At 38.9% G+C, this 72,089-nt stretch overlaps 1 long non-coding RNA gene across 3 annotated transcripts; it reads left to right on the top strand.

Annotated features, from left to right (window-relative positions):
• Nucleotides 1–16,923: 16,923 nt before the first annotated feature.
• Nucleotides 16,924–41,989, top strand: LOC138109633 (uncharacterized). 3 transcript variants are annotated; one of them, XR_011150644.1, is made up of 4 exons: nt 16,924–17,247; nt 30,981–31,033; nt 32,438–32,613; nt 38,082–41,989. It is a non-coding gene; the product is annotated as an uncharacterized lncRNA (long non-coding RNA). The 3 variants fall into 3 exon arrangements; XR_011150645.1 differs by lacking the exon at nt 38,082–41,989 and adding an exon at nt 32,026–32,095 and having other exon boundaries at nt 32,438–34,353; XR_011150643.1 differs by lacking the exon at nt 38,082–41,989 and having other exon boundaries at nt 32,438–34,353.
• The last annotated feature ends 30,100 nt before the right edge of the window (nt 41,990–72,089 follow it).

The following is a 72,089-nucleotide window of genomic DNA, read 5'->3' on the forward strand; positions in this document are numbered from 1 at the left end:
GCTGGTCCTTCTCCAAATATTCTGGAGCACAGGTATCATTGAGCAGGCTGTCATCATATCCAGCACATGCCAAATCAGTGTTGAAAACAGGCAAACAGCTGCTCAGTGGATAAGAGTGACCATATTCCATGCACACACACTGCTTCAGTTCTTCACCAGCTGGCATTGGAGAGACCCTTCCATTTCACGGTGGTCGAGAGCCCTTACTATGTCACAGGCTGCGTTCATACGGCCGTAGCCAGATGCAAAAATGGCGTGATTTTCTGATGTGTTCCTCTGCTGCATTTTTCTCTGCAAGGATCGTGCAAATATACCCTTTTTGTACTTAAAGGGCTCTTATAAAATAGAGGGACAAAAACTTTTTACAAGGGAAGATAGTGATAGGACAGGGTAGAAGAATAGAAGAATTTTAACCTAAAAAGAGGAGATTTAGATTAGATGTTAGGAAGAAATTCTTCCCTGTGAGGGTAGTGAGATGCTGGAACAGGTTGCTCAGAGAAGCTGTAAATACCCCATCCCTGGAAGTGTCTAAGGCCAGGCTGGATGGGGCTTTAAACAGTCTGGCCTGTTGGTAGGTGTCCCTGCCTGTGGCAGGGGAGTTGGAACAAGCTGATCTTTAATGTCCCTTCCAACCCAAGCTCTTCTATGGTTCTATGAAATGTTAATGAGAATGCTAGTGAACTTACCCTTTTTGTCTCAATGTCTGTTTTAGAAATAAGAAATTATTCTGAGCCTGTCCTTGGCACGTTGGCTGAATTCGTTCACAAAATTTTCTTTTAGCATCTCACTCTCTGAGCGTTTTTCTCTCTTTCTTTTCCTGTCATGGACTTGTGAACCATTCTACTAACAGGTCATTCAATTGCTATGGAGAAGTGACCTCCCTGGAGAAAGGTGAGTGGCCCTGACACTTTCTGTCCCAGAGCTGTGTTGGCTGAGCTATCCCCACAGCTGGCACAGATGGGTAGATCCTTCTGCATCAGAGCATGTGAAATTAGAAATTCATGTGAAACTCACCTAATAAAAAAGACAAGTGAGCCCATCAGATTAATAAGCCACTAAATAAGCAAAGCAAGTGGTATTTCTTACCCTTTTTCAGGCAAATTTTCTCACTTCATTTCATTGTCCTTTTGCTACAAGCCTTCCTGGAGCTTTGGTTAATTTTGCTAATAATTTATCTTAAAACTCAACATTGTTGCATTTTTCCAGTTTCAGCAAATGTATTCTTAATTAAGGGCCATATATATGTCAATAAAGCTGTAAACAAGGAGTGTTTTTAACAGTGAATTATGAAAAGGGCAAAGTATAATTTTTTCCTCTAAGGGAAAATGATTTTTTTTTTTCTTTTGTTACTCATCACCTTGAAAAAATTGACTGAGAGGGTAATATCCAATCCCCTCTTCTTCCTTTGCCATACCTCTTTGCCACACTTCCACAGGGGATAAATTGAAATAGGACTAGGAAGAACGTGCCTATCAGTAGCAGGAGGTGGGTGTAGGCAATTTAAAGTGGCCACTCTAGCACTATTTTTAAACAGCACATCATCTATATAATGCAGTATCCTTCATCCTCTCTTACCTAGACAACTGCATATCAGGACCCTCACCTCATCTTGTCACGTGTGCAAAACAAACCTTTAGCCTCAATAGCATATTCATCCTAGTATCTCTGCTGTTCACAGAGGATAATCCAGAGCAGAAGTCTAATATGGGATATTTCAGTTGTCTGTTTGGAGGGGGTCCTCCCTACTCCAGTATTTGTCCCAAAGACTCATGCTGTCTGGGCAAAAGTTGACCTTTTTGATGAATCTTCATTCTGTGGACATTTAGTATGAAGAGTATTCTTAATTTCTATTATTTACCCTACAGCATTTTATTGCTTTAATTAAATTATTGGAATTTAATTATTGCTACCTGAAAAGATGAGTATAGTTGCTCCTGTGTGAGGACAAGCTTCTTATCATAAATTCCCAGTAACAACAACTCTCTTCACCTTTCTCTCTTCTCTAACTCTGTAGATAGTAGAATGGCAGTTACGGTTATTTAGGACCTAAGCTTGAAAACCCTTAATCATGTGGATATTCATTGCTCCCATGGTCTACCTATTTCACTGGCTGTGCTAGTTTATTTTTTGTAGGATCAAGTGAGCAATTATAAAACAAGTAAAATCCACAGAAAAATGACAAGAGTCAATTTAGAGTACAGAGAAGCGCTTACATCCCACACCTCGTGGCACATAGCCCAAGAGATACTCAATCATAATCATTAAAAAGGGCTAGTCCTTCTGCAGCCTGAAATGGGTTCTTTTTACTTCAGAAGCATTTCCTGCCATGCCTCACACTGACCTGTTTGCTCACCATTTTTCTGGCGAGTGTTGTGGGGATGGATCCTGCTGGCAGTCGCACAGGTGGGGACTGCATGGCCCCCCGGGAGATTTGTTAAACTAGTTGGGCTTACCAAGCATGTGGTTGGGCTCCTGCTGCTCCTCCTAGTGACTGCTATTTTAACTTTTCATCCGGGAGTCATGCCCTTTAGCCCAGGCACTTGTGTGCTCCTCCGTATCAGCAAGATGTTCTTCTCGTTTGGTTCCGCTTGACCTCTTTGGCAAGGGTGGAAAGCCCAGACACCTCTGTAGGATAGAGCCAGTAGCAGCTGCAGTGGGGGGGGAGCCAACCTTCTGCCAAACCCCATCCAAGCCTGAGGCAGAGGAAGGGCTTCCCCCCCACCAGAGCTGAGGGAGAGAGAGACTACAGAGCACCACACACCAGCCTCAACCCTCGCCAGCACTACCCTTGCGCGGGTGGGGAAGGCAGGGACCTCTCCTGGGCATTCAAACAACTCCAGGCAGGGATGCAATGGCTCCAGCCCCTGTTTCACAGGAAGAAGGGGCCTGGCTGGTGGCCCAGCTTGCAGGGCTGCCAGCTCAATGTCCAGCTTTGTGCAAGATGAATTAAACAAGGTAGCACATAGGCGTGTAAACCAAGCAGAATTAGGAATGAGTCCCGGCCAGAAAAGTATGGTTTTGAACCTAAATCACAAACCAAACTTTCCCAAAGGGAATGTTTAGATTCAGGGCCATCTCTTAAAATAAATAATGAATAAATAAGGTCCTGTATAGATTTCTAACTATGTCACTTTATTAACACTATAGATTTTTTAAACACTGAGGGACTGTAAGAATTGCATATACATTTCATTAGTAGGGAATTTATGACTACAAGATTGCACTTAAGGTTTGCACTGGCGCTTTATGCACCCTTTTGACCTAGTCCCTTTACTATATTCTGCCCAGTATTATTTTTCATAAGTCAGGAAACGTTTTCCATATGTTTTGTAGCATTATCCAAAGGGAGTTTGCAGCTGTACTGTTCCTACTTTATCATGTTCATACTGACTGAAGTGCAGACCCCTCCTAGTGACAGTACCCATCTGAAAGATCATAACAACGCATTTTTGGCACATTATTGTTCTACTTTTGTGTCAAGCCTCCCCCACGGAACAAAATTGTTTCACAGTTTTTATTAAAATTTACTATAAATGAACAGCTGAAAAAATAAACAGAAAAGTCTGTGTGTATCTTATTTACTGTCATCACAAAAAGAATATCTCTGCTGGAACATTATAACATAACCTAACAGCCAAAACTAACTTACAGAAATAAGCAGAGACATTAGAAATGTTAAAGGTCAGGAGAGTTCATTATTTTCAGTAAGCTTAAAAGGCAACAAAGGGGCTGGGGAGAAGAGAAAAAAGAAAAAGCAGGAGGAAAGTTATGAAGGTACATGGGAGCAGCAGAGCTGCAGGAGGGGAAAACTCAACCAGGAACCTATGTGGCACACGGCAAAAAAACAGATGAATGTACCAATATTTTAGCTATCACGTCTTTCTACAACAAAGAAAAGTCTCTATGTTTAGCTTTCCTTTGGAAAAATAAATACATTGACCTGAAAAGCCCTAAATAAAACCCCATCTGTGAGTTATTTGAATGAATTATAAGACTCCATCGCTGGTTTGCAATATCTGAGCTGTGATCTCACAAGTTATTCTGTAGGGGTGTGAGCTTGCTCTTGCAGGATGACTTTCAGAAACTTTGTTGGGACTTAAAATATAGTTATTTGGGGAAAATTTTTACTTGTGTGCAATGGTCCAAGATGTGTAAGAAGCTGCACCTTAGCTGATGGCTTCTGTGCCTCCCTATGCTCATGCATGCTTTCACCAGATCTGAATTTGATCTTTTCGATGTGCTTCAGTGGAAAGAGGTTTCTAATCATAACTGGAAGCAGACATATCCAAAGAATCAGTTTTAGTAAATCCCACTGAACTCTATCATGGCAGAGAGACAGTATAAATGCTCCCCATGAGTCCACTAATGAAATGCCTGGCAAAGCCAAAAAGGGCAAAGAAAAAAATAGAAATTGCAGCTGCAATATCAGCTTGAATAATAGAGCTAGGAACCAGAGAGTAATAAAAGATGAGCAAGAGGTCAGAAATAACACAATATGAAGGCAAAAGGAAGGAGAAGAATGCTTTCCAAAAAGTGAGGCAAAGAAGAAAAAATAGTGCTCTGGATCCCATGAAATGCTTGCATAAAATGATTTAAAAGAGGAAAACTAAAAAGTACTGTGAAGGCAAAAGTTAATTAATTTAATGAACTGTAATATTTAACACTTCACAGCTTCATGCTGGGATTATTCCCAGTAGAATCAGCACTAGGGGCCAGATCCTCAATGCCAAGTCCCTAAAATGAGCGTGAAGAGAAACCTAACTTCTTTGTGATACCAAGTACTCTTTTGAAGGACCCACTATCTCTTTTCTCTTCTTTTTTTTTCTTTTTTTAACCTTTTCCTGTTTGGGAATTTTGGTGCACAACTTCTGATTTAATTGAGCCTTAATCTTTTTGCTGAGAAATGATTTAGGGGCTTTTTATTCATCACTGAATGTGAAGGCAAAGGAGCAAGCACATGTGTTCCCACTCCCAGGCTGATGAGAATGGGAAGGAGCCAAGGGGTACCCAACAGAGGGCCCTTGGAAGTATAAGTGGTGTCTTTCAGGGGATAGCTTGAGTTATCTAGATCTTAGTCCTTTCTGACTTTTGTGCTTCTAAGCATTAATTCAGGCATCAGCTGCTGAGGTTTAGTATTTGCATAAAGATTTGTGATTTGTAGTATATTCCTGTAAAAGTATGTTCCAGACAAAGTAAAATGAAAGCTTTTATTTAATAATTTGTAGCTACAGTGGTAATTATTTACTGTAAGTAAGACTAGTGTCTATTTCTTCTTCAAAAACACAAACAATATTTCTGGTGAAGGGAATAACATTGTTAAAAAAAAAGCATTAGCTACTAGATTGTGTTTAATTATATATGATGAGCTCATCAATTCCTCACATTCAGTCTGCAATTATAGTTCAATTTTCAGTGTTTAGAAGGAAAAAAACACCAAATTTTTAAAGTGTTAATTTAACCTTACAATGAGAAATTATAAGGAAATTATTACTGAAGCATTCACTTTTTTAATGGGAGTACACGATGATGGCCATTACAGAGAAGAATGAAAGAAAGCGCTTTTAAAGGTAGAAAACTTCCAGCCTTGAGGCTTAAAATTAAAAGAAATACAAAACATTTTAAAATAAGAATATTCAAATATATTTAATATTTCTAATATTATCTGAATGTGATTGCTGTTCAAACACATTGTTTTGTCTTAACATAAATTATAGATTTTAACCCAAATTTAAAATTGCACCCACAGATAACTGCAGCACAAGCAGAATACGTAGGCACATCTCAGCTGGAAAATCCTCCACATGTCACAGTTCTTGAATCAAAATGTTCAAAGTACAGCCAGTGTGCTGCCTAAACACATACATGCATTTACATACAAGCACATGCCATGGCCATGGCCAGGGAGGACATTGTGGTGCCCACACCGTCCTGCTTCACGTGCAGCCCAGGAGTGAGGTCTGCTGCTCTTTGCTGCTCCATGGGCCCTCAAAATGTTGGGCATCTTCTGCTGACACGTTGGTTTGCACTTCCCTGTTTAAACAAAAGTGATTTCACAATTTCTCTTTTGGCAGAATTGGCTGTATAGCCCTGCTGGCAGGCTGCCTGTTACCTGCCTGTACCTCTGTGCAAATTAAAAACCAGTCATGACATATTGGCTGATGATATTATCTCCTTAGCCTTGGGGAAACTGCTGGAGAAGGAAAATGGCTTAAACCAGAAATGTCTTACTGAGTTAGCTATTTTTGGAAACAGTGGGGCAGGGGAGTGCTCCTGGTGTAGGTAAATGCCATATCATTCCAACACAGAGATGAAGAAAAGAACTACAAAATGACTGTTTCAGGTAACAGTGGCTGACAGGAGTTTCACACTGTATTACCCATCCTTTCCACAGGAAATGTAATATTCTTTTTCCCCTTGTTGCCCGTGTATTTTATTTTAATCCTAGACAGCCAAAAACATACATTTAGGGAATTATTTTGAGGAAGACAAGATTTGCCCTTTAGGTATTTTTGTGTAGTCTTTGTTATTTAATTGGTGCAAATTGCAATGTCTTTGCACTGGATATCTAAGGTAAACATTTGATACATAGATTATAAAGTCTATGAAGTTTTGTTTTCTCATCTAGCATGCTTTGCAGCTGAACATTTGTGATTGGTCTTTTCTCTTTTCCCGTTTTTTTTTTTTTTTTTTTTTTTTTTTTTTTTGTAATAGTGAGAACTGATCTGGAAAAGCTTGTTTTTCTTTTATCTGACATAACTGCAAAACTCATAGGTGCGAAGCCAGGCAACCACACATGCTGGTGTCTGTTCTGCCTTACATTATTATAGTTATCCTCTGCTTTTCTCTCTCAGCATAAATGTTTGCACATATAAAAAATGCTAACATACCTATACTGTACCTATACTGGTACATTGTATGCAATTTTAAAAGCTATCAAATTTGAAATCTCAATAAAGTGCTTTAAAATCAAATCATCATGCCTTTCAGGAAGCTTTGCTGTACCAGGTCCTGGTATTTTTTTCTTGCCTCCTAATAATAACCACACGGCTTTCAGTGGTCCTCCCTGCCTCCCAGGAGTGCTGGCTGCTCGGCGCAGCATGACCATGTGACCCAACCCCACCGTGACCATGCTGTAGGAATTGTGATAACCTGGAAGTTATCAGAGAGCTGATTTGCCAGAATAGGTCCTTACAGACCCCTACCTATTTTTAAAGAGCCAAGCAGACAGCCCTTAAAAAAATATTATCGTCAGAAATCTTGTTGGATATTAAGCATGCCATGGAAATGCAATAAACATGGAAAGGCAACATTGCCCAGAAAATCTTGAGCCGAAAAGGGAAGGGAAAAAAATAGTTTGCTTAGTGGTTATGAATCAATGCATGGTGTATGAATAAAAATGTAAGAGACCTTTATTAGATAAGAGAAATCTGACATGGTTTTAAGGCTTAGACTCTAAACAATAGTCTGAAAGCAAATAGAATTTCTGATCCAAGAAAAGTATTTTTCATTGCTTTGAGGTGAATAATTTTTAAATTAAGGACTGAAAACCTATGCTGTTCTTAGATAAATAAATATCTGATACATGCCAATTATCAAAAAACTATTTGGATATTTTATTGTGTTTGCAAAACTAGTGAGTGCTATGAATGCTGTGAAAACTGTGATTTTTATTCAGTTGATGCAGACTGGTTTTAACAGGTATTAAAGAGCAGTTTCTGTTTAGTATAAAGATATTTAAAAGTAATCAGAACAATAAGGAAAGGTGTAATCAAGGGAATATACCTATAACTGAGTCACATCTGAAAACTTCAGACAGTAGCTTAAAAACTTACCTGAAAGTCCCAGGTTGCATGTCCTATATGTTTATGAAACCAAGTAGAGAAGACAAATTTTTTTTTTTTTCTTCACAATTTCATGTATTTATTTTAAGGGGAAAAGCTGGAATACTGTAGACCTCATGGCCTCATTACACAGCCTGGAGGTCCATGACTCAGTGCCAGGGCCAACACATAAACATGATTATTTGATAGATGAGAACCAGACTGAAGAAAAGATTACCTTTTACATATGTAAGGAAATTGATCAACCTCTGATGCTCTCTGTCAGCTAATGGTGTGTCTCTGCCAGTGAAGAATAAAGCCAGCACAAGAAGAGAGGGAGAAGAGGATGAAGATAGCTGGAGAGCAGAACATCTTTGCTTTTTCACTAAAAGTGCTGTCTCAACTATGGGATCATCAGAATCAGTTTTTTGGTGTTCTGGTTTAACCAGACCTTGAAAACACCTTCCTTCTTCATCTGAATCACATACAGTGTAATATCTTAAGGTTTTTGAGACTTTTTCTTGCCTGTTGACAGAACAAAACAAAAAAAAATGGAGCTGCATCTTTCATAAGTGTTGTTTTCCCCTTTCAATTATAAGACAGAAGCTAGGGAGGATCAGAACAGAAATAATTATTCCTAGTGAAACAAACTCAGGATTAACTAATATTATTTTTTCTTAGGTTTTCTTTCACAGGCAGGAGGGATGTCTGTTCTACTCTGAAAAGGCTCCCTGCCATGATCCTGATGGTGGTCTAAACATAGCACCATATCTGAAACCAAGCAATGTGCAAAGACACGGACTCCATTGTGTCAATTAACTCCTGAATCTTCATAGAGCTCAAGACTGTCTGCTGAGGTAAGTTCAGTAGTTGACACTGATAAAAGGGAAAGTGATCTTTACTCTTGATACTGTTTAAAGGAATCTGCTTTGCTGTTTATTGGGTTTGTAAAATGGAGTACATGCACATGTGGTTTTGGCTTCACAAAAGAGGACATGTGCTCTTACAAAAAATTATGCTGCTGGAGACAACAGCAAATCCCTTATTTACTTTTTATCGCTGGAGAATGATTTGGGAAACTTTGGAGGTTTATGCCCACAAGTCAGGTTTCATGTACATGGAGCTGTAGAGCTTGCAGAAAAATTTCTGCTCAGCCAACAAATTAATTATTCCCACCATAAAGTGGAATAAGCCAGCAATAACCTATTATTGCCTTTGTTTTTGGCTTTGCTTTCTCAGTCACTGGGCAGGGAAATGAAAGACAAATGGCCTCCATTGGCTTGTGCTGGCTGAAAGAAGGCTGGGAGGAATAGTTGGGAATAGGCAGGTCTGGCAAGGAAATGTTTAGGTTCTTTAGACTACAGTTCCCATCTCCCAGCACTGAGCCAACAGTCAATCACTGTTCTTTCCCTAACTTTAATGATTGGAACCTATAGGATAAATCTGGATATATTATTGTATGCACCAGTATTGCAGTAGAAGGTTATCAGTGTAGGCACTGAGATAAGTTCAGTGGGAAGAGCACAAACTGTGACTTTTAAAGCTGCATATATGTCTTCTAAGCCTATTGGAAAATGCCAGTATTTCACTGGAACTCTTCAAGGGATTTTCACAGGTAGCCTAAGATCATGGATGAAGCTAGGAATTAATTTACAGCATAAGTCTGTAAATTGATAAACCAGGAGAGGAACATTGTTATGTCATCCTTTTGCCACAGATGCAAAATATCTGTGTATAATGTGTTGGATTTCCACATAGAATAGTTTTCTGTATCATTGTTGGGATAAATCTTGCTCAGTAGGAGTTAAAGGAACTGTTTTCTATTTTTATAATTAAAGGATAAGCATGTTTGGAAGTGTACTTCCACATCATGCAAAGAAAAGAAAACATTCCACAAAATGGACTGTATCTCAGAGAATTTCCCCTGGTTAATTCAATTCCTGCAAAAGAGATGATTATTTGCTAGCCACCTATATTAGGAGCTACAGTCATTCAGAAGGATGAAATAGTTACCACACAGTGTTGTAGATTAAGATGGTTTTACTGGGTATTACACGTTATAAAATAGCTGGGCCTTTTAACAAGCTGATGATCCTTTAAGGGCGTAAAACCTTATATCAAAACTGTTAAAGAAAAATATACAATAAGAAGACCATTGGGATTATCTTCTGAGTGCTTAACATGAATAACTAGACTTAAAAATTGTTTATAGCTATAATGTCTGAAACTCTGGTGAAAGGCCTGATGGCACTAATTGATTTTGTGGGGGTTTTTTTGCCACTGAGTGATCTTTATTTGTAATTGATGGTGCAATCCTTTGGTAGTTCTTCTGCAACTGGCACTACTACTGTGTGTCTTTTATTACTCAAGTCTTCAAAAATGTGCTTTATTAAAGGCAATTTTTATTTTTAACTGCTGTTACAGTTGTGGGGTTTTTTTCAACTAAACGATAATGCTGTAGAAACCTCGGATACCAAGCAAAAAGGAAAAAAGGGAAAACCACAGCAGCAAGCTCTTCAACAGTTCTCAGGAAAAAAAATGTTCTTCATTTGCACACCGCAGTCTGTACATCCCTGGGTTTTTTTCAAGTGTGTATGTTAAGAAATATACCCATACAGAAAAAATACATCAAGGAATTGCTAAGTAATTACAGGATAACACATTGGCTTAATCCCATGCTGTTTATACAATAACTACATTGGGAGGTACCTTTGCATAAAAGACATTAAATTAGGCCCATGATCTGACCCAAATCCACAGACATAATTACTAGTTTATGACACTGAATATCTGTGCTAATCTGCTTACCTGCCATAAATTGCTGCTGCTACTGTGTCAGGGATATTTTAGCATGAGAAAATACTACAGGAGTCTTAATTTCTAACCTTAGGTATGTAATTTTTGTCAGAGATCTATAAACCAAGTTTTTTCTTCACTAAATACAGGAAGCTGGTCCTGTTCCTATTTCTTGCCCCTCTCCTATCCCCTCCATTCAGCAGATACAGCCAACAATACTTAATGGCTTATAAAATAAATAGCAATAAGAATTTGACAGCCCACAAAAGCAAAGAAAATTAATTAAAACCTAAAGCTGTGGACAGGCAACTTGGCTTGTATTATGTTACTTTGCTCAGTCAAAACAGATTCCTAATGCAAAAATCAGAGGTTATAGAAGATCAGCAAATACCAGCATGAGCAGTTTTCCTATGTTTTGCAAGAGGCTTTTCTACTTGGGCATATTTGAAATGTCTTAATGACTTCAGAGCAAGAAGGGGGCTGTTGCCAAGGACTTCTGGTAGACTGTGTACACTTTCACCAGGTCAATTTTCAGGACAGTAATACATTGCTGTGTACTTCTATAAACATATTTTCCATAAATCACTACTACAACAACAGGACCGGGTTTGTTGGCAAAGGGAATATGTTGCATCCCACCAAAATAGTACAACAGCAGCAGCAACAATAGAAAGCAAAGAGCTGAATATAAACTTTGGGCAGCCTGAGAGACCCATGCTGGTGTTTTCCTGCCAGGTCAGAGGCTGTGCCCTGGCTCCAGTTTGTACCTTACACTTTGGGAACTTGTCCTAAGCCAGTCTAAGCTTCATCCAGCAATCATAGCTTGAGCTGGGGACAAGACAGGATTTGGGAACAAAACATGCAGGTTCATCATTTGTCAATTATACTTAAAGCACGAGTCACTCCCTCATCCTCCCCAGTGGTGCCCATGCTATTGCCTCCTTCCCATGGCCCATGCAGGGAAGGATGTTTCTGCTGTTTTCTGCTAATACCACCTGACCCTTGTCACTGACAGACAGAAAAATGCTGTAGTCGTTTCTGTGGTGCTCCCAGAAAGATCTATAGGAAAATGCAGGCAAGGTTCCCAGCAGTCATGTCAAAGGAATACTATTTCCACTTCTCAGCAGAGAATGGGAGCCTTTATTTAAACAGCTAAAGGGTTCAAAATAATGATGGGAATCCAGGAGGAAAGCCAAGATGAGTATTACAAGAACAAGATACAGCTTTTTTACTTCTGCCAAAGGCCTGTAGTCAAAAATTTGGTCCCAAATTTGCTTTCGAGGAGATTCAATATAAAAATACAGGTGACAGGCTGAGCAACTCTAAGTAAAAGGCGTGTCCAGCCCAGACACTATCTATCAGTAGCAGTCTGACAACTGACAGATGGGGGGAAGCCCATCCAAAGGAGTGAGCACAACTGGCTGCAGTGCCTGCCAGCATCCAGATGCTCTTGTTGGGAAATATCTTTCAAAAGTTTGGCATCTCTGCTCTGGGGAAATTCACAGAGCAATGAGCTGAACAGGTGTCTCACATCACTTCTTATCACAGATTTTTAATTGAAGTTTAATTGTTTTATTGTGTTGTGGTTTTGTTATTGGTCATATCTGGCTGTATCCCTCATATTACTGAAAGACTCAGTACAATTACACACACAGCCAGATTTTCAGAAGTACAGAACAATTCCTATCATATGGCATTTTTCAAAACATCTCGTTATGGTAGGTGTGAAATTTTCTGAAATTTATGTGCCCTTCTCAGGTACTCAAATAAGACTTGGAAATCTGAACTCAGCTATGATTATTGTGGCATCCTAAAAACTCTCACTGTACTCTGCAGCAGCCTTGCAACCCCGTTTGAAGGCATCTACTTTCCCTCCCAGTCCTTTATCAGTCTCAATAACGTGAAAACTAACAATATTTTATTTTCATATCAGCTAAAAATATGTCTCTGGGGAGGGTAAAACACCCATTGAAAGTTGCAATGGGTATGTAGTATCTTAGTCTGGCTTCTGATATTACTTTGGACTTGAGTTTCCCAACTCTCTAGTGCAATAGTAACACAACTTGATTAGCCTAGCGGCTGCATTTAGAAAAGTGATGTCAAAAAATAATCCATCCCAGTCTTCCAGATACCTAATATAAACTGCTTGGGTTGTCCATCACAAATACCCATAGAGAAGGTGCCAAAAAGCTCAATTGTAGATATACTTGACATGTACTTTGTGCTTCCTTGAAGATACAGAGTTGAAAAAATAAGCTCTTTTTGGATAATTCATAGAGAATCATTATAGAATTTTATAACATCATAGTGTAGCTTTTCTTTTTTGCCCCTCATCCCTTTTTCTTACTCTTCTCTTCCTTCTCCCCCTTTCTCTCCTCCTCTCTGTTGCATCTGCATGAATAAAAAAATCTGGCATAACAAGTAACCTCGATAACAAAGATTATTGTTTCTGCAATACACTACAAGGTCCTAACCCTGCAGTCCCTGTGAAAACACTACTACACTGAAGAGGTGAAGGAAAGGCTGAGCACTGGCCCTGTATTAATGTGTCTTAACCTTTGGCAGAAGGTCTACTCCTGCCTGGGTGTATTAGTAAACATAGACTCTGCTTGATTAATAAGAAGTAAGGATCCTCCATATGCAATATATGGAAAAGTAATATATTTTATATATATATGTGTATATACACATATATATGTGTAAATATATATAGATGAGTGCATGGGTTACCCAACTGTTTGTTTTGTAAATGAGTACTAAGACTTCAAACAGCAGCTTAGCGTGATTTTAGACAGCAAGATGCATTAAGACAAGCATGATGCATTAAGTGTTTAAGTGTATTAAATGCCTTTTTTCCTGTTTACATAATGATATGCTGTGTTTATCTAAGAAGAACCATAAAAAATTAGTTAGCTGTCATAAATGGAGTCCTGATAAAATGATACTACTTTCCAGAACTGCTAATCTGTGTTAATGCCACCTCGGTACAGGTCCTGTAACAGCTGTTAGAATTTTGTCCCCTGTAGGTCAGAGAGAGAAGATGGGAAAATCCTTAATAAAATGTTGTTAGAAGCTACAGGTGGGAAATAAAGAAGCTCTTGTGACCTGTAATCTTATTCCCTCATAAAGTCATGGAGTGCACAGCAGCTTCTGTGGCTGAAATTAGACAACACGCTAGCGGCTTTTCAATCTCAACTTTTGCAGTTCAGTTATATCATTTTCAGTGAAGAACAAATGAAGGATACAGCAAGCACTGCCCCTGACCTTCCTTGCTGTTTTTAATAAGCACATTCAACAGCATGAGCTTCTCTGTCTTAAATGAATCACTATATATCCATGTATTGGAAAGAAAATACAGTAGTGTTTATCTTCTGTATGCATTGTACTGTCAGATTTTAATTAACACTCAGCTTCCAGTAAAGAAAATATGTGAATTTTAGTAGTCTTATAATTGCCGTGGGGCAGATTCCACCATCCAAATGCAGAAGGATACTCAGTCTTGCACAGAGCCTCCACAGCTTCAGCTGAGCTAAGGAGAGAGGAAGGGGCTACTGCCATGCCATTTTCCAGGATTGCAGGAAAGAATAAATGGAAAGGTACAAGAAGTAGAAGTCAGGAATGAAGCAGTGAATGGGTAATCTATTACCAAAACCAGATTATGTTATGGTACAAGCACATTTTTATGTTTCAGATACTTTACAATCAGCCTTCTATATGGATTTAATTTTTCTCTTTTGATGATGGATATATTCCACGTGCTTTTATAAAAACAATATATACTCTGTGGATATTATGACTCTTGCAGGCCTCATCTTTACATCCTTTCAGTCTTTCCTTTTGATATCTCCATAGCCTTGTCAGACTACAATACTGTGGAGTATGAAAATTAATATTTTTTCCATTGTATTTATTAAATACTTTTTTAAAAAGCCAACAGTAGAGGATAGTATAGAGGATAATACACAACTCTCTAAATTTCTATAGTAAATCTTATTCATTCAGCTGAGAGAGAATTATCTCCTAATTTGAACATTTAAGCTACCTGAATGAAATAGAGCCACAGATAGAGTTTTTTTACACTATTTTTATCAAAAGTATAAAACAACTTGTTTAAAAGTATTCAGTTACTATACCATAATGCAATCAAATATTTGCAGCTTTAAAGTCACAATAATTTGTTTGACCATAACTATGTGCAATCACTTATTAGTAAAATGGTGAAGGATTTTTGAAATATGATACACTGATAACTAATTGGCTCCTGATCCAATGAGTTGTCATTTCTGAAAATTTAATGTCATCAAAGCTCTTTTTCCAATAGCACAAGGAGCACTATTGCTAATAGACTTCAGAGCTTGAAATAAATAAATCTTTGGAATCCTGTTGCATCTCTTGGGGTGTGACATTTGACAGTCTTTTATAGCGCAGAACGAAACAAGTTTGTGAGCTGGAATTCAATTGTGGTGTATTGATTCCTTGCATCAGTCATTATTCCCTGCTGATTGACAGCTGAAAATTGGTTACGTTAAGTATTTCATATGTTATATTGGCTGACATTTGCTTGCCTGCTCCTGTGTCAATATTGTTGTAAAGATCTCCAGCTCTATGAGATAGCAATATACACTGACTGTGGCTTTTGTGTGATGTTCCAGTGTTTTTCCTGACATAATTTAAGACATATTAAAAACCAGCAGCATCTTCCCTCTTGAGAAGCTTAATGCCAATATTATTGTCTTCCAAGGGAAGATCATGTATGCTCATAATCGGGTGCTAATTTTCACCCATACGCTCATGTTTAGGCATTAGGCACTATAACTGTAAAATTGAGCCTGCTTGATTGATTCATGTCAAGCCTCATCTCAGCTCCTGCAGTGGAAGTCATCCAGCTGACCCTTTTTACACTAAAAGAAGAGATTTGTGTTCCTTTCTTTCACCTGGAACCATCAAATTGACTGAATAATCTGTAATACATTAGTGCTGACATTTGTTAGGCAAGAATTAAACAAGACACAGTAATCATTCCCCTGAATAAAAATTGTGTTTGATTTCCAGCAGAGTTCTATTAAAAGGACGGCACAGCCCATCTCCTCCAAAGTGGGAAATGTTGAATATTTTCTATGTTAATGAATTGAATTAACACTTTAATGACAGATGGATGATCCCTAGCTGCTCCTGGCAAAAGCTGCTGAGGGCTTTTGGAGGGGGGATGTGGCTCCTGTGCCTGCCTTGAGGACTACAATGAGCTCTGTGGAAACCCTTCATGCTGAATGTTTATGGGTGATCATAGTAAAGTTTGACCACTTACCTAAAAAGAGACAAAAGGGAGAATGGTAGATCTCCTACAGTTAGAGCTGGATAGCCCCAGGAAAACCAGTTCCTAAAGGCAGAATTCCCTATTTACAGTCAACCTCAATAAATACGATGCTGTAAAAGGATGGAGTCAGTGGTGTTGGTTTTCATCTCTTCTTGACAATCCAGTGTAAAGGGTGGAATAATTCCATCTGAAGTCGGAGACAATACAACACTGCACACCTGGTATAACCAGAGTCTGACCTGGTGTCTTTCAGGTCCCAGCATTACTTCTGCATTTGGCAATGTAAAACTGCATTGCTGAAGGGATGTCCACTGCTTGTCTGGCTGTGCTATACTCTCCAGTCAGGGCCAGGCTGTAGTGGTGTTATGGTTTTAACCTGAAGGTAACATGAAAAATATCATCTGAAGAAGCACCTGTTGGCTCTGTAGATGACCTGACCAGTCTACACCTCAGAGGTGCATTTAGAAACACATGTTTTTCTTGTCCTGGTGCTGAGGCTAGGTTTTTTCCAGCTGGGTTCTTGGCTGCAAGCTGAAAGTGAAGATGGGTTCCAGAGGAAGCACACTCTGGAAATAGGCTTTTTCCCTTGATTAGCCTGTGTGGCAGAGTATGGGAGCATCACCCCTGGGCTGACGTGACTCTGGGCTGACCACATCAAAAAAGGCAGCACTAGCTAGGCACAAAGGTGTATGAATTATAGAAAGCAGGAAAAACTATGACCAAAAAAAAAGATCTGGAGCAGCTTTCTCCTGCCGTAAGCAAAGGGAAGTTTTTCCAGCCAGTCAGGATCCTTCCAACTGCTACGTCATCACCACTGTTTTTTCTCTTTGCTTAGTGCTGAGTAGCACTAGCTAACCCAAAACAGCAAGCACCGATAGGGATTGCAATTCATTAAAGAGCATAAAGCTCACATGAAGCTTCACCCGAAGCCTTTTAAGGAGTAAGCAAAGAGGGACTAGTTTATGCAATCAGTCTTTGTGGTGGCACCTGCTGCCTATTGCATTAAGGCCACTGCCCTGTGGGGGAAGGACAGGGGGTGGATGGCTCTTATAAGTGATTTCTGTTGCCTTAGCATGGTTGGAGATGGTGCTTCTCTGGAGAGTTTTCCTGTGGGGGAATTTAAAATCTAAAGGTGCTTATAAAGAATCTCCTCTAAAGGGGGATGCAATGTAAAAAGGAATTAACTGAATTCTGGGTGAACGTGCCAAGCCTTGGATGGTGTGAGGTCTGTGGGAATGTGCCTGACCTAGCCAGGAGGGCTGCAGCTGCTGCTGAGTGGCTTTGGAGACTTGCTGCTAGAGAAGAGGAGGCGCTGTGGTGAGAACTGTATCCTCATGTCTTTGTACTTGTTCTGGGTTGTCCCTCTGGAGAGAGGGTGATTTCTGGCCCAGCCACAGTTTCTCCTTGGCTTTTGTTTTAGCAAGTGCTGCCCTGTCTAGTAGTGCTTCCCTGTAGCCTGCTCCAAACACTGCATCTGCTGTGGGGTGGGTTTCTTCTGGCAAAGTGCTTGAACCTAGCTGTTATTCTGGCTCTGCCCCAGGAGAGCTGTGGCATTGGTGTTGCCTCTTCCTGCTATTGTAGGTATTCTCTGGGGTTTGGACTGCTCCACTTGTAATTCTGCTTCTAGCTGCACATAGTAGCTTCTGTAGCAGTCCCTGTTGAATGTCAGCTTGCAGTGCAGGAGAACAATTTTTTAGCCTTCTTGTTAAATATTAGAAAACATTGGAGGCATGCAGTGCAACCAAGTGTTATCTAAAAAATATCCAGCTTCTCAATGTAGCCAATAATTTCTGAGCATGTGGCTTGTTTAGGCCTATCTGGGGTGCAAAAGTATTTGTTGAAATTATTCCCAAAACATAAAATTTGGAGCATTGCATGCTCTCAGACTTGTAATTTCTTCATTTAATTTTCAATTATGGAACAAACAAGTGCATTCTTATTCCTTGTGCCCTGCAACTATTAAATGGTTTTAATATTTCATAGCCCCAAACTGCTCATGTTAATCTGTGAATTTATTGTTATAAATAACTAATAGGTGTATAATGAATCATAGGAATGATTTATGGAAGATTCATAGATAGGAAAAAAGTGTGTTGGAAAATAATTTACAAGGGATGATACTGCAGCATTAGCCCTTTCATCCAAGGCAAACAAACATTGCTTGTACTGTACATGCCACTCCTCCTGGTTTTGCACCACATTCAGAACAGCATCTCAAGGCTTTCCGTGGGGGACTGCACCTTTCAAAAGCTTGGAAACAAGTTTCCTTATTCATGTCAGCTGATGCATGACACTGTGGTGTTTTGAATGTGCACATTGAACATGGGTATTTGCAGCTTCTTGAGAGGTCAGTTAGAAAAGGAGGCTGAAGGAAGAGAAAGCCTACAAAAAGTAGTGTGACAAATCAACACTTAAATATCTTCCCTGGATCCAAACTCCAGGCCTTCTGCTGGTGTCCCCACATTATTGAGTGACCCCTGTCTATGTGTTTGCATCTGATAAAGGAGAGGGAGTTAAAAGGCATTGAAAGTAGTGGAAATTCTTGTCATGAAACAATTTTATGGTTAAGTAGAAATAGAAAGATGAAATAGCTAGATGAATATGAAGAATTGTGAACTTGATATTGAAAAAAAAATCTAAAAAGTTAAAGGACATAATATTCTGATTTCAGCTAGGATGAAAAAAATTTCACCCCCTAAGGTATCAAAAATTTGATGGGCTAATTAAAGGTCCATATGATCCTAATCTCAAAAGTAGTCTTTTCTTTCTTTTGAAATATCCTGGACCAATCGCCACCAAAAAAAAATTCTACAAGACTAGAGAGACCATATAATTACAGCTGAGCTATCAGGGAAATAATTATTGCTGGGTATTGCAAACCTGCTGGCAAATCCAAACTGCAGCAAAACTGCCACACCACCTTCAAATCAGGTGTGCAGCAAGAATTTCAGGGCTGTGTGCAGAGCAGACTCCACACAACCTTAGGCTTCTGGAAAGAAATCCAAAAAAAGGAAGAAAGGACATGGCCTCAGGCTGTACTCGGGAAGCTTCAGGTTGGATATTGAGGAGGAGTTTCATGGAAAGGTTGATTAGATATTGGAATGGGCTGCCCAGGGAGGTGGTGGGATCACCCTCCCTGAGGTGTTTAAGGAAGGACTGGACATGGCATGCAGTGTCATGGTCTGGTGACAGAGTGGTGTCCAGTCATAGGTTGGACTTGATGAGCTCAGAGGTCTTTTCCAACCTAACTGACTCTACAATTCTGTGGCATTACAAAAAGGGTGAAGACACTGATGGTTGCTCAGACAATTTCTTTACAGGCATGTTGATGCTGGCTGTAGAAGCAATATTTAGCAAAGGAAAGCTTTTAAAGGTTTTTATAGAGTAATTGTGCCCAACTATATCAAAGCCAGTGGAGTGCTAGAAATGGTGATGTAAGCTATAAAAGAAAAAGTGTTGGCACAGAAATTAAGAACTTGGGTTTTACAGCAATGAGAATATTCTTCTGGGATGGGACCTACCCTTGGGTTGAGTAATGGAACTTCTAATATTATTGACTAAAAAAGAACTGAAAAAAAGTGCATGGACAGGCTTGAGTGCTGAAATTTTGAGAAGTACCAGGTGGATAATGGAAAGTGGTACTTAAGAACATGAAATGAATCATGCTGAACAGAACCTTCCTCACAGGTGATGAACCAAAGTGTTTAACAATGTCGAATAGATGTGTTACCTCTATGTGGTTTCAAAATGACTGCCTTAAGTTTTATTAAGATATATGACTGGTCATAGATTGCCTGAGCTTTGCAAATAGGTCAAAGGTATTATGTTTTTACATTAAATAATATCTCTTACTGAGTAAATAAAGCATTGACTGATCCAGAATGGCTTGGGCTTTGGTTTTAGCTTGAATGGCCAACATTCTGTCTTGGTCTTTTGTTCAATGTTAGCTAAATGGGAATTTCTAAGGTGTTAAATATCAAAAGAAAAAATGTTTGTTAAAGTAGTAGGGTAAATTCTGGATAACGTTTTGGATACAGCTAAACTGCATAAAGGAATTGGTCCTTATAATGGAGAAACATGGAAAACAGGGTGTTGTGTGATGTGTAAGTGATGGTAAATCTGCTGAGGAACCAGAGGTGTGTGAGGATCCTGACATGAAACAAACCAAAAATTTCTGTCAGTTCTGTGAAGAAGATCCTTCACGTGAAGAAGGAGGATGCTGTCATGTACTGCAGTCCTGTACTGTAACTTCTTTCAAAGCCAGGAGAAAGAAAACTGACCCTCCTAAAATATTTTCTCAAGGAGGTTGCTGTCTTTATGACATGGCTTTGAGGGAGCTGAACCTCAAAACACAGCACTAGAAAAGGATGAGGATATTTACAACAGGGTTGTAATGCTGCTTCAGATGTAAGGGATCTCCCATCCTAATCTCGTTTTAGTCTGGCTGCTAGGTAAACTATAGCACAATAAGGAAAATGCTAGCTTCCTCATGAAGGAGTTCACAGCCTGCACTGTGGAATGTGCCCAGGCTAAACTCACTGAACTGATCCCTGAAAGCCAGGGCAAACTGTCAATGAAACTTGGGAATTAACGCAGAGGGGGGGAAATAATATTAAAACCAGTAAGCATTATAAACAGCCTTGTTCATTTTGATCCCTTAGTATTCTTTTTTAATATATGATGACATATAGTTGCTTTCTTGATACAATACAACAATAGTTTTTAAAAAAGTCAGAAGAATCCTGTATTCTGGTAATGTCTGTGGGTTGTCATATAAGCAGTACTGTGCATGTTGGCCTTGAAAAGCTTGTAGTGCCTCCTAGGTTTCTTGTGACAAATGGGAGTTGATACAAGAACAAGACAAATAGTGCAGAAAAATAGCAAGTGATGAACTCACCTCAGTAACATTTTCTGTAAGCATTTATGTGAGTGTTTGTGTTTGCAAGAAAGTCTGTGTGGAGTGGCATATCCCTGGATGTATGCAAGGGTTCATGCCATGAACCTTTGCGAGACAATCTTGAGTTCCCTACTCCTGTTTATAAAAGGTTCAGTCAATCGATCAGGGAACAAAAGCAATAGTGTGTGTCTTAGGTGAAGAGTTAGCTGCCAAACAGCACACAGCAAACAGGGCAGCAGGTCTGCTTCACAAGGCAGTGTCAGTCTTTGGTTACATTGGGTTGGATTATCAGGGCATGGACTTGGGCAACGCAGAAGAGCAGATCAGAGGGTTGGGCAAGTGAGAGATTTCTGTTGGAGTTGGGTTAGTATTGTTCAAGTATAGAAAACTCCAGGTTAATTGTTTCTGAGTTTTTGGTTTTTTCCCTTCTGCTCAAGAGATAATATTTAATTATTTTCTACTTTAAAATTTTTTTTCCAAAAGGTGTGCTTTTCACACTCTGATAAAATTATGCCCTCTGATGTAGCAGTCAGCTGACTTTGAGATGAATCCTGAGCCACGTAATCATCATAGGCAGGTACTTTGCAGACTGCTTGCTTTCTTGATCCATCTGAAACCAATGACAGGGCTTTCATACTTTTAATTGGCTCACAATGAGTGGGTTCCTCTGATCCAAAGCAGTGCCCCATCATGTTGCTTGGGGGAGGAAAAGAAGAGAGTAGGAGGGCAGGAGGCTAAGTCCTACAAATGTTTCTGCTGATCTAGTAGAGCTAACTCGGCCTTTGGCACAGAAATGTACTTGGTTGCCAGCAAGAGCAGCCAGTACAGTCCACTGCAATGACTTTATTGCCGGTATTCAAACCAATTCTTTAAATAAGTAATACATGGCACAGGGGTTGTTTAGACAGTCTGCAGGCCTGACTTGAGTATTGGGCTCTGCTTCAGGATCAAGAACATGGGAGTTAAACAGGGAGTTATAGGTCACAGTTCTGTGACACTTAATTCTTTCATGGAATTAGCCCCAACTATGCAAAACTTGATATTCCAAACAATATGAATGTCAAATTAATTTACATTTGTACTTTCTTTTCGAAAAGTAAATATTGAATAGTGTAATATTTCAGTGGGGATGGATGCAGCTACTGGTGTATAGTTCATTATAGGTCTATAATGAACTATAAACCTAGTGCAGTAGATCAGTCAGCCAGAGGAGGATGCTGATAGCTGCAAGGCCCACATCTTGCTGGGCATCCTCATAGACAGATAGCCATTATGGGCCTATTTATGCTTCTGAAATCTCAGTGTTCAAACATAAAACCCCTGTATGCAACAATAAGAAGCTGGCTCCTTGGAGACCTATCTTAGAGCTGATGGAAAGGTCAGCTCTGGGTGCATGTTTCATAGTACTCACCAAGCAACATATTTGCCCAGTAAGGCTGCTGGCACAATTTTGATTAGATTAAAGCTCAAGAACTGCCATGGAACAAAGTCAGCTCTGTAACTGCATTTGCACACATACCATTGCCTCACTGTATTCCCTCCACCAGCTGCAGCTCAGGATGTGCCAGATACTTCTAGTGGAGAAGTCTGAGTAAGGGCAGAAGCATGATATTTGGGAGAGGCTGTGATGCGAGAGTATGAGCAGGATATGGGGAAAATGGTGGCGGTGGGAGGCAGCATGATGGACTTCACTGCACTCTTGCTGTCTATGGTTGTAGGATGGTGATGCTTTTACAAGCATCCTTACAGTAGCGCTGAGAATTTTGGCATGCTAAATACCTGAGATTTTTGTTCCCCTTTGCTATCCTGAAAGCTGTTTGCTTGATGCATGTATTTACAGTGGATGTAATATCCTAGAGAAATCTCAGTGTGCTGTAGGAAGAGTAAATGTTTAAATACAATTCTATGAGCAATATGTGAGATATACTTAGTCCCATCCAAGTTTGTTAGTGGTGTGGGTTTAGTGGCATCATTAATACTTATTAAATAAACAAAACTGGATTCTGATACTCATTTTCTCCTAGAAATATTAGAGGCTGTTAGTAACTTAGCTCATGGTAGCCTTTGGAGATTGCAGTATGACATCGCTTTTCTTCATGTTTTTGTCAAACGAGACAGAATCCCTCCATCCTCAGTTAAGCAGCAAAATTATTTATTGTCACAGGTTACAAGTACTACTTGTGCTAAACCTTTATCTTGTTGTTGGCCTGAAAATCTACTCCAATTAATGCCCATTTGCATGTGCCATGAAGCTGCTGAGGGTGACAGGCCTCAATTTCTGTAGGTGCCATCTTATAGCTCGTGCCTGTCACTAAAAAGTTAACAGGTCATTCAATGCTAGTCAACAAAAGACCCATGAAGCCTCATTTCTCACCAATTACTACTTAGCATGTGTACATGAATTGATTTAAAAAAAATTCTCAGGGACTCATCTATGCTATAATCTGGCCACATGTGTCCCTGGAGCCTGGTCTGAGAGCATCCCTCCCTAGCAAGTCCTGCCCACTGCAGAAGCAGTGCCCCTGCTTGTGACTCTGCTCTGCCATCAGACCAGGTGTGCCCCAGCACTATTTAAACTCCCTGCTTCCAAAGGAGCACTTTGGTTTTCTGGTTGGAAAACCTTGGGTTTGCAAAGCAGGTTCCTGGTCAAACTCCAGCTGGGTGGCATGCCTGGTGGCTGCTGTGTTCCTCCTGTTGCTGTCCTCACCCTTTCAAAAAATATGGCCCTCTCCCCCTTTATTGTTCTGCTTATTTCGGACACTGATGCTTTGTTAGATTTCACATTTCTTGCCACCTTACTGAATGATCAGTTATGGTAGTTTGTTGAGCATCTTGGGTGTTGTCTTTGCAGTAGGAGAATAGGCATTTATTATTTGTTGCTAGTGGTTTACTTAAATGTTAAGTTCCAATCTTGAGGCTTTAAACTTTGTCTAAACTATTCTTTCAATCTCTAGTTTGTACAGATAATTTGTGGACAGGGAGGTTTTATAAAAGCAAATTTTCTTTATCAGTAGAAACAAACAAAAAAAAAACCTCACAAAGAACCCTCACTCAAAAAAAAAAATCATGAAATCATGTGCTTTTGGACCAGTAGCAAAACTTTTTTAAAGATCTCTGGAAAATCAGGACAACTGCAGGGTGCAAATAATGCTTTGTTCTTACACAGGGAGAATCTGTGCTTTTCTCTTGGGTCGTTTTTTCCATTTCTAAATTGCCATGAGAGTAAAGTTGCCTGCAGCAACTGGTGGGCTAAGTATTCCCCATCCATCTCCTGAGTGTCACCTGCTAAGGTGAGGAGCCAGAAAAAGCCTGGACACATTATGTATGGGTGGCCTTTTGTTTATGACAGACAAAGGCAAAATCCTCTGGATTACTGGAAGATATCATATAACACACAAGATGGAGTTACTATTATTCTTTTCTAAGGCATATTGTGTTTCCCTTGGGCAGAGAAAAGAAAGTGCAGCCAATCCTGGAAGGGTAGCTCCTATTAAAGATTTATGCAAGCCTGAATTATTTGGCTTTAAACTTTTTTCTCTTTTTAATAAGAGGGGTGCTTTCTTTAGGCACAGCATACTGAAGGAGATGGTATCACTGGTAATCCTTGGCTTAGGCACAGAGCTCCTAAATGGTTTGAATTAGGTAAATGAAGAGACTTTGATTTGTTTTTGCCTTCCCCTTTCTTTTTTTTGTTTCTGCATTTAAGGTTTCACTGCAAAATTTCCCACTGAAGCAGAAATTTGTTGCATTTTTGCCCCTTGCCTCTAAGTCTTTTTTTAGGTGTATGCATTCAGTGAAACAGCTTTGAAGCTGTTGAACTGTGTAAATGTTATATTAACATTTTCATTTGCAATTATAGACATTTACTTGCTCTTGTTGAAATAGCCCTTTCAAGGGGAAGGGAAGAAAGCAGGAAGTGAAAGTACATAAAGAAATGGAAAAGTAGCCATGCGCTTGATTTCGTTTTTGAAACAAATCATTTCAACTTTTAATTTACACTTCTCAAAGCTAGTAGTTATGGATAGACAAACAAAGACTACTGAAAGAAATAATTTCATTTTTTTCCTTTGTTATATTAGGTCACTCAATTTTCACCTGTTTGATTTGCATATGGATATTTGTCCAGTAAGTCCTGCTTTTTGAATTTAAGCAACACAGAGGAAAGCTCTGGGTGGCTCGTGTTCATCAGCCTGCAATTCGCAAATTACAAAATGGCAAGCAATTGCCCGAAATCAAGATGACAAATAATGTGAATTAGCTATTAGTCCAGAGGGTTTCAAGCTCCTGTGACTTGATTAAATTAAGTCTAGTGTGCTTAACTCAAAGTGGCAACTGATCCTTCAGGAAAAATCCCTACATAATCTAATACAAATTATGATCTTTTTATGGGTGATTTAAAGCATCCAGTACACTTAATAGAAGATTTTTTTTTTTTTTGTGGCATTCTACTGGGTCATGTTATAATTTCTAGATAATGTAGTAATTTCTGTGGATAACTTCCACAGAACTCAAATTAATCTCTCCTCATTTATTCTCACACTTTATTCCATGTTTTTCATAACAGTGATATTTGTTCTCTGAATACACCTTGCCATGCAATGGTCGTATCTGTAGCAGGATTTCTGACAGAAAGTGCAGCTAATATTTCAGCATTAAGTTTGTGTGATGGGGCTCCTTCTCTCTTCTTTCGGTGGTTATTATTTCAACAGATTTTTTTTTTTTTCTGCTGCCAAGCCAATGCCAGGAGCATATTTGTGTTGTTACTGTTGCTCAGCAACTGTGATCTCTTCACTAGGTCTAACAGTTGCTTTCTCTCCAGGAGAGCAGAGATGCAAGAAGGACAGATGCATTGATCCTCAACGCATTATCAGATCTTGTCACACACTCCCTTTGAAAAGCTGATAGCATCTAATAATCTTACTCAAGGCTCATTTTACACATCATTGGGCTTTTACAGTTAAACTTAGAAAAATGTATTTTCTTGCTCTGTCAAGGCAGGGAGGTCAATAATTAGGCCACTTTTCATCAAAAAAAAGTAAACTCTATCCTTTTAAAGAAGCTTGGTCCATATAGAATGGTATTTTATCCCATTTAGAAGTTGCAGATACATTAATTACTCTATCAGTCCTTACCAGTGATCTTAACTTTGATTCAATAGACCTTTGTGTGGAGGAGCTTCTGCTTAACAGTATCAATCAGAAAATATATTTTAATCCAGGATAACTAGGAACAGAAATTGCCATATCCTCATAGGAATGTATTACAGGTGAAAAGATGTGCCTCAAACTGTAATAGCAAAGTCCAAAAGAGAAAAATGGTCTTAAATAGATAAAATTAAAATACTATCGTGCAGTCTAGTAGGTCAAGATTAAAAAACAAATGACTGAATATTGCTGATAATAAATTACTTCAAACCCAATGACACAGAGACCTGCAGAACAGTCTAAGCCTGGTGAATAACTGGTGAAGAGTCAAAAGAGCTTTTAAGATTGTGGGGGTCACAATGAAAGGTGATTAAAGCCAAGCTGATGATCTGTCAGCACATAGGACTTGCTCTGGAGGTGCTTTGTGATGCTCTGACCACGAAGCCTCGTGTCTTTGGGCAAACACAAGGGTGCACATCAAGTCAAAGTGCCAGAAAAAGATATTTTGGATCAAATCTGCAAAATGGGTGCTACCAGTTGACACGGCCAGGCAGAACTTACCCTGAGTTTAAAGGGAGTCTGCATAAACTTTTTGAGCTGTGAACAGTGGCTTCAGGCTGGCCTTGCAAGCAGGGGCAGGAAGGTGGTGAGCATAGCCTGGCCCTTCTGGGAAGGGTTCAGGCACTACCCACAGGGTGCCAGGTGTTTATGATTAGCTGTAAAATATCTGGTATGATTATAATAAGGAAACTCATGATCACCTTGAATGTGTTATGTTAGTAGTCAGCATTGCTCCTTCAGAGGAGGAAGACAATGAACTACAACTCCCATAGGGTTTTTTGGAAATGTCAGCAATGGTGGCTGGTACAGGCTGGAAGGTGTATCTCCTGGTGATCCAGGCTGGAGATCGTCCTTGCTGAAGACCTTTGCTGTGTAGCTGATTTTAATTTTTCAGTTTAGAAGATACAGATTGGGAAGGCTGTTCAATGCCTGGACGTGTTCCTGAGTGTCTTAATTTACTTTATATGTATTTAGTTATTTAGAGACGGTGAAATTTTGCAAAAAATCTGCTGCTCTTTGTTGTGTATTGGCCAATTATTGCACATAGATAAAAAGCAAACACATTTGATAGTCAAACATGGAACAGTGTGTGAAGTAGAACCTGTTTTTTAAAGCACATTTGCAAATTATCAATGCTATTTCATGGACCTCTGTCAATCTGACACTGTAGACACTGAGAGAGAAGGTCATTTCACATGAGGCTTCTGTACTAGTGTACAGCACAGCTGGAGAAGCAGCAGCAGTTCTTTATGGTCTCGGTACGTGTGTACACACACAGGACCCAAAAATGCTCTATAGTGCTACAAAAATATTCTTCTACTATTAATAACGGCTGCATATGTGGTACAATTATAGCAGGTATTACTGGCTTTTTCCTCAATGTACAAATTAATGCCATTCATTTAAAAAGCAAAAGTTCCCTGCAGATTTTTCTGAGGAATCAGGGGTGATGACCTTGTACTCATTAAAGGAACTTGAATATGCTGAGTGTGTTTCTTATTAGTTACATGATTAAAAGCCAAGCTCACTAGCTTGTAGTCCAAGTGCTGGTTAACTGCCCAAAAGATTGATCTGGAACTCCAAGGAGAGCTTTTCCCTAGAACTATTTCTATTTGTATCATCATCACTCCAAAGGTGCTGTTACTTACACAGGTATCTTTCCAAAGCCAAACCCAGAACTCAAGTGTCTAGAATCAGCTGCTATCGGGAGAATGGATAAAGCTTTGTTGTTTTCTTTAATACAGTATCTGTCTAAATATTGTATTAACATTTAATTATGGGAAGATGTGGAGCTACTTGGATAGCAAAGCCCTTCTGTTTGAAGCACTGTTCTCAAATATGTCTAAAATCTCATGTTATGTTTTGGAGGTTTTTTCAATTCTTATTGTCTTTAACCACACTGTGGCCTATGCAACATGGCTAATATTTGTGGCATCTAGTTAATTCTTTACATCCTGGGGATCTTCAAAGCTGTTGCTGAAGTCAGAGGAGAAAACTTAAAACATTCAGGGCCCTTTGTTTTTTTCAGCATCTCAATCAGCAAACTATTTCACTTCTCTCATTTATGTCACTTCCCTGTGATGAGACAGGAGCAGTTCCAGACCACCAGGTAATGGGGAAGTCACATGTGTTCATGTGTAACACATAAATCTAAAGTGACATATATTGGTCTTAGTTTTCATCTATGAGACAAAACTGTGAGGCCTTCTGGGCTTCACTAGCTGTTTTGGGGGTTTCTGTAGAGTTTGTTGGTAGCAGGATAAGGCAGCCCCTTCCTCCATTAGTATAAAGAAAGGATGGGCTGTCAGCTGGAAGGATAGCATGGGTTAGTAAAATAAAGTGGACTCCATCCATGGGTAGTCTTGCCTAAGCTTTTTTTAATTGTCACTAAGGAAAAGGGGGGAGTATGGAAGGAAAACAGTGGCACAGGTTTAGAGACACTTGCAGGGATAACCCTCACTGGGAGTTTATGGATGCAAAATGGCATAAATATGAATTTCCCTGCCTGGAAAAGCAAGCTGGCTCCCAGTGCTCACCAAAGCTGAGAAGCTGGATGGAAATTAACTTCAAAGGGAGTTTGTGCAAAAGACTGACTCTTAAGTCTTTGTACAAAAGACCCTAAGAACCAATTCACAGTGATTGCAAGTGTGCTTTCCTCAGCACTCATCTGGGCCGACGTGGTAAATATTTCCAATTGGCATGGAAATTAATAGATGATGAAACATCCCTTAGGTGTTGCACCAAATATATATAACAGTACTCACTGAGTCTGTGCTTAAAACTCTTGAATTCCCAGAGTTCAGATTACAGCCCTGAAAAGAAATAACAGTTAAGTGGAAATGCCAGCCTTTTGCTGCCTTTCTTATTTTTTATCTTTAGCCCTTACTACTCAGCCAGTTTTGGATCTGTTGGGTCACTTTAACTGGTGCAGAGGCTTGCACTGGCCCAGATCTGTTCTTTACCATTGGATTAGCACAGCTGAAAGGGCACCAGTGGCCTCTCCTCCTCTGTTATGGATGTATCATAGCGATTTTTTTTTTTTTTTTCATCACGCTGGCCTATAATATCTTTCTACTATGTGAGATGGCTGCTGCCTTGCAGACTTTATGAAGGGGAAAACACTTTTATGTTAACATTATTGTGGAAACTCTTAGATAAGAGTACTTGCTTTGACATCAAGGGCAGGACTGCTCAATCCCTCCCTCAAGTTGATTTGTAATGGCTTCACACGTGGCCAAAAGACTTAATATTGAAGAGAAACAAATTTTTGAATACACACAGTTATTTTAATATCAGTGGCATTCCTTACGAAACACTGAAAGCTATCTGGGTTCCAATTCAGGGAATAAAGCAATAATGTGTGATTATTGTCAGTATTCTGTTTCTTGATTGGTTATAAATGGCTCAAGTCTCCCATATCAATATAAAAATATTTAGGAAAGGTTAAAACCAACAAAAAGCAAACAAGGAAAAACTAGAATGTTGGCTTGTGTAAAATATAACTTTTTTTTGAGACATCTGCAAGGCTATGCCTGGAATCCCTGCTGTCTTCCTTGCTCCACACAAGGAATATTTTGTTTATTTCAGTTCAAGCAATGATAAAGTAGTCCATGATTGAGCTCTGGTGTTTGTTTATCTGTGTTATAATTTGAGGCATGATGTCATTAGGCTTAAAGGCTATGCTTAATCTGTGTTTATTCTTCCTATGACTTGATGTATTACTCAACACAGTGCATTATTAGCTGATCTTAATGGATCTTTTTATTACTGTTTGAGCTTTTTCATGTTTCAGGTGACTTGCCTGTGTTTCATGCAGGGCTTCTACTGTACAATAGAAGCTGCTTTTAATTCATTGAAAGTATACGTGGAAAACCTCATGCAGTATTCTATAAAACAGACATGTAAATTTTATCACAGAAATTCTAATTGGAGATAAACCTTTGACAATCCCATGGTGTTGGGATTTTGGTTTTGTTTTGTTTTATTGGGGGGTTTTCAAAGTTAAGAGAACAGGTGATAAAAATGGGTGAAAACATACCTAAAAAAATTATGGTGCATTGCAGTAAGGTCCTCAAAGCATTCAAACCAGATCTCTATGCTCAGAAACTTCCATCAAAAAGCAGATTTTTTTTTTTTTTTAAATCAAATGTAAAGGGGGAAACAGAGAAAAACTACTGTTTAAGATACACTGGGTTTTTTTAATCCTTCTATCTATCCCTAATGCCTAATAGGGAAAGGCACCAGACTACTGAAGCATCTGTGCTCTTTCACATCACTGTGAAGAGGACAATTTATGTGAAAAGCAGTTATAACTATTTACATAGCTTTCCTATATCCATTTCTATCTCTAGCTGTATTTCCTAAATACCTTGCAAATCATGTAGAGGGTGATTCTATATGTGCTTTTTGATTCATAATTACATGTTTCCCTATTTCAATGTAATTATCAATGATCTTTGTAGCTTTCCTCCCCATCTTCTGGCTCACACAGTGCAATAATATTTTTGTACACTAATTCCTTTCAAGGAAACAAAATATTTTGACAGCTGAGCCAGCCTGTTTGTTATGTGTAATAGACAAAAAGTTTCCCCAACTGTTTAAATCTCACACACAATATTTTGGGTGGGAGATGGAGAGTAAAACTACTGAACATTAGGCTTTTATGGTATGTAGTAAAACTAGAAATGGACAGCAAGATTTTTTTTTCACCAACCAGTGTGTGGGTCACATCTTCTGGGCCAAAACCCACAGGAGCCAAGATACCATTTCCTTCCTTCCCACTCCTGTGCATCCCCATATACCTCATTTCTTTGAAACCTGTGAAACCCTAGAGGGGATGAGATACACTCTCAGAGCAGCAAGGGTTTGTGCTTATAGGGAAAAGTTTTGTGATAGTATTTGGCTCTGATAATTCATTCAGTTAAAGTCCTTTTTTTCTTGTAATGCAGGGGACGATGTTGACAGAATTTCACTTCAAATTAGTCAAAATCTGAAAAAAAAGGTAAAAAATAAATGTTGTTAATAATCTTTAAAAAAAGGTGAGGCTGATCAGTAACCTTAAATGAGCCAAATAATGGCATTACTGATATTTTTCAGATACTTGTTTTCTTGGTATGGTTATGTGAATCCCACAGAGCTTGTCCGTTTAATTACAAACAGGGGACCAAAGCTGTACTGAGATAAAACAGACTCCTGTTATAAAGGAACCATAAAGTAATGGGTAGCTTTGTCTGCTACAGTCCTTTCCTTTTTAATAGCATATTGACGAAATTCCTTTTTTTTTTTTTTTTCAAGACATTTACCAGTGCAACACAAACCTAAATTTTCAAGTAAAAAATCTTGACATAGGAAGCAACAAGTAAGATTGGCTGGTTCATTGTTGTGTCCCTAAAATTTCGGGATTATGTTAGTTAGCTGCAGATAATCATCAACATACAGATGTCTTAGATATCCCTGGGAGTGATGAAGGCACAAAATTCTTGTGTGAGCAAATGCATATTGACCACCTACAGCTATATGCATCTACATTTACAATGTGAATGAATTCTTGTAAATTTTATTGTTATAAATGTTAGTGCTAGCTAACTAGTTTTTTATCAGTTGTATATAATAAGAGCAAGTTATTCATAAACAGAGTATTTTTCCCAATCTTTGTGTGGTCTTTTTAAGGTTGGTTTTGATCCTTTGAAGCAGTCGCTGTTTTTTCTTGCATGCAATTATGTAATAAAAAAATTAACTTCTCTTTACAAAAAACACCTATTTACTCATCCAACTTTTACACTTTCAACTGCTTGTCTGAGGTCATTGGTTGTGCTGTGATTCCCTGTTTAGTGACAAACACATGAGGAGATCAGAAAACAATGAATTCACTGAAATGAGTCCACGCTTATTTATGTTCATAATGGTATTTGCACATCTGTACAAAAATATTGGTCTCGTAGCATCATTTTAATGCAAAATTCCTGCCCATGTAAATATCTGTGTCTAACCTAGGTGCTTGTTGCATGGCTTTGGAAAGAAAGGTTTTGGAAATAATACCAGGAATTCCAGTATGGGAGGCAAGGTACGCACAGAAAATGTTGCTTATCTGCCACCTTACATCACTGAGATCTCTCGTTTGTGTATTTCGGTGATCATAGCCACAGGAAAAATCGCCCCTTCCTGCATTGAATTTCCAAGAAAAAAACCTCATTATCTGGCTTTTTATGCACCCCTCAGTCCAGTTTCAAAGGGCCTCCTTAGCCTTCTCAGAAGGTCAGAGTATGTAGTCCAGAAAAGGTGGTCTTGGTTACATTTGATGCAAAGTATGGATGCTTTATACACCTATGACTGAGAAGTTTCTCCCTGAATTTAACATCTCTACACGGTAATTTTACCAGTACCTACGATCTTGCTTCATTTTTAGAACTGCATGGGGCTGCCTGACTTTACTGCAGGATGAGTGAAGCACTTGTGATGTTGAGACTACTGCTGGGGTTTGGAGGTGACAACGGGCTGTGTGGTAGCCACTGCTGCGTTAGCACCAGCCTGGAGCATGGAGAGGGGGAAGGGACCTGTTGGAAAAATTACAGTTGAACATAAGTAGGTATCAGGAGGTTTCACTTGGGCATATACCAAAGCCATTGATTATGAGGAGATTTGCTGTTCAAGGCTCTTTATTTACAGTATAACTGAAGTCAACTATTGCAGTCCTAAAGCAAGGACTGTGATTTTTAGAGGGTTTTTTTAGTCTTCCATGGAGTCTCAAGCATAAACTTTGAAATGACATTGGATAAGAAAGGCAATATCCTTTCCTTTCCACATATTTGTTGTGTTACATCCTGCTCTCTATTGCACATGGAATAAATCTGGAGTTAGCTCTGGGATGTTCAAAGCACTGATCCCCCATATACACCAGTGTAACCAACAGCAGAAACGGGGCTAGGCAACTTATTAAACTCTTCAGATGTTGAGACTGTCCTACCCACTGCCTTTTTTCGAAGTTACCTTTTTATTGTCTGGTTTCAGCAGAGCCTCACATGTCATTTTAAGTGCAATCTTTACTCATTTTTTTTTCTCTTAAAGTCTGTTTTCTTTTTGTAGACTGTACAAGTAGATTTTGCAACACCAAACACCAGAAAAATGCACCAGTTCTTCAGACTGATGTTAGGGAGGGAGATAATGTTACTCTGCAAACACGGAACTTCTCCTTTGGATGCTGCTAAAATATATAAATTCATATCAATGATTCTTTCAGTTTGCACTCCTTGCTTTTTGAGGAGGAGGGCTAATAAGGCAGAAAGATATATGTGGATTAAACAACCAGGTAAAGGGGCTGTTCTAAAATAGTTTCACTGGAAGGTAATGTACCAATGAATTGAAAGCTGTGAGGAGTAACAGGCCTCATAGCTGTTTACATCATCTAACCTCACTAGGGAAGCCAGATCATGACAAAATGCTCAGAAAAGCTTTGCAAAAAAAACAAACAAACCAAAAAACAGCTAAATGAAATCAGGCATGTGTATTTAGGGTCTTTCAGTCCTCAAACAAGGTGCTAATCATATCTTGACACTTGCATTTGTATCAGTTTGGGACATTTTTGTAAATCTGCATGTGGTTTTAAGCAATTTCAATAGTATCAATATAATTTCTTGATTAGGTCGACTGCCATGACAGCCCGTTTTTCCTTTTTGTTTTTAATGCACAAAATATTCACAGCTAACTGGTTTTGGTAGAGAGAAGAGGTCTGCACCTTATCTCCCTGACATACCAGAACTGACTAGCATGGAAAGATGTCTGTAAAACACACAGCAGCTTCTGCAGATGAATGGTTTTGCACACAAAAAATACTACCAGGCATAGCTTCTCCTGCCTTAAATACTTCCAATATTTCTCTACCACAGCATTAGCAATTGGTGGTTTAGGAGTAGGGCTTTCATGCCCAGGCTCTCAAGACAAAGTGCTTGAGTTTTTTGCTGAGGCTTTTGCTATTATTTCATGTGCTTATTACTGAAACCCTTGGATGGAAAACATCTTTATCATCCATTCATGTACAAATGCATATTGTGTAGTTGATCACACAGATGAGAAGAGTGAGACAACTCCTTCCTGCTGACATTAGTATTTGAAATACTTTTATTAAAATACACTACCCTGAGATTAACTGAGCAGTTAATTACCAGGTAACTGCTAATTTTATTTCATTCCTGTTTAAAATTAGCAATGATTGCTGTGCCAAATGCTGTAGACTTGAGCCTTAGCAGCAAATAAAATTTTCTGATATGAAGTCAAGTGAGTGTATAAGCGCTCTTCCCACAACAGCAGAGTTGTAGTTATGTTTCTGACCACTTACCTGCAGCATTTTGCTAATGATGGCAGTGCATTATGCTGCATTAAACTGCTATCTGTGTCTATAGCTTATTATTTAGGTGGCATCTCTGATTTGTTCCACTCTAGAATATAATTTGAATCTGTACTGAAGGGGAGGAATGACTTGTCAATTTTGAGGAAAACAGAGTTGTTCAACTTTCAAAAGTGGCATGATTTTTCCAAACAGGCGGTTTGTAAAGAATGAGTTTGATTTTTGGACTTTCTAAAAGACTAAGTTATGTCAGGACTTAGAAGAAGGAAATATTGCCAAAGAGGCTGCAAAGATGTAGGAAGCAGTACTTGGAAAGGAGAAAGGACAATTAATTGTTCTCCTTTGCAAAAGATTGAATGAGAAAAAAAGGCAAGAGGTGCGAGTTTATTAGATAAGAAAGTGTAGTACAGCCTGTAGAAAAAAAAATTGAGTGACCATTTGAGTTTGCCTTTACTTCCTTAATCTTTCTCCTTAAATACTAGCTTTTTATCTCCAATCTGTACCTCTATACGGCATTAGTCTTTGTTAACTGGTTTCAGTATGGGAGAAAAAAACCCTCTTTTTATCTTTTCAAAAGGTTACTCAAGTCAGCTCACTGTTGACAATTAGTTTTTGCTCTAGTTAGTTAGACTCTCTTAACCTCAGCCTGATGCAAGTGGAGAATTTAATCTATTTTAAAAAGTCATTTGTCACTGTAGGGTGACTTTGACAGGTACAGCAGAGTTACTGGCCAAACCCTGGGATCTCCTGGTCAACAGCAAAGTACCAGTTGCTTTTAGGGTGCCAGGCGTGCAAGTCACAGGCTGGCTATTGGACAGGGAAGTCTGGAGTAACCTTTAAACTCTAGGAGTTTCCTTGCAGGAGAGAGAAATCAAAGGCTTTTTTGAGTAACAGTTTGGGATATCTTGCACTGCTGCCACCTTTACGGTCCATAAATGAAGACTTCGTGCTGTTGATCTGTTTTCTCTCAAAATAAGTAAGTTTTCTTCTCCCCATCGAGCACACAGCAAAGCAGAGAGCAAGTTGTACTGTTGGTGGAAATGGCAATGCTTAGTCATTCTGCATTCACTGTAGTTTTTGATGACAGTCCACAAAAAACAAAGAACTAGGTCAAAAGGAATGATGAAAGCTTTCTGCTGTGGTGTGCTGCTAATCATCCTCATGGCAATCATCTTATTGATGTTAGAGACAGTTTAAACATTGTCTATTCAAAGCTGAAGCGAAGCTAATTAACCATCCACTCTCCTGTGGTTATGCATGGCCAGTAGATTCCTGCACAACTTGAAACTTCAAAAGAAGAAACAGGTCCTTTTCACCTGTGACTTAAGGAAGAAAAAAACAGTTTAAGTAAAAAGAAACCCAAAAATATACTTTAATTTTTTTTTTTTAAAAACCCCTATAATAGCTGCTGAGAGGAGTCCTTCTATTCTAGGGAACACCAAAATATGTTCCAGTACATATAAGGGTATCATCATGTGCTAAAATATATGCTTTCAATTTGATTATTAAAAATTAAAAGCTCTTCACTTACACAAGCATGGATACTGTTCCCTGCCAAGGTTTGAGAATTAAGTAGTCCTGTTCAATCAATTATTTATCAACATTTTTAGATCACAAGTAGTCATACATACTAGAGTTGCAATATGCTGCTTCAGACTTGACTAATAAATGAAATATTAAGCACACCTGATTTCTATTTCAGCTTCATCTCTGTAAACTGGTATTGAGTTTCTGGCAATTTGCATTTAAAAAAAAAAGAGCTAATTTTAATAATAAATTAGGAAGTCCAACTGATTTGCAGAGGACTTGTTTCCCAAAATGAGTAAATAAGACCTGTCTGAAAAACACTGGGAGAGGGGGAAGAAAGTGTTTAACATTTTTAAAAAGTCAGATATAGAAAAGAGATTAGAACTGTTTAGTGGACAATGATAGTAAGTCAAGAAACAATTGGGCAATATTGAAGAGGAAAACAGAGAAACATTTGCTGGTAAGCTCCAGCAGCTTAATTCTGGTAATGCAGTCTGGCCGTAAACTCAGTTTTAACACTCCAAGTAAGTCAGGCTTGCAGCTGCTTTACATCATCTGGGTGCTGCAAAGATTTGCAACAAGGCAGTTGCAGCATAGCCATGAGTTGAGGTTCTTAGCTGGTTATTCAGATAATGTTCTTTCCACACAATGAAAGGGCAGTCTTAACACAAATGTGCAAATGACAGCTTGAGGAATGAGCACAGTTGTCTCACCTTTTCATAAACCATGCATGTTTCTGCTTGCATTAAAGAACCGAGTGTGAATGCTCTTGGGCACTGCAATTTTATTGGGATTTTACTTCTGTCTGTCCTTCCAGGGAAGCTTGTTCTGTCTCAGTCTCCTTTATAAAGACTGGCATGTAAACGCATGCTAAACTGTATGGGGTAGTTATGTTACAGGCAAATATCCAAAAAGGATCACAACAGGACGATCACATTGATGTGGTTGTGAAGGGTTTTTTTCTTGTTTGGTTTGGTTTGGGGTTTTTTGTTTTGTTTTGGGGTTGGTTTTTTTGTTTGTTTGGGGTTTTTTTGGTTTTTTTTTTTTTGGTTGGTTGGTTTTTTGTTGGTTTGTTTTTAGTTTGTTTTTGGTTTTTTGGGGGGTTGTTGTTGTTGTTTTGGTTTTGTGGGAGGTTTTTTAACACTCATTTTAGCAGAGTGACATTTTCCTGTCCTTTCCAGTTTCCTTTGTTTCCAACCCACATACCAGTCTGCACCCTCCAGCCCATTTTGAGTCAAGCTGACAAAAGCTGATGGTCTGAGAGATGACGCTTGCACAAGCTTTATCAAAGAAATGAAATGCAAAAAAGCAATGTATTTCCACACCTGTCCAAGCCACAACAAGCATGTTGCTTGCCCACTTGACAGCTGCAGCTTTTGAAAGGGAAGAGGCATTAGGGGACAGAGATAAGTGGGAATCACTAAAGAGGTAGAGCACAAATTTGAGGGAAACCAGGCTGTGCCAGTACTGTGTGTTATGTAACAGTTTGATTTACCTAATATTTCAGTCTATGTTTTTCTGTAGTATTTTAGTCTAAATTTACTTCCCTCAGCTAATGAGATTAACTCCAGACATGTAGATATCACCCTGCCTACCTCTTGGTTATTTCTGCAATTCCAAGTTTTAGGTTGTGTTGCTCATTGCCAAGCACGAAGATGCAGGCTCAGCTCTTCCGTGTGAAAAGCCTACAGCAGAGTTTGCCAAAAGTATTGGTGAGAAAGTGGCACCTTGTTCTTTGCAAAGGGCAAGACTGTGTTGACTGTTGTTATTTCAGTTTATGAGCACAGGGCTTGGCAAGTCATAATTAGAGCAGTATAGCTGTAAGCAATCTTCAGATTCACTGCTGCTTGTGTGACAACACTGTGGAGACTGGCACTGCCACACCTGGCTTGTCCAAAGCAACAGACAGTGTTTTGGTGTTGCTGCATGCAACATCCTGACCTGCTTGTGGCATCTTGGTGGAAAAAGATGTGTGTGGCATCTAGGAGGAAAAAGTACTCCTGCTATGGTCTGTTAGTAAAACCTCTATGATGATATTTTAAATCAAATTAAAGATTGTACTTAAGCATTCTCATTACATATTTATCTTGAGATGCACTTTCATTCCTTTAAATATTTGGTCTTTCTGAACTCTTAAATGTCCTTACCTGTGTTAGCTTTAAATGTGGTGTTTTTCCTTTAGCTTGTGTTTGAGCTGGGAGCACAGAGCAGATCGTCTCCTCAGTGGCAGAAGCTGAACAGAGACTACAAAGGTGTCTGCTGTGGACCCTTTTGAAATGGGAGAATTTTTTCTTTTCAGTGCAGACATACCTGTGCAGATGTTGCTGGCAGAACAAGCCCCATGCTCTCCTGTAAACACCTGGGGCAGTAGAACATATGCCAGGGCAAAAGGGCAGGAGTGATAAAGACAATATGCCATTTGACTGTCCTCACCTGGTAATTGGTCTCTAGAGAAGGATACACAGTTTGCTTTACCCTGAAGTGGTGCTGAGCCTGTGTCAGGAGTGGGCAGAGGTTACTGGCACGGTGACAAACCCCTGCACCTCCCACAAACATGTGAAACCTGGATGTGCTCTGTACTCCACCTCTGCAATACCGATGCACTGCTGCACTTGGGTTATCCCATGTGAACTTTTAAAACTGCTGGTAAAGAAAACTACAGCCGTGGTGTACGAACTCCAGTGCGCTGGGACCGCGAAGGAAAGCTGCGGAAGCATGAAGAATCATTAATTTTTCCCATGGTGTTTGACGCGGCATGTGATCTTTTGGCCAGGAAAATACTTGAGGCAGCGCAGTTAGTAACACTTCTCCCAGAGGCTGTCATAACTGTGCTCTAGACACTGAGTCACAGATGTTTACTCAATCATCATCGCACACCCTGGTTTCTAAGAATTACACAGAGATGGGTTCAGCAAGACTCATTTCGTGAATGGCCCCTTCTGATAGCAGGCACCCCGTGTATAAATTCTCCCCATACATTTTCCTGCAGTTCAAATTACAGTGCTTGATTAATTGATTTGACTGAAGAGAATGCACCAAGTAAAGTTCAAATGGAAAGAGTAAGCAGCTGGACACATGTTCGCTTTCTTTCACAGTCTTGTTAGTTAATTTTGGCTGATGATTTCATGCAAACTGTGGTACTGAAGAGTATTCACAGCGCTGTCTCACCAAATATAGATAAAGTTCCCGAGCTGTTGAAAGTGTGAAATACATTGTGTAGAGGGCCAGATTCTAGTCCTGTTGATATCTGTGGGAGAATTGCTGCGCTTTCCGGGGATCAGTATTTGGCCCTTGATGTCCTCTTTGAAAGTTGTTGACTTGAGGTTGTTGTATTTTTTTTTTTTTTTTACTAGAAATGGGTATTCGGAAGATATCTAGTGCATCAAAAACATTTTGTTGTTGCACATATAAAATTCCTGTCAACAGGCTGATTTTAAAAAGCTTGTTGAATGAGTTTTCTAAGTCATTCAGACAGAACACTTGCTTTAAAAGTGTGGCTTATGCTCTTTAAAGGAAGTTGATATGATCAAATTTCAAAGGAGTAGGAGATTTGCTGCCTTTTTGTACTATAAGCAAGCTTCCTTCTAGAAGTCCCAAACCTAAGGCTGGCAAAGCCTGTGATATATCCTCGATAGCTCTTTGGTTTGAGCTTTTATTGTGTGCCATCAATAGGCAGAAGCAGATCTTTCTGATTCAGAATCCTGACTAGTCCTGAAGTCCTATAGCGGTATTTTATATCCTTTCCCCCAGCAAAATTGTGCATTCAGTGCAATTCACTAGTAAATGAAAATAATCTTCTGTATCAGGAAAGATTTAAACATTGTATAATTATTATTCTTTCCATACATGTGAGAATGGCACCTGTGTAGCACCAGCCCATAGCCCTGTTTCCTGGGCTAAGGCGACCGCTGCCCAAGGAGAACAGTGGTATTAGAAGTGTCCCTGTGAGATCACACAGTGGCTCCCGGGGACGCCCAGTCTGTCACACTGCTGCTGCTCTGCCTGCAGAGCTGAGACAGACACATGTGGAAAACCTCTGGTCTCTTCCTCATGTGGATTGCACAAAACCTGTGTGAAACAGGATCAGTATTAATTACTAATCTCAAGTATTGTTACAAGGTCTGAATAAAGAAGAGTATAAAGAGCAAAGAAAAAAGCAATAGAGTCTGGAAAAGCAGCTATGGGTCCTCTAATCATACTCTGAAACTACCAACCTACCCCTCAGATGCATGAAATGCTTTTCCCTCTAGTCTCACCAGGTTCTCCTTCACTGTCAGAGACTGTATCCCTTCCTAGGCACTTTTTGGGGAAAGAAGGACAGTTCAGTTTTGCCCTGAAAGCAGAACCCAGAAGTTAAGGTTCTTTAGAAATGAGATGTGGTGAAAGATATTTAGTAGACCACACCTGCTCTAAATTAATGGCTAAGAGTTTACCTTGGTGAAATTTTAGCAAGTATGACGTTTCCATAGGACCCTGTCTCTCTCTCTCTCTCTCTCTCTCTCTCTCTCTCTCTCTCGCCAGGTCTTTGATGATAAGACGAATGTAACTTGGGTTTGTAGATCAGCAAATCAGTTTAATGAAAATGTTTTTATTTTTCTAATCTAGTGTGAGATACCAAGTACCACTATTAGGGAATTGCAGCTCAGCTGAGTGATAGCTGCTTGGAAGGGATCTTCTTGAAGCTGTTTCTCCCTCTTCTCCACATTTTCATGTTTTATGAGAGAAGTGGTCAACAGTGATGGGAAGCATTAGATTTCACTTTCACATACTAAACTTGGTTGTAAAGGAGGAAAAACTGCCACTTCTGAAAGGGTAAATGTTTAATAAATACTTCTCAATGTGAATTTTGTAGGCATAAAAATAGCTGATGAACCAATTTTGTAAAAGCCCACCTTCTGTACTGTTACCACTGCAGCTACACCTGAACCACACTGTGGACTTCAGCCAGCCCCTCTCTGGGTAATAGGGAGTCTTACAATTGTACAGACTTGGTACAGAGATATCACCTTTAGGGCACTGCTGCTCCTTTCCTGTAGGGTGACCGTGTCTCCAGAAGGTAGTTCATTGCACTCAGTTAGGACACATATTTAGATTAAGCAAGTTTTCCTCTCTTCTTCATAAATTAAAGAAGAGGCGTGAAAAGTTAGATAAGAGAGTCAAACTCGATAGGATTTGTGCCGATATGGTTTCTGATGTGTTCGTGACTGGGCTGATGCACCTGCAGACGTAGCTGCTGTGAAGCTACAGGATTTACAGCAGCCCAAGGCAGAACCTGGTCTAGTCTGCAATAGGAAAGGGCAATACTTTAAGATAAATTAAGGTAAAGCAATAGGGAATTTGTATCCAATGTAATATGTTACATCAGATTTCACTCCTAAGCTGGGTTTCAAAAATCATTGAGCGCTTTCAGTGGTGCTGGAGAAGTGTGTGGGGTGCAGGCAGTGGGTCAGCTGTTCCTCCCCCAGACTGCAACGCCATGGGAGGACTGGCAGCAACAAAAAAGGTGTTGTCAACCTGGACAGATTGATACAAGGGATTTGACCTCTTTAAGTGCTAGAAAAGGGAAACCAAAGCTCAAACATAGCATGCTTGTTAGTCTTTGTGTCAGATCAAATAATATGTTCCTCTATAGACTGAAGTATATTAATGGAGTTGTGTGGTTAAGAAGAAAAAAAAAAAAGAAGGATGACTGAAATATGTATATGTAGCTTGACAGTGTATTTTCTTTTAGTAAAATCTGGAATAAAAGCAACATTTATGCACACTAAGCATATGTTTATGATTAGTTCTTATTTAACATCACCCAGCTGGCCATGGATGGCTTTATGGTGGGGAGAACATTTGAGACTGTCACATGTTTATATTATTCAAGAACATGGCAGTCATGATAGTGGGGCAAAAGTGCTACATTTCCCATTTTAGGTAATTCTTTCAAATTGCATCACGGGACAGTCAAGCAGGCTGTTGTCACCAATTGAGTGTTTTAAATTTTCTGTAATGACATGATGTATCTCCATGCATTAAAGCTTATTCTGAGGATTAGACAGAGATGTGTATCTCACATTATGTCTGTAAACATCTTTTGTCACATTGGAGGAAATCAGCAGATGAAACATTTGAGGTGTTCTTCTAATTAGTTTAGAAAATACATAATTGCAAATACATTCTCTTGAATATAATCTATATAATATCTACTTTTAATAATGTAAATTTTTTGATTTTCTTTTTCTGTATGGGTCAGGAGATGAACTCTGGTATTTTGGGAATGTGAAATGTTCGTCAGAACCTATAAACTGTTTTCCTGTTCACTGAAAACATGCCTTTACAGAAGATTAGCCACTGATTGCATGGGCAGCCCCCTCATATGGGAATATAAATAATAGTTTTGTTCATTATATATTTGCCATATGCCCAGCCATAAAGTTGTTATGAATTATGACATATTTGCAGAAATATATGGAAAACATTTAGCTCCTAGTTAATAAAAAATATTAAGCCAAAAGTGATCCTGCTGGCTGAGAAGGATGAAAGGATAAATAAACTGTGTCACTTGTTTCTTCATTAAATTTTATTCTTTGTTTGAAAGAATTTTGTAAATTTTTACTCTATCCTAAGTACATAAATGATGGCAATGCCCAGTCCAGCTCACAAAAAGAGCACCCTTTGTTTTTAGTCTCTCTGGAGAAAAATTTGGAGGAGACCACTCATCTGCAAACCAGAACCAGGGCTATTTAACTTCTTCCATGACCAACCTTGGCTGTAGTACTTGAAATTTTTTCCGTTCTGAGGTGTCTTTCTAGATGCTAGTATGAAACATGTTTCAAAAATACGCAGAGAGGTTGTTATGTGGTTCTAATTTAAATAAAGCACTTAGAAAATTTTCTTTGTAGAATTGAACCTTAAAAAAATCAAAGAAAAAAGGGAGGAGTCAATGTTTTCCTTTATTAAGTCATTTGCTTCATTTTTTGGTATCTGGATTTTATTCCTTGAACTTCGTGGACACTCAGTGAGTTCCCTGTACCTTGTTTTACAAACCTGGAGGCAGAACTGAAGCAGAGGGGCTTTAGAAGAGGAGACTGTTCTGGCAAAACAAACCCAGTGAGCAGCCATAGTGTTTCCCAGAGCTCTTGCTTGGCATTGCTGTTCTGAGGACAGGAGTGTGTGGGCGCAGGGCTGGTGGGAGCTGCTCAGGGAACCCCACAGGTGGGCAAAGAAGTGGCCTTGCAGGGGCCTGGAGTTCAGACCCAGCTGCACTGTGCCCAGTGCTGGTAAATCTGGTACAGCTCCTGCGGCCCAATTGTTCTGTGGTGTGATGCCTAATTTCCTTTGCCTTGCATTTACTGGGAAGGCGATTCCAGTTCAAAGGTGTTTCACAGCAACCCTCTCAGCGAGGAGTAACATGAGTGTGCAGCACGAGGACAGGTTTCCTGTCCTCATACATGAAAAATTTGTGTCACCTTCAGCCTTCTGAAGGCATGGCGTGTCTAGGCCCACAAATGGGACACTTGTGAGTGGTTGGACAGGCAGCTCACAGCAAGCAACAGCTCCACACCAGCATGTCCTGCCAACAATCAGAAAAAATTTAAGTATTCCTTGGGTTTTTATCATTCCTCTAGGTGTTTGAAGTGGTTTGAGTACACTGTAATCCAGTAACATCCTCAAGTAAAATCTTCAATATAAGTGTTCCTGTCTTTAAGACGCTATGTATGAAGGATGTGCTCACCTGACATTACCCAGGGCCCTTGGGCTGTGGAGCTGCCCAGTGTGTGAGTGCCAGAGATCTTCTGTACAGATGCTGTTGGGACTCTGGAAGCAGTTCTGCTGGGTGAAACCAGCAGAGCACTTGTTTTGCTTTTAGCTACTCTACTATTTTTCACTGTGAATCAAAAGCTGCCTGTAAGCATTAACCTCTTTTCCAAGGAGTAAAATTAATGCATAAAGGTTCAGATAAAGTACTATAACTCAGTTCTCCAGCTGAAATAAAGTTAGACACAAGTACTGCTGTCTAAAAATAATAGACCCTTTTGTCTGGCTTCATAACAATACAGCTAAGTTTAATTATTTTTTCATTCATATTTCATAGATAATATAGCTGTATATCTAATAAGTTTCAGGAAACAGGTTTTAACTTTTATGTGGTTCTAAAGGCATGGAAGTGATGCAAACAAAACCTCACAATCTGAACTATCGACATCTTTCTAATGTTGTGTGTTACAATTAAACCATAGCACGTGCATGCATTTTGTGCTATGCAGAAGGGACATTCTAAATTTTGTTATTGCTATTTAGTGTAGCAAAAGTAAACTTGTTCTTCTGGACAGCTTATTTTGTGGTCATTAAGAGAATATTAATTTCCAGAATGAGAGGGTGTCTTTTTCTGATGTCATTCTCCTAGCATGTCTTCTGTAGGAGAGTATCCATCATGCACCTCTGTGTGCAGACATGGGTGCATCTTTGAAGGACGAGGATGATGATGATGCCTGAGCAATTACTACAGTCAAATTGAAGGATAAATGAATGATTCCAGAAAGGAGTAAGTGCTCCCTTCTATACTACAAGCAGTGTATCTCAAAAGTGGCTATGGAAGAATGCAATTCACTCGCTGGTCTGCCAGAATGTATAATTGATAGATATGCTCTTATAACTGAGCTTGGCAAAAGCTGTTATGATACTATGCTTGACAAATTGTTTAGCTTCGTGTACTTAAAAACACAGTAAATTAAAGCAGGTGTTTCAAAACCTGTAAACTTTGGTAAGCATAGAATTGAAGGAATTAATGAAATGCAGTAATCTGAATGGAAAAATAAAGGAACCTACACTGGCTTCTCTTGACTTTCAAAAAATTTCAAAGAAAGGTGATGTCCATAAACCCACCACTAGCACTGATTCTTAGAGCAGGTAATCTATAAACTCATGCAAGTACAAAATTGCCAAGAGCTACCAGCAATACTCCCTTAAGTGCTGAACCCTTCTTGCAGCTGCCGAAGATGTGGCACAGGAATCCAAAACCGATGTCTGTGTTGGAGTCATCCTTGTCCCCTTGTTTCTTGACTTTAATGTGATACTTACCAATAAGATGGGGCAAAATTTTGTGAAGTTTCTTCCATTTATGGTGGCATCTGTAGAATACCAGAGATTTGAGGTATCTCAATTCTTGTCTGGAATTTTGAGGCTCATAGTCTTCCAGCTTGCTTTGCTAATAGTGTGCTATATAATTTCTTTCCATATTTGTAAGGTCTCTCCCCATCGATGTTTAGATTTATATAGGCCCTTCTGTCAAAAAAAGAATTGCTAAGACGTTTTGTGAGTCTTATCCACCTCTTAATAACCAAATCTAATCAACAGGCTGAGCAACAAATCACTTTCAAATTTTTAGCCCCTTATGTTCAGCCAGACAGATATTAGCCAGCACACAGAAAACAGGGTATGGGTCATAAAAAGCACATAAGAGGTAGTTTAACTGAGAAATGCCAATCATTCTTGTTCAGTGCACGAATATATTTTCCTTTTGCACAGAAGTACTTGCTTTGGCACCACCAAGCTGGGTTGATATTAGGACACTGAAATGAATGTCCTCCTATGAAAATGTTTTAAATCTATTTTTAAAAAACTATATCACTGAAAATGGCAACATATTCATCTAAAGTTCAAAAGTTCATACATTTCAAATTTAGTTGGCTGATTTTGTATATAAAATTTTAAAAAATACAGAATGACCTTTTGACTGTCAGGTATAAAGATCATTACGTTCAGCTGATTTTTGCCAGGTGTTATGTGTTGGGTTTTGGGGTTTTTTTTCTGCTTATTCAAAGAACCTCATGTTCTCCCTTCTGTTGAAATGTTGGAGAGTTTTTGCTATTGATTTCAGTGGTGGCAGGACCAGACCTCTCATTATTGATGCTTTCTTCAGGCATTCAGAAAGAAAAATGTTTGAAATGCTCAGATTCTGTTGGAGATATGACCTTTGCAAAAGTTAGTCTCTATCATAAATATTAATCACACTGCAGTGGTTGGTCTATAATGTTCAACAGATGGGATTTAATGGATGGAAGGAGTCTGCTGTTATCAGTTATGAACAACTGATTGCTGTCCACATTAGAACACTTACTTTGGTTTATGGTAATTAGGTTTTAACACTCTGGTATCAGAGGTCCTGTGGTGTATTTACACTCAGTAAAATTCTGCCATTGCCATGCAGGAGACCAGCCTGGCTGCTGCCAGCACATCAGTGCCTGTGTGTCGGGTCCCTGCAGTGGGGACCTGATTTCTTCCTCTGCCTCTGCAGGCCACCTTCTTGGAAGGGCACCAAACCTGGAAGGGTTGTCAGCAGCTTGGTGAAAGTCCTCATAACAGGCCCTGGGCCATGTGGTCTTGGAAACCCCTCATGCTCTGTTCAGTGAACAGCAGACACCTGGGAAGCTTGATTCTCCATTCAGACAGAAGCCTGTTCCCCCTGCTGCAACCCAGCCAGGAACTGGGACAACTTCCCTCAAGGGTGCATGCTTCTACCAGCAGTCCTTGACAGACTGGGTTACCTTTAATTCAGCAGTGCTAAAAGCAGTATGTCCTGATGCAGTAGAAGATATGATGTAGGAAGAAACTTAATTTATTCCAAGGTTTACATGCTGCTTTTCTACTTTTTTTTTTTTTAATCTCTACATGATATATTAAGAATAATTTAGCTTGAAGCCCAGACTTTACCCCCTATATCAGCAGATATGGAAGTTGCATCCTCTCCAATGCTGTGTGAAACTCCTGAATGTATGAATGTGTTTGACTGTAAAAATCATTTCATGTGAGGTCAGGAAACCCCATGTGTAAGTTTAGTGTCCTAGTCTACTTTAACTGCTAGTCCAGTATGTTCAGCAATGTCTCTGTTTCCATCTTGGGCCAGCAGTTCACATCTGGGTAGGGATGAGTCAACTCTATCTGAAAAAAACTGGCAAATTCAGGAGTTTGCTTCAAAATATGCACTCTGGCAATCAGTCCACAAAGGATTACTCTTGACTGAAAATATGATTTCACATTGTCTTTGCTAAATAGTTAATTTCTTTTCGTTTCCTTTGTGGGTGTTTATGTGTATATATACGTGTGTGTGTGTGTGTGTGTGTGTGTGGTGCATATCAGCAGACAGCTCTAGCTAAAGTGGTAACAGCCACTTAAACACTTAAAACAGTGCCAACAGTTTTAAGCAATTCATCAGCTCAACAGGGAGATTTTCAAGCCATAGAATGCTTTCAAAATCATCCCTCATGATCCAAGTAACTATAGTTCCTTCTACTGGCTCCTGTGTTTTTAGGGAGGGATGGACCATTACCTAGAACAAACCAGTCTTAGTATAAAGTACATAAGAGTAAAATGCTGTGCTACTTTAGTCTTAGATAAGCTATAAGAATCAAATTGGTTTAGACGCCCAAAATTAAGTTATGCAAACCTAACACTGTGGGTTTGGGAACCATTTAAAAGATGTATTTTTATGTCATTAAGACAGTTCTTTCCACAATGCCTAACACACTAGCTGCAGTGTCACAGACATGGCAATAGAGAGGCAAGCTGCAATGAGAAATCAGAATTGTTTAAATGCATGCCCTTGTTCTTTGAATTACGTTAACAAAGAGGAGAATTCAGTTTAATAACATGCTAGAGGTGTTTTTTCACATGAGCCAGGTTATACCTCTGGGACTCACATTCTTTGAAAAAGTAGCTGCACAGATGGTTTGCAGACTTTAAGTACTTGGCTACAACAAAAATCTCTGTGGTTTTTGTGGTTCTGTTCCTTCCCCAAATATTCTAACATCCTATGACGTATTTAGATAATTGATGTTGCTTCCATCAGGGTGCAATACGCTTTCCCAAAAAAAAGTGGTGAAAGCTTCAGATTTTGAATCATTTAAATCAAGGTAGGGGGAGTTCAGTCAAAAAACCTCGAACACTTACATAGTTACGTTGATGTTCAGTTGATGTTCAGGTCTAGCACCCTCCTCCTGCTGCTAGATTCTGTGATTCTGCCACAATGAATTGCACTGCCATTAAAATGAATATAAGAAATTGTATGAGCATGAAACAGATAGGCCCTGTCTCCTTTGATGGAGAAATAGCAAGACATTCAAATTTTGAATATTCCTCTCAAAAAACACATTCCTTAGGATAAAGCTCTGTTGACTGCCTGCTACTTTTTTAAAAGCAGGAATAGTAATAATCTTATTAATTAAAGTGAGAAATGGGTCTATGCAGCTTCAGAAAGTGTATCTGGGAGCAATGACTGTTAGTCAGTTTCCTTTGGGTATTACAGCTGCTGTACCTGGCTGTAGATGCCATCACTGCCCTTGTGTGGCTGGTGCCAGCAGTTCTGTACCTGATTTCCATTTCATTGCTACCTGTGACTTGTGTTCCTCTCTTTCATCCCTGAAGGCTAAGTGTTAAATACAGCTCTAGATGGGGTTTTAAGTCACATTTCTCATTCATGGGAAAGTAAGGAGCTGCTAATATACTGGGTGCTCATTACCTTCATTGACACCAGGCAGAAGGGCTGCAGGGAGGAGGATTCTTGTCTGGTACACATCAAATAGGCTTTGTCAAAGCCTTTGATATGTTGAAGGTAGAGAGCACACAATAACAGAGTTCTTTGTGAGGAATATCCCAGTGATATGTCAGTTTGCTACCAGATTAAAATGACAGGAATTTAATGTTAAATTGAGTGTGGGAGAGAAAGTGATTTTCAATAAGTTATTGTTCAAATAACTAAAAAAATGACTCTTGAAAACATTCTGCAAAATACTTTACCAAACAGCTTTATATTTCTGCTTGAATATGAATAAACATACTACATTTTTAACTTTGTATTTGCAATAATTCATTTGAACCTTAGGGTTCCCAGAGAAATATCTCAAATCTAGATAAGTTTTCTTCCTAAGTTTTAGGAAGAGTAGAGGGATGTTTTCACACCATGCTGGACTTAATCTTAACCAGGTATAAGGAAGAAATATGTTGTCTGGGTCAATGAAGATCTGCAGTGTCAGGAAGTTATTGGAGAGATTACTTTCTTCTGGAAGTGATGTCCTGAGTTTTATGTTTCATAGGGCATATTTTCTTAAAATAGGTCTGACTCAGAAATTGATATGAAAATCATATTGAGTGATCACAGAGGGAAAGTACATTATTATTGATGCAGATTCTCAATCTTGGACAGAATGGTGTCATGACTTACTTTTAAATACAAAAAATCTTGAGTATTTCTTCTGCTGTTCCCTACAGGTTACTTCAAGCTTTAGAGTTAGACGTGTGATGCACAGCTTTCTAAGCTAAATGTGTGGCAGTTTTAAATTCTTCAGTTCATGGTAAATTTCTTTTTAAATTCTTGATCAAATAACTCAAAGGAAATCATAGTAAGGAATTTGCTTCCTGCTCTCTAGAGAAAATTCTTTTCTAATTCAGGCAGTCATCATATTTAGATTTGGGTGTGCTGGAAAGGATATGGCATATGTGTATGGGTTGTCTGTGCAAAGGCAGAAGCATAAAGCCTGAAAGTATTGGTAAGGGACAAGTAAAAAGCTTCTCAAAGAACTTCTGCAGCATCACATGTCACAAAGGCAAATCCTCTCTGCTATTCCAGCTCTTGGGAAGGTGTTGTGGTGCCAAATCACTGTGGTGTGTCAGGCCCTTTGGTAGCTCGGTGCAAAGTGGGTGGGTGCTCACCGGACACTTGGCTGCTGCTAAAGAATTATTTTATTCATGACTGGAGCAGAACCTCTACAGTCAGTTTCTGGCTCTGCTGACATTAGTGGGACTTTGCTGTGGACTTCAACAGAACCAGAGTTTCACCTCAGATCTCCAGAAATGAAAGGTTAATTCATTAACCCACTGCAACATTTAGCTCCCTGGGCTTGATACCTATTTCAATATACTTTAGTGAAAGTCTGTAAATATGACATTCAGAGGTAGTTCCCAAGAGAACTGTGTACATCAGAAATGGTGCTCGTGTGAATAATGGATATCATACGGATTTGTGAGACTGTCAAAGGAGAGATATGACTTACCCAGAGCTTCTGTTTGAGGGAGTACTCTAGGAATTGTAAGTTGACAGAGCCTTTAAGAATTTCCATATGCATAAATATAGGTTATCCCAACCCAATGGTGCCAGGCACTATACAAATACAGTCTTTCTCCACAGAACTTGCAATGTAGGCACATAAGATGTATAAAATATTGGCTAATGAAGTCTTGTTATTCTTATTTTACAAACTTGGAACCAGAGCCTAGAAAGGTTTAATGTTTTGCCCAGAAGAGCTATGGTTTGAATCCAGATTAGCAACTTCCTTGACCAATTCCTTAATGAAATAACTGCTTAATAAAGCATAATCAAAACTATCCTTTTTTAAAAACCTATGCTGACAGCAGAAGGAAAATGAACCTGAGAGTTCTTCCAATAGTATTGTAATTATCTCCTGAAATAATTAATAGATCTGCAACTTGAAGTGATACACTTGCTCTTATGCCTGCTTTTATAACTTCAGTTTTTGTTGGAAAAAAGTGATGTTTTTCCCATTAAACTGAAGTTGTAATACTCTCTATTACATTGACTGGTTATCTCACAAATGCTAAAGTTCTCTAGCACACACAGTACTACGCTAATGCAGCAGGAATGTGTAAAATCTTGTGTTCATTCAAGTGATGCACATCTAAGCCAGAAAAAATGAGGCTTCAGCTTGGACTCACCTGTTCAGTGAACTATTTTCACTAGATTGTGTGTGTATTTCATATGGTAAATTTCACCTTCTTTGCACACCATAGGTAGCTCTTTTTCAGAGCTTGGGAAGCTGCAACACTTCAGGGATGGAACTTTTCTTTTTAAGATTGTTAAATCCTGGGATCTAGTTTCTAATCTCTCCAGTGTCCTGTTGTTTCCTTATTTTCCAAGGTGAAGAAAAAAGAAGACATTATTAACTCTTCCACTGCCTTCTGTCAGTACAAGTCATGGAAACAGGTCCAGACTTACTCAACTTGAATAGCTACTGTCAAGATGAGAAAACTATACTTTCCAGTGAAATTTTTTATCCATTAGAGTTTCAATAACATCAGAGGTTTTTAAAGAAGCTTTTGCAGCCAAGAGAATGTGGATCTATTTTTTAGATCATTGACTTTGCTTATTTAAATCTTTTTCTTTCCCCAAATAATATCAGTTCCAAGTTTCCTTCCTTTTTTTTTTTTTTTTTTTTTTTTTTTTTTGGTCAAAAAGACCATGCAAAGGAAAAATTTGAAAGATTTTTTTAAATAGGAAAAAGTTGACTATAAAATCATGAAAACCACCTGGGCCATTTTAAAAGTCTGAAACTGCTTTTTTCTATGTTCCATTAAACTCTCTAGATCTCAGGTTAACAAGTTTATGCAACAGAAGTCATTGACAATTGTTTGGCTCTGTAGCTAGAAAAATAACTAACCAATGAGAGCTGAGAGGCTGAACATTGTCTTAGCTCTAACATCAAAAAATTCAAAACAGCTGGCAAAAACAAGTTTACAAGAGGATCCAGTTTTGCAAACTTAAGTATTTACCATTAAAATCACTCCAGCAAAACTAATGACTTACAAGCAGAGAAAGCTACAGACTAATGGAAATTCTCAAGAAAACAATTTGAGTTTCATCAATAGTAGAACACCACCAGAAAACGTCTTTAGAGACTGTTGAAATTCAGAATAGAAATTCTGAGGTGTTTTAAGAAGTTCAAATTTTAGTAAGAAAATGAACTGCACCTTTGCAAAACTACTGAGAGATGTAAAAAGCTGTATTTAGGACATCTTCAATGTAGCTGTTTGTGTGATACTAATATTTAAGGAAGAAATTTGACTATCAAGTTTATACTGTTTTATAAATGTTAGTGATACACAGTTTATATTCACTGTCAGAATTTTATGATTACAAATGCAAACACACACATATGGAAATTATTCATGTAAAATTCAATTCAAATGCAAAAGATCACTTCAATAGTTGTCGGTTAAAGTGTCTCGCACACCAAGCTTCCAACTTTCAGCTGCCACCTTCTTTGTTCACTAGACAATGACAAAAAAGGCACAGACATATATCAGGTTCAGTCCTGGCCTGAAAAATCAGGTCATTCTACAAATTATGTTCTCTTGCTTCAGAAACCTGATTGCTCTGTAGATAGCTATACCTGACTCCTGTGGGAAAATCAATTCTTACTACCCTTTAATCCTGCTCACTCTGCAAAGCCACGGCAGTGATTTGAAAGGGAGTTCAGACTTTCTGTATCATCCATGCAGTTTTCTTATTTCTATCTGTCCATGCCAGCCATGGGTGGCAATAACATTATAGAGGGGTTAACGATGGCCTTGCTCAGCCTTTGAAATACCGACTAGTAGCAGCAATAAAAAAGGAACGACAAACATTCAGGGAAATCTGCAGAGCTGAGAGGGGAAAGGACATTTTCTACTGAGTAGGCAATGACTTAAACCTAGAAATAAACAAAGACGGTGCACTTGGATCCTGCAGCCCTGTTTTTACAGAGCTCTGCTTTGCAAGTTGCTTAAGGTGAGAAAGGAAATATCTGGGAGCCCAATACCCAGGCATCCACTGAGGTAACTTTTTGGTTATCTTCCCTGAATTGTACTTCTCTGCTGAAAAGGGAAACTCCATCTTTAAAGGGTGTCTTAACTTGGTTCTCTTGGTAAGGGCTGTGCAAATTCCTAGGTGCCTTACCAAGTACTTTCAGCTACAGCTTCCTTCCAAATCCAGGAATGAAGTTGTAGTTAGTTATTTCTCTTGCTGTAATCTCAAGATACAAATTATGTTTAAAGGAAATCCTCAGGAGTGTTTAAGTGAAAATGTCCATAAGTGAATTTGGATAGGAATTTGAACTGTTTTGAGAAACCTGATGCAATGCTTTCTGAAATCCAGGTATATAATTCAGACTGAAACTTTTTTCTCAGAATCAGTGAATCACACCTCTGAAAACCTGACACTAGGCCAAAGTAGATGGAAGCTTTTTTAGGAAGCTTGTAGTTGCACAATGCATTTTAGTCTTTTGACTTACTGTCTTGGAACTTGTAACTATGTGTCTTGTTTTAGTGCAGAGTTGATATCTGATGATTAGTAAATCCAGGAGATATCAACACAGTTTGAAAATGAAGTTCACAGTGCATTTACTGCTCAACTGCCAAAAAAAAAAAAAATTCAAGTGCATGGTTCTATTCTCTCAGATGAAAAGAAAATGGCTAGGGTTACTGGCTGGCTCTGTGTAGCATGTGCAGTACTGTAGTTTTACTGTGTGATAATCATTGCTTCAGAACCTGTTTTCAATTACCAGCAAGTTCCAAGTGCTGCTGACTCTGTCCCAGACATATAGTGTTTAGCATGATTTGGAGCATTGCATAACACAGAATAGAAGGTAAACCAAGCTCTCTGAAAAGACAATTTCCCAAGCACTATTAGTCTTCTAATCTGTGAGAAAATTCTCTTATTCTGAGAATTTAAGTGTTGAGATTGTGTCCAACTTGAAGTCATTAGCCTCTATTTTATTAATTCGGCCTCTGTGATGCTGATCTCTACCATTTGTTTTTCTTAATTTATGTGCATTAAAGCATTGCCCAGAGGCTTGAGACATGTAGAGAGTGCTTTCAGAAGGACAGAACATCAATGCCTATCACTGAATGAAATACTTAATAGGAGCAAGAGTTCATTCCTTGCCTTAAATGGGCAACTGAACTCTTCAAAGGATATGCCTATGGAAGCCAGTCTCCAAACAGCATAAATGAAAGGGGAGCTGGCTAAGGAGAAAGGAAGGTAATAATGACTGTGAGAAGTAATGAGAGAAGTAGCTGAGGAAGAAATGTAAAAATGTGGGGAGATATTACTTAGTGGTTATCAGAAGATTTTTTTTTTTCTCCTAAATGACTGATGGTGCAGATTGAGTGTCTGAGGCACAATTCAGTTATAAAGAACTCACTACTCTACTGTGAGCAACTCTCCATGCAGTTGCTCTAACACTGACATCAAGATCATATGAATTACTAAAAGCTAAGCCATGTTATCTTGCAATCATAGAATCATAGAATGGTGTGAGTTGGAGAGGACCTTAAAGACCATCCAGTTCCAACCCTGCTGCCATGGACAGAGGCATCCTCCATTAGACCAAGTTGTTCTAAGCTGCATCCGACCTGGCTTTGAACACTTCCAGGGATGGGCAGTATTGATGTGGACAAAGAGTTTACAAGTAACTTGTTATTACAGGTCAGCTGCTGTTACCTGTTTCTTCACTGAAACAAAGACGAGCCAAGCCCTAAGGGGCAAATAGAGACAGAACCCATTGGTATGGATGTGAGAGAGTTTTCAGGGAAGGAATACTAGTTTTGCATGTTCTCATCTTCCTACGTGTCTAATACCGCTGTTGGTTCCGATATTACAAATGTGAACGCTTCCTAGGCAAACAGATCTTAGTCTGTGTTGTACTACAAGGGCTTTTTTGTTTGTGCAGCTAGGTTCCTACTTTTAATTAGTTCTTCCTCTGTAAGAACTGTGTGGGACTAGGGTGGAGGGGGCATTCTGGCTGGTATCGTCTCACTGATCATGCTGGCATGTATGCTGGCAATGACTGAACAGTACATCTAACAATGATATGGCTGGTATTGCTAACATAAATATTTCTACCTTTCCTTCAGGATAACTTTGTGTTTTCGGAGTTCTCAAGCTTTGACAAATTCTGGTAACAGCTATAAATCAACTTCATTTAATACCTAGTATTTCCCTAAGGCATTTTCTTTCAAAGGCTCTTACTCTCCTTTCTGTACTTTTGGTAAATTTCCAGCTTTTATGTCCTTGCAATAAAATGGAAATAACACAGTTGGGTCTATATAAATGGCTATATAATAATAATATATCAACGGAAACTTTGCTAGGAGAGGACCCTGTAAAATGTAGTTGTAACAGAGCTCACAGGCAGAATGTACCAGACAGAACAAACAAGTAGAACAGGACCAAGAATATTCTTCATTTCAGATGTGAGTGTTGGCAACTGGACCTAGTCTACCTCTACAAGAACCAACTGAAGCAGCTGAAAAATTATATACACACAGCCCTTATACTAAGCTAAAATCAGACGTTTAGTGTACTGCACAGCATCCCAGAGCAGGTTAGAGAGAATGTAGGGCAATTTAAATGGCAAGAGGGGACATGGGGATGCAACCACACTAAAATATTTGATGTTTCCTGGAAGAATCAGAGGCTGGCTGTGGCAGGCAGTAAGCTGGTTACCAGGCATCCCAGTACTGGCACATGGAAACACGAGTCTCTGAGCCAGTAGGCTTGCCTTTATAATTGTAAGGAGAGTTCAAGTAAAACAAAGAAAATTCAGCACTCTCCCTTTTTGGGGGATTAGAGCTAGTTATTTCTGAACTAATAGCGTACTAGACAAGTATGAACACACTGTAATTGATTCAGTTATTTCCAATTGACTCTTTGTCAGGAACTTCTAAAACAAAAGTATACCCATAAAATTACCTCCAGGAAACACTGGTATTGTTTAACCATAAAAAAAAAATTCATCAGCTTTTTTTTTTTTTTAACTCAATTGTAGGGAAAAGCAACCACTAAGAGACTTTTTTCTAGCATCTGAAAAAGAAAAATATGACAGATGGTTTCCATTTGCAAAAGAAAAGTAGTGACCAAAAATGTGTTTGTTTAAAACCAAAATTAATATAGCCTACTTAATCTATATCTATATATAGTAATTCTTCAGCCTTGGAGTAAGAAAATGTTTTCTATAACAGTGGAGTAAATTACTTGATTAAAATAGATGTTTTTTTCCCCAGTCTAAACTGGAATTTATAATCACTGTAAGAATTGTGCACTGAATAAGATGACTGTTTCTATGCAGCAGATTACATTTACCTTGTTTAAGATTAATCATGGCCACTGAAGCATGGGGCAAAAAGTTTAGGAGTGGCTAGGGAGCTGGGCTTGTACACCCTGAAGAAAAGGAGGTTCAGAGGAGGCCTTATCTCTGAGGTCTCTTCCAACCTAAATGATTCCATGATTTCTTATATCATATCTCAAATCTTATATCATATCTTAATCTCTGACTTCTCCTACACTTTTTTTGGGGGGAAGGCAAGGCAACTGACTCAGTGTTTTTCATCCTTCTCTGAAGCACAGAATAACTATGATCCTACAGGAGTCTGTCTGAATCATGACTTCTGCCTAAATATTCACGTTAAAAGAGATTTGGCCAAGATTTGAGTTCTTATCCAATCTGAAAAAAATCCCCATTTTTGGAAGTTCATGTTTCAGGTTCACTTGCAGCCAAAATTAAGCGTAGTTTATCCTGCTCTCTCCCTTGGAAACTGTTGTTGCAGTTCACCTTCAGCATCTTGGCTAGGCCAAATATGCAGCATTGTCAGTTATTCCTTCTGTGCAGTGAAACATTCATCATGGAAGGACAAAACACAAATGAATTTTGTATATATTCATACAAATGCATCATGATGATTTCCTATCAAAGTTGAAAGCCAACTGATTTCATCATTTCCAGATGCAGTGAATCAAGGACTATTACATCAATATTTATGTAAGCAGAGCCTACAGACTTTGATTGTCAATTACTTTTTAAAAGCAGATTCTGAGATATCACATTTAAAAGGGAAATCTGAAAAAAGAAACATTCAATTGGTATATGCATTCTTTTGGTCCTGTACATGGCAAGACAAGAAATTTGAATAAAGCAGGTGCCCTTCTAACTCACCAGTCCATTAGTACTCATATTTTCATCCCATTTCACTTGGAACTTGAGGTCAGGGATGTTTCTGTGGTTGCATTTTTAGATTTTCCCTTTTTTTCCTGTTACATTCAATCTTCACATGACTGGGCCCCTGGTTTTTTGCTCGCTTGGTTTCAGTTTAGTTTTTGTAGGTTTCAGTAAAACTGCAAGGGTCTTGTTCATTAAAAATTACATATTATTCAAGCAACATCTAACAATTGCTGTTACCTTCAAAAGTGTGAATGTGTTTGGATATTTCCAGATATGGTTTTCAGTTCATTTAACCACACACCTTATGTAAAAGTGAGAACCTCTTCATCATTCAGAAAACATATCATTATGGTAAGAATTGGATAAAAAGAACACTGAAGTACAAGACAGGCACATTTGATAAACTGTAAAGAGATACAACCCCCTTTTTTTTTCTGCACAAACAGAAGAGCGCAAACTGAAAACCTAGACTGGGAATAAACTGCACATAAGCAAATAGCAAGATTCATGAATTAATTTGCTTAGCAACCGAAATAAGATCTACTAAATTTATCTTACTTTCTTGTTAGCCTATACTAAAGAAAAGTAGAAGAAAGTTCAAACAATGCATCTCTAATTCTGTAAATGTTATATATTGAAGAGGAGCTCCACTCTTTCAAGCAATCCCCACAAGCATGTCATGTAAAACTGGTGTAGGTAAACTAATTCAGTCCTGTGAACATTTCTATTCTTTCACATGATGTGAGTCAGAGATAATTGTACTGAAATAATCTTGTGCTGGTACAATTTCAATCAAGGTGGCACTGAGAATAATTAATTCCAGGATGAAAAAGATGTGAAAACCATTGGAACATTTAATAGCGAACGTGACTGATACTGCTTCCACCCTGTCAAGGCTTGGGAATAAGGCCTTGTAGTAGTCCTTGTAAGGGCTTAAGGTTTTCTTCAGACTTGTTTACAGGTTACCCACAGCTTTTGTAGTTGCTTCAGACTGACCTCTGATTTAAGCACCCGAAAGAATGCTGCCCAAACCAATGAGATGCACGGAATCCACAAGGTCAGGGAGAACTCTTCACTCCTGTGGATGTCAGGGACCATATTATCATAGAATGGCCAGGGTTGGAAAGGACCTTAAAGATCTAGCTCCAACCCCCCTGACGTGGACAGGGGCACTAGACCAGGCTGGTTAGAGCTTCATCCAAATTGGCCTTAAGCACTTCAAGGGCGTGAGGCATCCACAACCATCTATGGGCAACCTGTTCAGTGCCTCACTACCTGCACAGCTGAGAAATTTTTCCTAATATCTAAACGAAGCCTACTCTCTTTCATGTTCTGCACAGAGATAGGTATCTCCATTGTGTGCAATATTTTGCAACAATAGGTTGACAGTAGTAAATGGGCTCCTTTAAATCCTTAATGTTTGACTTATGAGATGCCTCTTGAGTAAATTTTGTTTCTTAAACCCCATATTTTTCGTACTGAACATGACTAGTGTCAAAATTAGCTCAATTCACAGACAGAGAAAGGTTTATTGGCAGTGTATCTGTCCTCTCTTCATTGTAATTTCTAGTGCAAAATCTTCATGTCTTTAGATCATACTCTTAAAATATTTAAATTTTGCATGAAAAATTCTGAGGCAAGGCTAGGTCATCTCTATTTGTACTTAAAAATTTAGCAATCTCTAAACACTAGGTGATACTGATGTAGTTTAGTCTGTTTTGATGTCAGCACATTTTAAATGGTGTTGAAAAACCAGAGAGGGCAAAAAGGACAGAAATTAATTAGGGACAAAGGGAGAGAATGTGCTGTGGTGAGGGAATTAAGGAACTCTAATTTATAGAAAGAAACACAGATATCATTTAATTACAATGTTAATTGTCTTTATGTGGAGAAGAGGGCTGGAAAGTAAAAAGGTTTTTCAGTCTAGTAGAGAAGCATGAAATTATGTTCTAGTTAAAAATAAACTAAAAAGGTTTGAGAGAGAATGACCAGGTAGGAGGGGAAACCTTGGCAGCAACAAAGGTGTAAATTCTCCATCTCTTACTTTATATTTAAAAAGAAATTCATTTCCAGAATAAATCCTGTACTCAAAAAGTAACTTCTGGATTGAATGTAGGCACACTTCAGTTGCTTTTATTGCTTTTCTAGGAAAGTTTAAAAGACTGATATTTTGTAGATCATTAAAATTTTGTGGGCTTATGGCAGTTTCTGTTGTTTGGAGGTTTTAGGTGTTTTCATTTTGCTTTTTTTTTTTTTTTTATTCATAAAATAAAGCTAAAACCATGGGATGCCTTATATGCATACTGGGTTTTTAGGTACCTCTAGTAGACTTTATTAATATCTCAGACTGCTTAACAATAATCTTACATAATCTTTGGGGTTCTCCAAACTGCAAACTGCTTAAGTAATCTTAAGTTTTTTCTCTCTGTGTTGGTTGCAGGTCCTATTTTTTAGAGTTAACATATAGTAAGCATTACCTTTTTCTGTCCCATATTTCTTGCAGAAAGAGATATTTAGGTGAAAAACTAAACCTCACCCTGTTGTTCATCTTTTACCCCAAACCTTAATAGATTTTTTTTTTGTCCTGAAATTTGCCTACAGATTGCCCAGTCTCTAACACTGTTCCTCCAGTCTGCCTAAAAGGCAAATGTAGATTAGGTGCACAGCTGGCCTGAGCTGGTGCTCAAACTGAGCTTTTTGGCTGCTTCATGGAAAACTCCATTCCTCCCTGGAGGTGCTTTTTCTTACCCTTCACTCATTCAGCATGCTATATGAACAGAGAAATCAGTGTATCTGTGGTCTTGGCAGAGCCTTTTCTAGTGAGAGTGCCCAAAGCAGCACAGTGGCTCCTAACAATAGTTGTGATAAGCCCTATCCTACACACAAGGACACAAGCCACTACACTGGTACCAGAATTACATTATGACCCTGATGCTGCTGAACTGTTTGGGTAACAGGAGAGTTGGCCTTGACTGTGTCATGCAGAGGAGAGTGGTTGTAGGCTTGTGGGTGTGTTTCTCCATAATCAGTTCTCCCCTTTTGATGGGAAGAATTTCTCTGGCAGGCTCATTTTGTAGCTGAAGCTTCAGCGCAACGCAATGTTGCGAGAATGAACCTGGCTTATTTTATTCAGAAAATAAGATAAAGCACAATTTTCTGGTCTTGAGGGGCTTGTAGGTCATTCAGCAGGACTAACACAATGAAACAGGAACTGCAGGATGGGCTTTGGGGTCTAACAGAGCTCTCCATCTCTCTTTTTTTTAATCCCCCTTTTACCCTGGCACTTTGAGATCTACTACCACAGTACAGTCCCCTCTCTGAACAAAATGACCGGTGTGAGCATGCCCTTTTCCCTTTTTTGGGCATTTTGTTGGGGTATAGGACAGGAAAGTTGTAGCATGTCCTGACTGTAACTTTCTTGTGTGTTTTGCTAGAGCAAATGGCCAAGCAGAGCTTGAGAGCAGGCTAGGAGTCTGGGCAGGATTTAAACAGGAAAATGGGAGGTTAATGACTGAGGAAGAGGCAGAGCAAGGAGACTGGGCTGCATCAGGCTATGCATTTAGTGCAGAACTGGTAATAGTATTTGTCATTAATAATTATGTCCTTTTAGCTCAGTAAAAATTATATCAAGATCAGACACAAAAAAAACCCAGAACAGACAACAAAGTAAGACTCAGCAGAGATGCTCTGCTAAATAAGGATTTGCTTCCAGCTATTCACTCCTGCTAAAACTGGCTATGCAGTTCCTGTAAAGGATCTATAGGTGCAGTGTGAAGCATGTGTGAAGATAGGGCTAGGCTGAGAAACATGTCATTACGGCCTGACAAAACACAGGTGTACCATATGCTGGCTGGCTTTTAGATGTTTTGATGGCTTGTGCCACCAGAAGCCCAGGTTTTCTTCTACTTTTGGCCAAATTACTCTTCCTTTGAAGTAGAAGTGGTATTGACAGGGCTGTGTTTCAGTAAATAGTCTGTACATCTGTACTTAGATTTTGGGGAAGTCTAGAGAACTGTAATTAATTCTTTTGCACATTCACTTTCTTAACCCTGAAGAGTCAATAGATAAAATCATTTTATAGCATTTTTTTCCTGAAAAGCTACTACTATTACTTGTTTTATAGCATATACTGTGAGAAGCAATACCTTTTTAAATGTAAAATTTGTGAAATGTGCAGTTATTGCAGCAATATTTTTATATAAATGCCAAAATACATGTTTCTTCAATTTGTTTTTCTCCGATTTTTTTAATCAGAAACTTTTCAGATCAAAATTTACATAGAATTAGTTACCTGAAAAAATGGCACATGCCTTGTAATTGATATTTTTATGAGAATACTATATACTTAACAAAGATCTTAAGGATTAAAATTTTGTTCCCACACAGAAGTTTCATGAAGAAAAAGAACTTCTGATGGTGGAAAGAGCACTACCAACAAGGATATGGAAAAGCATGCACATTTTTCAATTCTGTTTAAATGCTTAGATATCCCTAACCTCTCCAAAATACATTAAAAATGCTCTCAAGTATTGCAGTAACCACAGACTGCTGAACAACATTATTGATTCGTTTTAAGAAATCGCTAGATAGCATAATATCAGTTGACAGTTACTTAGAAAAAAAATGAAGCATAGAAATATATCCAGTCACACCAGAGTGCAAGGTTTAATTCCATTAGCCACAACTGAGAGCATATTGGGACAGAGTCTGTATTGCCACGCAGCTATAGGACTCGTCTTCATCGGCACTGGGGACTGGAGGCAGAAGGGGGGAGAGAGAGAGGGTGTGGGAATTATAATGCCTCATCTGCTCAGGTCATTCAGTGCCTTGCAAGTTTAATCAGGCTTTCTTCATCCTCCATTACACTCATTAGGTCCTGTTAGGTTAGTGCTCAATGTTGATCTGTATCTTGGTCAAGACAATTGTTGCTGATTAACTGTAATTACCAGTAATGGTCCCAACCTGCTTTCAAGCAGACTGTTGCTGTCATCTTGTCCAGGCCCCTGCTCTGTGATGAGCAGTCCAAATCTGCTAACTGTTTGCTCGCTTGCTGTTTGAACCAACAAGTTGCTTCTTGTGTGGGCTCTTCCCCCCACCCCTGTACCTGCCATCTGTAAACATCCCAACTCCGATTGAGCTATGCAAAAATGTGTAGGTAAGGGAAACAGGAATGACTGGTATGGGAAGGGTAAAACAGCAGAAGCAAAGAATTAAAAATGAACTACAAAATAGGACAACTGAAGACTTAAAAGGCTATAAAGCTCAATAATTACAAAGAAATCAAGTATTTTGTGCTTTGCAGTCCAGAATAATAAATTACAAACTAGGGCCCAATCTCAAAATGTTTCCTTGAGTGAATAATCTTCATTGGAGTCCGCTCTCCTATGTATTTTCATCAGATTATTTTTGGAATAGCTGTCATTAGGATCAGAGGATCAGATCTTCTATATTGCAAATATTGCTTAAGGCAATTTTAAGTTGTGGATGGTTTTCTGGTTAGCCTTGTGAAAGCCTCTATATGTTTGCACTTCAGAAAGATGATAAATAATCATGAGTTAAGTCAGAATTTATAGATAATTGTGGTGTGAATGCCAAGGTCATGTAAATGTTTATGTTCCCGATTCATAGTTACAAATAATGCCTGCTAAATTTCCAACAGACTGTAAGTGCAAATAATCTGGGGAATGAAAATGAACCCTAGTTATTTATGCCTCTTTTCTGCAGGCATCGAAAGAATCATTAACTTAAAAAAGACAACAGAAAGCATTACCACAGTTTGGGCATAAGGACTGTGTGTGATGCTACCCTGGGCAGTCAGCATAATGGGCACACTTTCAAAACTCTGAGCATGTATCCATGCTCAGAAAGCCCAGATTTCCAGTGTGCACCTAATAGTGTGTTTGGGAGGCAAATTCAGTAATTATACCTAGAGGGCAGAGTCCCAGATACTCCCTGGGACGAAAACTCTCTTGTGTATTTGTGGACAATCCTGTAATTGCACCTTCTGGTAGCAGTTCTCACGATGAGATGAGCGGTGTGGATGGCGAAAGCGTGAGCTCCCCCAGCCCGAGGTGTAACAAGCTACTGTGGTCACATAACTCCCAGGAGAATCTGGCTCCTGCCTGGCCAGCCTGCAGTGGGAATGCACAGCATGTGCTCACTGGTGTGTACCTGGCAGATCTGACACAGCCAAGAACCCGGGAGTCTGATAGAGACTGTACTAACTCCCTTTGTGTGTACTTCCAAATTATGCTCCAGACTGTGGACTTAGTGTGATATTCAAAAGAATAAGGCAAGAAATTTGTGAGGAGGGAGGATACAGGGAAGAAGTCCCAATGTTTATGTATTTACTCAACATGTATCTCAAAAATTCCCCTTGACAATAAAAGAAAGCCGTAAATGTTGCAAAGTTAAAGTCTTAAATGCTGCATCTGTTTGTCCAGCATTAATTATATAAGAAGTGGATCTCACTCAAAGCACTGAATAAAGCAAGGAAAATTAATATTCTCAAGTAATGAAAGACTATATAGTAGTTGGGGTTTTTATAAATATGTATTATATATATATATGTATGTATTTTCTAACATATTCAGCATTTACAATGCTACATTTAAAGAAAATAAAAATAAATTCATTCTCCTGCTTTAGCAGGTCTTATTATGGCTACAATTTTATTGAAGTTTCTAAGCCACCCAATGTTATTGATACCAGAATGCATTCAGAAGAATTGCCATTTTTAAAGACGACTGTGTGCCTACCATTGCATGTTTCTTCTTTATGTAGTAAGATGTTATGGCAATCAATGCTGCTTTACAGCTGCTTTATGTCTCTGCAAGAGATTGGTATCTTTCAATGCAGCAAAATACAAAACCAAGTTTGTTTTAAATAAATATCTGCAAAATATTCTTTTTCTCTAGTACATACAGTGGCTGTAAAGGGGATTTGACAAACTGGAATAGCACCCATTATCTGCTCAGTCCTGAGATGAGCTAGACAGCTATTTTCCACATAGTTTTCCTTGAAACACGTGCATCTCAAATTTCATCATAAAAAAATCTTTTATATCACAGTAAAGCACCTTCAATGTATAATACACATGAGGCTTATCTACATTTATGTACTCTAGTCATACTTGTATAAACAAATACACGCTGCATAAATGTGTGTGCTCCACTTCTGGGAGTATTTATGGTCCTAATGCATATATACTTTCAGAATCTGCACATTTATATACCTAAATATTTGTGCGTGACATGTATGTGTTTTACAGATGCAGACATAAAACACACTATACGCTCTGCATAGTTTAATTTTTTCTGTGAGGTGTTTTAGTTCCTCATTGAAGTATTTGGACTGTAAGTCAATTTCTAGGCAAGGAGTAATAAAATTTTAGCATAAATAAATTTAATGGACACAATATATAGTAAATATAATCACATTGTGACTGCCAAATTGCATTTCACTGAGATTGGCAAATTATTTTTTAAACACTGGCAATAGCTTTAAAGAGGATTTTTATTTATACATTATCTGTATATATGTTGGTGTGTGTATATATATATATAAAGGTATATGTATATATATAAAGAGAGAGATGTTAGAGAGATTACTTTTTTTTTTTTTTTTTTTGGAATCCCAAAATCACTAACTCTTTTTGCAGTTTTTGGAAGGAAATGGAGACTAGTGGCCAGGAAATCACATCCCAGAAAAATCACGTTCTTGTAACAATTTATCATGGAAAAAGCCATGTCTTACAATTGAGATGTAAAGCTGTGGTCTTGCAGTTTGTGGTCAATGAAGATGCTTGGGGATTTTTTTGCTATCTCTTGCAAGAAAAGCATTATTAGCCCCTGAAGTCTTGGTTGCATTCCAATTTTAATAACTATATTTTGCCTACATGATTCCCACTGTAGCTTCAGGTGGATTGTGGAATTTTCTTCACTTCCTGTCATAAACTATTCTGTGGTGTTGCTGTGTGCTGTGTAACAGCTGCTGTGCTCCTCTGCTACTGTTCAGTGCTTCTCCCCAAACTTCTGACCCTCTTTATTTAATCTTACATTATCTTTTGCTGAGTTTATACCAGTTTTTCAAACAGCACATTTTACAAACCATTGCTAAATGTGGGTAGATAAAAAAGCTTAATGTACCATTTTCCAGTTGCATCTTTTAGATCTGCTTGACACTCTATGCATGGTCTATTAAGGACTTAAACAATAGAAGCAAATACAGATTTTGGGGGCCCCCACCTGCTCAGGGAGTCTCATCCATTAGTGAGAAATGGGGATTAAACAGCAGTTAAATGCACTGTAGACAGGCTGAACCCATGTAGAGTCATTAGGACTCTTCTTGAACATGGAGCACGTAACTCTCTTGCAAAAGAAGCTGAGGGAGCAGAGCAAAAAGAGGGTTAGTTTATATTAATTTTTTTCTCCCCCTCCCCCATCACCACCCACCCAACAAAATAATATTTTTACTGGAATTCTGGTCAAAAGATATTTAGGATTTTTGCTCTTTTCTGTTCTAGTTTTAGGGATTATGTTGGGGAAAAAGATGTTTATTATTTACACTTTTTCTACAATAATTTATTTCTTGATTAACTTGAGGGTTTTGTACATTTTTGCTGTTTGTTCCATCTGAACTTCTTAATTCATACATGTTCTTGTTTTTATTTAATAGCCAGAGCAGTGTCTTTTTCTGTTCAGGATTGATTGACAGTGGAATATTCTGGCTAAGAGCTAGAGTCAAACCACAGACCGAGACACTGTACAGACTGTACATCCTCAGAGTCTGCCAGCAGACCATTCCTTGCAAAATATTACCAAGTCTAACTATGAATTCTGGAGTAACACTTTCTTGGCTATTTGTAAAGAGAATGTGGAGTATAGTTAGTAAGTTTACATTTCTTGCCGGGAAAGCAAAATCCAATGCTTGCGTTGATACATGAAAAACCTTTGCTATGATTATTTGCTATTGTGCATGTAGGAACTCTGTGCTTTCATTCATCAGCATACTCTGTGCTTCTACATCCTCTGGGTCTCGCTGTTCCCAGTTTGATGAAGCAGGGAAATCACAGCACCTTCCAGCAGTGCATTCCTCACTGTGGCAGTGAGTGGGTGCTGCTTCCTAGGTGGATTCCCTCTTGCTTGTTCTTCCTTCTATAACAGCACCTGCATGAGTTGTACCTGCACAAGATAGGATTCTAGTGATTGTCCCCTGGATAGGCACTACTCTGAAGCAAAAGCATAAAAATTAGTGGGTTCTCCCTGCAGCTGTTTTTGCAGGGGGTGGTGTGTTGGGAGAGCTGCAGTAGGGAAACGGGGTTGGTTAGTACTCAGGCCAGGCCCCTGCCGTGCCTCTGGAAGGACATGGTGGCAGCAGCTGAGCACCCCTTGCTTGCACAGTAGATCACAAATTGTAGGGCTTGCCTGTTTGTTTGCAAGACAGTTTTATATAAAGGTTATCTCACATGAATTATCTTCCTACCTTTTTAAAGCAAAGCAGAGATAAAAAACGGTGGGCTGGTAACTATTTGTGCTAGTTGTGTTGCTTTATGTCATAAAAAATCTGCAAAATTAACTAGACCAAACTATACACAAACTGCGTACAAACTTGAATTACTTGGTAAGAACTCCCTTTATTATTATCATTATGATCATCCCATAATAAATACTACTGAGACTGGCTTTCAGCCATCATTTTGAAGGACTTCATTACTGCTGTTTGATACTGCAAATAAGTTGCAAGAAAATAATTCGTCATGTAAAGAAAAAAATAATTGTTTTGCAGAAAACAAGATATCTGTGAAAAAACATATTACCCCACTTCTTTGCACCCAACCCTACAGCTCCTGAGGTCGGTGGAGAAAATCCCATCCTCTTCCCTGGCAGTAGGTGATACTTAAATATTTATCTCTGTCTGAAATGGTGGACTTCACCTTATTTCTGTCAGTTTTGCTGCGGTGGTTTTGTCTCCAGTCTGCATCTCACTGTGGTCGGGGGGGTGTAATTTTTTCTATGAACCCTGTTATTGCCCTGCGCACCGCGGTGTAGCGGAGCTGCGGGCGGTGCGGCAGCCGCGCAGGCCGGCGCTGATGTCCGCAGCCGGGCGCTGAGCCCAGGGCCGTGCCCGCTCCCGGTGCCCGCTGCCCGGCATTCCGCAAGCGGGTGCTGCCATCTCGTGCCCGGGCCGGGAGTGCGCCGGGCCGGCGGCAGCGAATCGCCGCCGAGCCCCGGCCGAGCGCGGTGTCTGGGCAGCGGCCGCCGCTCCCCCGGCACGTCCCCTCCGGCAGCGGGGCCGCCTCTCCCGAGGGCCTCGCGGCCGGGAAAGCGGCGCCGCGCCCGGGGCCCCTCACGGGCAGCGAGCTGCGGGCGGGGAGTGCTCGCTCCCCCCTCCCGGGGCTTCGGGAGCGCGCCCGGCAAAGGGCAATGGTTCTCCCTTCGTGCGGGGTTCTGCTAATCCAGCTTTGTTTTGGTAGCGTGGCTTTGGTTTATTTGTGCGTTGGATCGTCATGTTGTAAGATGCTTTTAGTTTTAAAAGGCTTTTCGTCGTGTGGTACCAGTCTGACACGGGGGTATTTTTAATAACAAAACCGGCTTTAAAAGCGTGGCACAAGTAGATGTCTTGTAATTGGCTTTTTAGTGCGGAGAAGTGGAGGGTTGGTTTTAATTTGATTTAGAAATTTTGCTGCAGTTTTCCCAAGATAAATGCTAAATCAGGATGGTCCCAGCAATGACAACCATAAACCTAGCATAACCAAACAAAAAAAAGAGAGTTGTTTTCCCCTTAGTCAGAGCAAATGACATGCACAAAGCTAATTGAGAACTGAAGAACTTCAGCATTAATTATGTGTACGTATAGGCCCTCAGAATGCGATTCCTAAGAAATAAGTGTATTGTGCTAGTTCTTACACATATGTAGTTGACATTGCACTATCTGTTGATGAAGCTGCAAGCATGTTTAAATGAAAGTGCTGCATCTTATCTTTGCACTAACACTTTTGCCTGGCTAAGTGCCTCTGGTTGCCGTGGACAAGTTCTAAAACAACAAGAAAAGAATTTTCTCAGATCTCTGCAGTAGCAATCATCTCTAATATCCTGCTCTCCTGGATCTCCAATGAGAAGAGAGAGAACAGTTTTACACTTGATATTTAAAGCAAAAAAAACATTCTTCCCATTGTAAACGCTGAAGTACGTTTTCTCCCTTCTATACAGTTGGATTTTGAATCTGGGAAATGTGTGACACTTTGAATAATTTGTAGTGTGGCTTTTTGAGGGTTGAGAAGCCAGTTTTAGGTAGCTCTTTTAAGTATTCTTCTTTAAGTTTGAAATCTAGTGTGGGATGTTTTTGTGAAATTTCAGGAACAATACTTTGATCTTATTTTGATCTCTGTTCTCTCCTTTTCAGCTCAAATACTGGGGAGCTGATAAGCAAAAAAAATCCAGTGGAAGGTCAAAGAAGATGATTTTGGAGAAGAGGCATCACCTGCGGTAAGTGAGGAGCAATGTTGGGGGAAGGATGAAGTGAGTCAGCATGACACAGATGTGTCCACTTGGAAACCACAGCAAGATCTTCCCACTGTACTGTGTGAGCCTCTTTAAAGCAAAATCCAGACAGAGTCTGTTTCTCTATAAATCTTTCCCTCCTTTCCATTACTAGTTGGGTATTGTTGGCTTTAAGCCACCTGATTTTACTATGATTTATTAACTGCTATGCATTATATATGAGATTCGGGTTTACTGAAGAGTTACCCTTATGGTCAATGTTGCATACAAATCAGCTACTGTTAGAGAGGTTTATTGCATCCTTCTATGCAGCTAGGAGTTTTGTTAGGCAGTGTTAGAATCTGTGATTTGTAGAACAATACGTTAAAAAAATCCTCATCTGTATTTCATGTGGTGCATGTATTACACAGAGTTCATCATATAGTGCTGCTTGGATTATGATCATTCTGTAAAACCTGAGTACTTGGGAGTGGGAAGATGGGATGGGACAGGCTGACATTTCACAAAATTCCTAATTAGCACATAAAGTTACATAAATTGATGTTTTTTACTGAAGGAGAAAATGTTCTATTGTGTGGAAATATGACTTGCAGAAGTATCTGTGATTTACATGTTAATATGGCACATTTGGGAGACGCTGCTGCCTGAAGAAGTTGCGCTGTTATGAATCGCTCACTGCAGTTCTTTCTCACATGACTTGGTGGAAGCTCTGCAGAAGAGTTTGGCCTTTGGTCATACCCTTGTTGGTGATTATTCCAAGGATGACCAGTGTCTCTGTTTCAACACCAAGTATTGCTTTATGGCATCTTTGTTTTCTCATTTTCTGCATACAGATTAGATGTGATCTAAGGATGAGTAAGTAAATCTAGAGGGGGGAGGGGGAGAGAGAAGTATAAAAAGGTTGATTTTAAACTCACCATAAAATAATTTTAAAATATGAGTATTTTTCAACAGCTTGGGAATTTAGTGCAAAGGGTTTGGGGGAAGGGCAGGAAGAAGAAAGAGCTCATGCCTTTTTTAATTAAATAGTACAGCAAGTTGCAGAGGCAGAAATTACCATAGGGATGTCAAAAGGATGCTTTTGGATAAAAAAAAAGGACGCTGTCAGGATAAAAGATAGAATACAGGGTTTCACCATGCCTGAAATTTTGCTGTTATATTCAAACCATAGGCAGTGCAATCTTTTTCAGACTGATAAGTGTTATGAAGTGTTAGTGAAGAAAGGGATTATTGTTAGGTAAAAGCGTTATGTAGTAAACCAGAGTTAAGCAAATATTTCTGATATTGTTTCCTTCTGACGGCTACTCCCAACAAACCACAGAAACATTTAGAGACATTATATTTTTATGTAAGTTTTCCTTATACTACACTCTGTTATTTTAAATTTAATTAGTAGGAGAAAAAATTGAAAGAATTAGTGACTCAAATTAATTTTTTACCAAATTATGTTGCAAAGATAGACACTGTTCCTAGAATGTAGTTTATAGAGAGCCATGTTATGAGAATATGAAAGACAGGAAAAAGATTCTTACTTCTCAGGATATGAATCTGGTGTCGTTTCATGTGTTCCAGATACAAATAGCCTGAAAGCTTCAGGCAACATATAACTGACTCTCCTAACACTATTTACTTATGGTTATACTGTTTCGTTTTGTTTTTCCAAAAGAATGAAACAGTCTGTTGGAAGAGAAAACTTTGCGTGGGCTCTGCAGTAATGATATCCCATAAAAGATATTTAACCAAGCAGAGATTACCTTGGAAAGATTTCAGATTACCTTTTTAGATTTCTTTTGAGTTTTTTCATTTAAGGGATTTTATAAATAATACAAGCTTCTGCATTTGAAGTATATTTGAACATATAAACGCTGTCTTCAAAAGCCTGTCTTATTTTTTATATACAGATGAAGTCGAAGATATATTTTTAAAAACCCAAACAACAAACCAGATTGAGTTTGTCTAAATGCAGTGCTAATGTTGAAATACATTTTGTTCCTCTTTCATTGACGCTTGGAACTGGTCCAAAGTCCTCTAGCCTTGGTGAAGCAGACACTGTTCTACAGACAAAAACCTAATTAAACTGAGTGCTACCTGTGGCAAGGACATTTAGGAATTCACAGAGTTCAAGCAAACAAAACAAAGCATTGGTTTTCAGCTTTCAGATCTGGTCTTGATAACATGCTGCACAGGTTTTTTCCTGATGTTTTTTTGGAAGGATTTTTTTGAGAACTCTGGTCTTACAAGAAGGCAAAAATGAGGCAATCTTTAATAGCAGCAAATATTCTCATTGTGTGTCATTGTTTCTGTTTCTTTTCTGTGTGTTCTTTAAAGTAATACTCCCATACAGGAAAGTTGGTGCAGAGAAACCAGATAAATAAAAGTGAAACATTTAACAGATGACTAGAACTATGTTATTAGCTACTGAAATGGTATGTCTTGATGAAATCATAGCACTGAGGCAATGTTTTGACTGACTTTTTCAGCTTCCTGTGTGAGTGACACACCAAAAATTTCATGGCTTCTTACACTGGCATTTCAAACACTCCTTGTCAAAGTTAGTGGAAACATAGCATTCTCTTATGCCCTTGCCATCTGAGTATAAAAGGCAAGGCAACTCACCAGTTCATCTCTGAACTGCTTGCAGTCCTCATCCACTCATTTGTATGTTTTCCTACTTTATCAGTGCCAAAGAGTAAAAGGTGATCCCTACAGAAATACAGCGAAAAGAACATTTTGAGGACAGCTCTAACATCACGAGAAACCTCCTAACTGTGCTGGGAGGGTTGAAATAGTTATCTGTGTTTCTTGAATGCATTGTACAGTTATTAGTGTGTTATTGACTGAACAGGACAAAAAAGGAATGAATGGGTAAACATTGTGATATTGATATGTATCTGATTATACTCATACTGAGTATAAAATTTTCAGCTCAGAACATAATTGTGAAGTGTTCCAAGATAATCTAAAGACATGGTGCTTTTTTAAGGCAAAGATATTGGCATCTGATATGGTGATCTTGTGCCATGTTGTCATGAGAGAGGTTACTACGTAGCAACAATTCAATATCATCCTTTGGACTTTTCTGATAGACCACTTAACTATCTCAGCTTTTCCAGTGATCATCTCATTTATCTAGGATTATTGCAGTGAATTTACTGTTTGGTTTTCTTCCAGAACTGAAATGTCAAGTCCGGTGTCATGTATGCAGTAGCTTTGTGCTGTGAGAGCTCAACAGATCCACCAAAAGCTGCTAGTAGTTGATCTTTGGATAGAGCTAGAAATAAATAAATCCTCTTTAGCAGATCAATATTCATCCCATTTAATGCTTGATGCGAAACTTGTGGATTTGAAGTAGTAATGCTGATGTACAGCTAATCGTTGAAATGGGCATTAGGGCTTTTATAGCATGGCAACATATTGTCAGACAGGAAGGAGGAAAGTGTTGAGTGCGTCCTAAGGCGGGAGAAAAACTCTGTAACAATATTTAATTTAATGCACATTCATAATCCACACAATGTTCTACACTGCAATGATTTGCTAGGTTGCAGACGAATACTGTACATCCAGTGTTTATTCCAGGAGTTTACTTAGTAAAGCAGATGATTCCCCCTTCAGTGGATCTTTCAGAGTCTAAATATAATCACCCAGTCATATTTCAAGACATAATTTTCCTCTTTAGTACTCGCCACTCAACTAGTGGCTTATCTATCCATCTATATAAGTACATGGAATGTGTGCTTTCCATGGCACAGAATATATAAGTATTAAAGTATCTAGTAATGAACTTGTGTATACATTTGTGTAGGTGTGTATTACTTGCTTATTAGGTTTCTGTCTAGAATTTGTATTGTACATATTCTGGAGAAACAGAAGGAGAATTTCCAGAGAAATGATATAACATCAGTAAAAAAATTCTGGTACAGTTTAAGAGCATAT

This window comes from Aphelocoma coerulescens, chromosome 4, assembly GCF_041296385.1.
Source record: "Aphelocoma coerulescens isolate FSJ_1873_10779 chromosome 4, UR_Acoe_1.0, whole genome shotgun sequence".
Lineage (NCBI taxonomy): Eukaryota > Metazoa > Chordata > Aves > Passeriformes > Corvidae > Aphelocoma > Aphelocoma coerulescens.